The sequence below is a fragment of the Phragmites australis genome, chromosome 4, assembly GCF_958298935.1.
Source record: "Phragmites australis chromosome 4, lpPhrAust1.1, whole genome shotgun sequence".
Classification (NCBI taxonomy): domain Eukaryota; kingdom Viridiplantae; phylum Streptophyta; class Magnoliopsida; order Poales; family Poaceae; genus Phragmites; species Phragmites australis.
In genome coordinates this window covers 36,494,812-36,566,900 of record NC_084924.1, presented here as the reverse complement: position 1 = coordinate 36,566,900, position 72,089 = coordinate 36,494,812, and the positions used below count along the sequence as shown (strand labels likewise).

Sequence of the window (72,089 nt, the reverse complement as noted above, 5' to 3'; positions counted from 1 at the left end):
TTGTCAGCGCTGTGGATGTCAGAACCACCGTCAGATGTCAGATTCCTAGGCACTTGGTGGATTTATATCTTAACTCTATTGGGAAAGGAAAGCAAGTTCGCGGAGACAAATTTGAGGCACACTATAATGAGCAATCCGCTGACAATATGGTCTTGGAATCTTCTCAAAATGTTCCTATGAACAATCAAGATCTGGTTCATCCGAAGAAGGAAGACCAACTCAATGTAGATGATAGGATCGTGAAATTTCATTCCAAGACATATTCGGAGACCTCTCTTAGATCTCTGACTCATCCTAGTTGTCATTAGCCTAATATTGTCCTATTAAGTGTTGTATATTGTATCATTTGTATCGAAACATGTACCAGTAACATGTATTAAATAATATCAGCACTGTATTCTATATATGAGTTAAATTCCTACTAAATTTTATCTTTTTATATATATAGAATCTTTTATGGGACACAACTAGATGGAGGAAGAAGAAATTTGTTTAGTGGATAGTTGTACCACTAATACAATTTTACGGGAACTAAAATATTTCCATACATTACATAAGAAATATGAAAATGTTATGACCATCGCTGATCGCGATGCGTTGATTGTGGGTTCGAGTCGAGCCACAATAAAACTCCGTATGGGTACAAAATTAGTAATCAAGGATGCACTCTTGTATCCTGATTCAATTCGTACTTTACTCAGTTATAAAGACATTCGCCTTAATGGCTTCGATATTGAAACTCAAACTAAGAATGGTGAAGAATTCCTATTTCTCACCAAATCCAACGGATTTAACAAGGAGGTACTCGAGAAATATCCCTGTAACACATGTTGCATTTAAAATAATTTTTCAAACTCTTGATAAGTTCAAGACTTGGCATAATCGCCTTGGCCATCCCGAAATTGAGATGATGAGAAAAATTATTCGTAATTATGTTGGTCGCAACATAAATATTTCAAGATTCCTAGAGTCATCTAATTTTGTGTGCACCACTTGTGCCACATGAAAGTTAATTTTAAGGTCTTCTTACCTTAAAATTAAATATGAATATATTAATTTTCTTGAACGTATTTAAGGAGATATATATGGTCCAATTCAACATTTATATGGACCATTCAGGTACTTCATGATGCTTATTGATGCATCTACTCGCTGGTCCCATGTGTGCCTCTTGTCCACACGCAATTATGCGTTTGCAAAACTAATAGCTTAAATTATCAAATTATGATCTAATTATCCTAGGCAAAGGATAAAGTCCATTAGAATGGACAATGCCACTAATTCTCTTCACGAGCATTTAACGATTATTGCATGTCTCTAGATATCACTCTAGAGCATTCGGTACCATACATTCATACTTAAAATGGTCTTGCTCAGGCTCTTATAAAGAGAATAAAATGGATTGCGCAATCACTTTTATAGAATTGTAAATTGCCTACATCATGTTGGGGTCATACGGTCTTGCACGCTGTAGATTTGATTCAAATCAGACCAATTACAGATTATGCAACCTCCCCATTGCAAATAGTATGTGGAAATCAACCAAGTATTTCTCATCTATGAAATTTCAATGGTGCAGCATACGTATTGATTCCACCACTGCAGTGTACTTCCATGGGCCCCCATAGGAGATTGGGTGTATATGTAAGGTACAATTCTCTGTCAATTATTAAATACCTTGAGCCTCTAACAGGGCATTTGTTCACAGCCTGATACGCTGATTGCATCTTTGATAAAGATAATTTCTCTACATTAGGGGGAGATTTATACCATGATGAATGTCGAGAAATGAATTGGAATGACACTAGCTTTCAATCTCTAGATCCACGTACTTTAGAACCTGAACAAGATGTTCAAAGGATCATAAATTTGCAACATCTTGCAAATAACATGTCAAACGCATTTACTGACCACAAGAGTGTCACAAAGTCCCATATTCCTATAGCAATTGCACCAAAAAGAGTGAAGTTACCTTATAAAACCACTCATCTCCCAAATCCCAGTAAGAGGGGGAGAAATCTGGTTGTAAGTAGTGCTTCTAAAAAGCAACCGCGGAAGCAAAGGAAGATATCTTCTAAGTCAGTAATGAAAATCAACCAATTGTTGATAAATACCGATTGGATGCTCTTCATCTAGAGCGCAACACAATTGTGCGCACTAATCTTGGTGCTGGGACATCGGAACAACCTAACTCTATGGTGATGAAAAATTCTGAGGAGTTAGAGGAAGTACATGAAATTTTCACAAACTATAATTTAGGATAATCTTATAACCGTAAGCCTACAATTGTCGACATCTATTTCTCCTCAAATATTGCCAAAAATCTCGAGGTAGATACATAACCTAAGACCATGGCAGAGTGCCTTAAGCGCTCAGATTGGATCAAATGGAAGGAGGCTATTGAGGCAGAATTGAGCTCGCTTGTAAAAGATGGGTATTTACATCTGTAATACCTACTACTATAAATGTTTTCCCTGTTGGATCGAAATGAGATTTCCTTCGAAAAAGAAATGAAAACAATGAGGTGGTCAGATACAAAGCAAGGCTTATAGCACAAGGATTCACGTAGAGACCTGGCATCGATTATGATGAAACGTATTCTCCTATTATGGGTGGAATAACGTTCCGATATTTAATCTCATTGGTTGTTCAAATGAATTTATCCATGCAATTAATGGATGTGGTGACCATTTATCTATATAGGTCACTTGATTTGGACATATACATGAAAGCTTCTGAAGGACTTAAGATTCTGAATTCAAAGGCAAATCGAAACATGTTTTGTGTAAAGTTGCAAAAGTCACTCCATGGCTTGAAACAGTTAGATAGAATGTGATAAAATCGACTAAGTGAGTTCCTTCTTCAGAAAGGTTAATCTAACAACGATGATTGCCCATGTGTGTTCATCAAGAAATCCCTCACTGGATTTTGCATCATCTCAGTTTATGTTGACGGCATCAACATTATTAGAACCACACAAGATATAAAGGAAGCCTGTAATCATCTAAAGATGGAGTTTGAGATGAAGGATTTGGGCAAGACCAAATTCTACTTAGGTTTACAACTTGTGCATCTCCCATTAGGTATATTAGTTCACCAATCTGCATACATTGGAAAGATATTGCAGAAGTTTAATATGGATAAATCATATCCATCGAAACCCCTTCTGGTCGTTCGATCCCTGGATATGAACAAAGATCCATTCCGACCTAGAGAAGAAGGTGAAGAATAATTGGGACCTGATGTCCCATATCTAAGTATCATAGTTGTACTAATGCACCTTGCAAATTGCACAATGCATGATATTGTATTTGCCGTCAATCTTTTGGCTAGACATAGTGATGCTCCAACTAAGAGGCATTTGGTTTGTGCAAAATCCTCAGGTATCTTAGAGATCTTGGTTTGTTCTATTAGAAAACCAAGATATAACCATGATATGTTATACTGATGCTAGCTATATGCCTGATCCTTATAATACTAGGTCACAAACTAGATTTGTTTTCCTATATGGTGGTATTGCTTTTCCGTGGAAATCATCAAAACAAACTCTTGTTGCTACTTCCAAATAATAGCTCAATATGAAGCCTCTTGTGGATGTGTATGGCCTCACAGAATGGTAAACCATATTCAAGGATCATGTGGGATTAATTTCTCAGAATCTCCCACCATTATCTATGAAGATAATGCTTCTTGTATTACTTAGATACAAACATGATATATAAAGAGTAATATTACAAAACATATTGCTCCTAAGTTATTTTCCCACATGAGCTACAAAAGAGTGGAGAAATAAATATCTTGCAAATGAAGTCATGTAAAAATCTAGCATATTTATTTACTAAGTCATTGCCCACTTAAACATTCCAGAAATGTATTAGTGGAATTAGCATGAGAAGATTTCAAGAATTGCATAATTCAAGGGAGTTAATCCCTAATTTATAACATGTTTATGATCATTAGGTCATACATATTGCATTCGTTTGCCCTTTATGAGTTTTACTCTCTAGTTTTCTCATATAAAGTTTTTAATGAGGCAATATCAATACAAGCATATATGTCATATCATTTTCTTCTAAGTTTTTCCCCACTGAGTTTTCAAGAAGTTTTTCAATGGCATATTACAATCATAACTCTCCTCATATTTTTTTTACAAGGTTTTTGAAGGAGTTATTTATTGATCAATATACAAATGATGAATCGATCAAGGGGGAGTGTTGCGATTGCTCGACTCTTTACAACCATTATAGATGATTGCTGTATACTGACGATTGTTGGGGAGGGATGCCTCCCCAACGGACACTTGTACACCATGTATAAATATACAATGTATCAATGAAATAAATCAATAGAACTCTATTCTATCTACTGTTCATCCGAGTTCTAACCACTAGGTGCATTGCCATACGTCTGCCACAACATTTGTGACTAAAAGTGGGCCAACTAGGGTTGGAAGAGGCAAACTCACTTCAAGGTGACTCGGTGAAGAAAATGTCATCTTAGAAAGGGTACTGTTGGAACTATTTCTAGCTACAGTACCGAAGGGGTTCATTCCAGGCAAACAAAGAGTGGAGGTGGGAGGAATCAGCCCCTACCTTTGACCTCTTGCATCCTTTACATAGGTGAGGGGGAGAGGTAAAACTTTCTCTCTAACCCTTGGTGGGGTAAAAATATTACAAAGAGGCCCTTGGGCCTTTACATGAGCTACTTTTATACGTGGGCTTCTTTGACAGCATGGGCCTTTCCCCTAATAGTAGCCCCTCAGCTGTGAGTTCTGATGAGACAACAGAGCGAACAGCTATAACTAGAAAAGGGCATAGGTTTATTGCAGGCATGTATGCCTCGCTAAAAACTCCATCCCAAAAACCCAGTGGGAAAAAAGGGTATGGATAAAAGAGCGCGTACATGCCGTATGTTCTTTCTTTACATGATTGCTATAGCTAGATACTCTTATAACTACACTTCGCTTTGCTGGGCGAAGGGGTTTTTAGCGAAGGCCAAGTTGAAGGTAAATCTCCATCCTCGATTAAGGAGGTCTTAGCAAAGGCTGCCTATGAGGCTTCGGTAGGTGCAGCTTCAACGTAGCTGATGAAGCGGAGGTCGATGGCTGCTATCGTGGCACGAAAGTCAAAGGCTGCTATCGCGACTCACCAAAGTCGATGATGTTCATGCGACTCTGCTCACGTGCTCCGGCCAAACTCTTGGGACCCAGGACAAGACTATAACCCGAGTACCCCAATAGTCCCTCTTGACCAGTGTTCGTGAGTGGTGAAGGATGCCACATGGTCGACATAGTCAAATTCAGCATATTCGTCGTGACCGAAGCCCCTCTGGTCGACGTAGTTGAAGTCGATGGAGGCATAGTCGTCGTGGTCAAAGCCTCTCTAGTCGATGTAGTCGGAGTCGGTGAAGGCGTAGGCATTGTAGCCAAAGCTCCTCTGGTCGACGTAGTCAAAGTCGATAGAGGCATAGTCGATGCGGCTGAAGCCTCTTTGGTCTACGTAGTCGAAGTTGGCAGATGCGTAGGCGTCGTGGCTGAAGCTCCCCTGGTCGTCGTAGCTGAAGTCGACGGATGCAAAGTTGATGTGGCCGAAGCCCCTCTGGCCGACGTAGTCGAAGTAAACAAAGTTGTAGTCGATGCGGCCGAAGCCTCTCTGGTTGATGTAGTCAAAGTCGGCAGAGGCGTCGTGGCCGAAGCTCCCTTGGTCAACGTAGTCAAAGTCGACGGAGGCGAAGTAGACATGGCCGAAGCTCCCTTGGTCGATGTAATCAGAGTCGACGGAGGCGTAGGCGTCGTAGCTAAAGCTCCTCTTGTCGATGGAGGCAAAGTCGATGAAGACAAAGTCGACGTGACTGAAGCCCCTCTAGGCGACGTAGTCATAGTCAACGGAGGCGTAGGCGTCATGGTCGAAGCTCCCCTGGTCAACATAATCGAAGTCGATAGAGGCAAAGTTGACATGGCCGAAGCCCCTCAGGGCGACGTAGTCATAGTTAGCAGAGGCGTAGGCATTGTGGCCGAAGCTCCTCTGGTCGACGTAGTCGAAGTCGATGGAGGCAAAGTTGATGTGGCTGAAGCCCCTCTAGGCGACGTAGTCATAGTTAGCCAAGGCGTAGGCATCATGGCTGAAGCTCTCCTGGTCAACGTAATCGAAGTCGATGGAGGCGAAGTCGACATGGCCGAAGCCCCTTAGGGTGACGTAGTTGTAGTCAACGGAGGCGTAGGCATTGTGGTCGAAGCTCCTCTGGTCGACATAGTCAAAGTTGATAGAGGCGAAGTCGACATGGCTGAAGTTCCTCTCGGTGATGTAGTCTTAGTCAGCGGAGGCGTAGTCGGCATGGTCGAAGCCTCTCTAGTCGACGTAGTAAAAGTTGGCGGAGGCGTAGGCATCGTAGCCGAAGCTCCTCTGGTCGACGTATTCAAAGTCAACGGAGGCGAAATCGACGTGGCCGAAGCCCCTTTGGTCGATGTCGAAGGTGCCAACATAGCCGAAGGAGTATCCATAGCGCAAAGGGTTGTGTCTTCAAGACTGTCTGAGGTCCAAGTGGAGCGTTGCTTTTACCTGAAGCTGAGTGGCAGCTCGGTCCTCTTTAGCGGGCCTTTGTCCGCCTTTAAGTCGATTGGTGTGCTACCTTTACCTAAGGACCAGCATCACTTTGACTTTCTATCCTACAGGACAATATGTGCTTCTCATCCCTTTCTGGAGACGAAAAACGCATTATAACCGATGTATGTTCGGTATGTGCACATGAAAAATAAATAGTTAAATGCATTAATGCAATCCGAAGACATAATTTGTCTTCGGTGTGGGGGCAGGCACTCTTAGCCCCAGTCTTTTATTTTAAGTCGAGAGGTGCACTGCCTTTGTTTTAAGGTCAAGCAACATTTTGGCTTTTTATTCCCGAAGGTCTCTTTTGCCTTCGGTACGAGGGTAGACACTCTTAGAACCGTATTTTGTTTTAAGTCGAGATGTGCGATGCCTTTGTTTTAAGGTCAAGTAGCACTTCGACTTTTTGTTCCCAAAGGTCTCTTTTGCCTTCGGTGCTAGGGCAGGCACTCTTAGACCCCGTATTTTATGCATGTGTTAAATAGATGCACAAAAAGTACAATCGAAGAGTAAATGCGTCGGCATAATGATAAATGTAGCAACGAAGGATAAAACCTTCGGTATATGAGGGATAAGCCACATCCTGCGAAGATTAAAAATTCATGTATATATGAGCAATAAGAGCTTTCTCATGTGAAGGCTTAAACCTGTGCATGATGAATAAATATTCCCTCGCACGGAGGGTGAGGCACCTGTATACACAACGAAGAGGTGTTTCGATGCATGTAAATAACGCAAGCGCCATAAAGATTAGCACCTTGACAACTATACGAAGGTTAAAACCCGTGTATGGGGAATAAATATTTCCTCGAGCAAAGGGTAAGAATCTGCATATGCGTAAAATAAATGCTTCGATGCATTTATGTAATAAGTATACGTAAGATAATGCTTCGGCATTCATGTGAAGAATATGTACTTCGGCGCAAATGTAACGAGAGCGCGTGAAAAATAAAAGCTTTGCCATACGAGCGAACGGTAAACATCTTGATGCATATGTAATGCCAGCGCATGAAGAACACTTGCTTCGCACGCACGGAGGGTAAGAATATCTGTTTCGATGCACATGAGTAATGCAAGCGTAAAGAAAATGAGTACTTCGGCAAATGTGTGAAGGATAAACACTTCGATGCATACGTTATGCAAGCATTCTAAATAGTAAATATATGTGGAGAATAAATATCCCGATGCACTTTATGCAATGCAAAATGTACGAAGCGTATGCATTCCCGAGTAATGATGCTATGCACACATATGAAAACTATGCGCTTCATCGCAAGTGAGTAATGAAGATATACATGCATGCGAAGCATATATATGCACGAAGTATGCATTTGTGCAAATACACAAAAAATGAACTCATCGGCACGTAAACGCAATGTATGAAGCGTACTTTTCGCCATATGAAAAATAAAACATATATGAAGGATGGATGCTTCGTCACATTGAAGACTGAAAACTCTCAAGCAAAGGGTAAGAACCTTATACGGAGGGATAAAACCTGCAAACGATGAATAAAGTCCCTCGGGCGAAGGGTTAGGACACGTATTCGGAAGAGTAAATGCTTCGGCACTTGTGCAAAATGAGCACATGTGATGTGAGTATGCGAAGAGTAAAATACTTTGGCATGTAAAAATGAGATATGTCATGCGCAAGGGTAAAAACCTGCATTGGATAAAGAAATAGCCCCTCAAGTGGAGCATAAAAACCTGTATATACTTGTGAAGGGTAAGAATAAATACTTCGACTTGTTTATACTATGCAAACGTACAGAAGGTGAATACTTTGGTATTCATGCAAATATTACGTGCTTCGATGCAGATGCAACATGGGAAAAAAATAAACGCTTCGACATACAAGCCACAGGCAGATGTGATGCATGCATGCAGAGATCAATACTTCGGTAAGGAGCTCTCATTCGTTTATTCATTCATGCGAAGGGTATATCCTGCACTTTGCAAAACAAATTTCTTCACACGAAGGATAACGAGCTTCACAATGAAGCCTGTCACGTTGAACGACCAAGTTGAGATATAGTCGATGCCCAGACACACGAAGCTGGACAATGCCCAGCTAAGAAAACCAGAGCTGGTTGTGCTTCACTCATAACGCATTGCCTGCAGGGTTTGCACGGCAATAACAGTGCAAATCACCACATGCAAGCAGTTGATGACGCTCCTTGGCAGAAGGAACGATAGCTCAATAGGGCAACTTGTCAGCACAAGGTGCTTCGCTCGTAACTCAACAGGTTAGCACGTGAAATTAACATTCGAACGCACAACTACTCCCAGCACAAGATACAATAGCACGTTGAGATTCTTTGAAGATAAAGTAAAAAAGATAAATTGCGCCTAACAAGAGGCAAAGGAACTAGTGGTCTATCGGTGAGGATTGCAGCCCGCAACCCGGATATCTGGGTTTGAACCTCGGCTAGCACTTCCTTTTTATGGATTTTGCATAGAAGAGCTAGTGGGATGGCATATGGGCATACCTCGTGGGCCGAAGATGACCCGCGGCCAGGCTTGAAGGCCTTGCGGGCGAAGGTCGAGCTCACGAAGGTCCAGAGGATGAAGGCCCACTGCGCACGTGAAGGCTAAAAGGCTCATGGCCCGAGGGGAAGGCCCGGTCGTGTCCGTGAAGGCCTACTTCGCAACGCGAAAGCGTGGCTGAGAGCGCGAAGATGCGAGACGCGAAGGTGTCCGAAGGCTGGCAGGCACATTCCCTGCATGCGAAGGCTCGACAAAGGCCCATGGAGCGAGGTGAATGCAGGGCCCTGCGCGCGACAGCCCAGTGCGCAACATGACGGCGTGGCCGAGCGTGCGAAGTCTAGACGCGTGAAGCAAAGGCTCAGTGCGCGATGTGCGCGGAGACCCAATGCACGAAGCGTTCATAAACAAAACATAGCATATTAGTATACATCTTTCTTTCTTTTGTGAATTCAAAAAAGGAAAACATGGAAGGTGCCACCTGGAGAGCTTCGGGCCTTGATCCGTGATGACCCACGAAGGTGCGCACTGCGCCTGGGCTGCAACTTGCTTTTGCCTACCTAGCAGAGCAGGGAGAGAAGGCATGCTACTGAAGCCTTGCCTTTGATATGTACATCCCTTCGCATGATGGGGCTGCAATGAAAGTTCGATGACGGCAGCTAGGCGCCCAAATCTCTAAGGTGAAGGTCGGCCCGTATGCAGTTGGGGTTGCCAGGGGCCCGACGCATGAAGAACTGCTGGCCAATTTGACAAGGAAAGGTACGTTGAGTCATCGACGAAGCCGAGACCATCCTCAAACGAGGGTGTCCCACCTTCGTCCTTAGAGGCAAGGGTTGATCATGTGTGCTGAAGCTTGCATCTTCTCGTGCGTGTGAAGGTCCAGATGAGCTAGTCTCGCTCGCATTGTACGAAGGTCCAGGTGGTATGAAGCCTTGCCGAGGCACACCCACGGTAGCAAAGGCCCGGAGAAGGCCCTGCACAGGTTGGCGAAGGCCTATTTCCTTTGGAATCGGATCAACATGGACTCGTGGTGGTGACGGCCTGTTGGTCCGAATGCAGCCTGGCGAAGGCACACGCGCGAAGAGTGGTGGCGAAGGCTCGCGTGCGAAGACGTAGCCCGACGAGTGCCTGCTCAGAGCATGTCGTACAAACAGCACTTCCGTGTGAGTACTTGTGTATGTTAGTACAACACATTCCTATGCATGCAAAACGAAAAAGCTAACAGCGAGTGTGTTCTTTTTTACTTGCGTCCCCATCAACAAAGTAAAAAACAGCAACGTGCGCCACCTTCGGACGATGACTTTTAATCTAGCTAAATATCTTTAGCTGCTTCAGTTGCTATTTTGTAGATATAACTCTCTTCGGCATGGATAAAAATATACTTGGTAGCGAAGACAGTAGCATAAAGTGATAAAGTTTATAAGTGGAGCACGGTGTGATTATTGCCCACGGAGTCCAAGGAAGCTCACATAGCTTCAAACTTTTTGTGTCGCATCCCGTCAGCGGGTGTCTCTTGTACAAAGGGTACCACTTGTACGAAGGGTTCTTTTCACTTTTGTACGAAGGCCTGACGAAGGGTTCCTTTTTCCCAACGAAGGCTTGACAAAGGGTTGTTGTCCAACAAAAACCCGACGAAGGGTTGTTCCCAGATGAAGGCCTGACGAAAGGTTCCTTTTCCCCGACAGGCTTGATGGAGGGTTGTTTTCCGATGAAGGTCTAACGAAGGGTTGTTTTTGATGAAGACCCGACAAAGGGTTCGTCCCCGACGAAGGGTTGCTCGACAACGAAGGCCCAGCTAGTATGACCCTGCCTATACGAAGACCCTATCTATACGAAGGCCCTGTACGTACGAAGGCCATGTATGTACGAAGGGAAGGCCTCCTCTGTACAAAGGCCAGCCTATTTGTATGAAGGCCTCCTTGCGAAACATGTGTGATCCAAAGGCATCCTCATTCCCCACAGACGACGCCAACTGTTGGAACTATTTTCAGCTATAGTATCGAAGGGGTTCATTCCAAACAAAGAGAGAATGAAGGTGGGAGGAATCAACCCCTACCTTTGACCCCTTGGGTCCTTTACATAGGTGAGTAGAAGAGGAGAAACTTCCTCTCCAACTTTTAGTGAGGTGCAAATATTGCAAAGAGGCCCTTGGGTCTTTTTACATGAGCTGTTTTTCTACGTAGGCTTCTTTGTTAGTCCGGGTCTTTCCCCCCAACAGGTACTCATCTTAGAAAGCATTCAAACTTTATAAACTTTGACCATTAAAATACACAAAATATTAAGAGTTGTCGTATAAAATTATATTAGTAAATTTGTCATAGAAAATACTCTTAAATGTTTATATTTTCAATAACTTCTGATAATGAACACTTAAAAAAAGTTGTGATAAAAAACATTCAATAGAGATCGTGTCGATATCTTAAACGATAAGTAAAAAGGAATGAACTAATGAAGGTAGTACATTTTGGATTTTAACTGGCATGTTAACACATGAGAATAGTATTAATAAATTCATCATCAAATGTAATCTTATATCATTATAGTTTTGCTAGTTCCTGCTATTGTATACTTAGAAAAAAGTAATAGTAAGGGTTTGCATAGGAGATCTGTCCGCATCTTAAACGACAAGTAAATCGTACCGGATGTAGTAGGAATTTAGTAAGATAAGAGTGCCTACTCGTCTCATCATTTTGTGCATTTCAATTGGGAATCCGGATCTATAATTAGGTTTTTATCTAGTGACTAATCTGTACATATTCTTCGTACAGGACTACAGATACTCCGAGAAAGAAAGAGATGGCCCCAACTCCCAAATAGTAGAGGAAAGCATGCAGTCATAGCACAAGCTGCTACTGTTACCATATGACCCTTTCAGCTTGTTTCTCACTTTCCTTTTCTAACACACCAACCCAATAGCACAATAGCCAAGGTCCAAGAACCCAAACAATACCTTTGCTTTCCATCTAGCTAGTCACCATCCTAATCCTTTCCTTTCTTCTCGATCAATTTGCTCATGTGGTCCGCGGTTCCAATTCGACAACATATTCCCTCGCCTAAACATTGACTAAAGGGCAACAAACTTTCTGACGTGCGCTCTCGGCGCCGCCCTTATTAACGGATCAACGCTCATCGACCGCCAGTGCCATCCAATTTGGAAAACTCAGCGGTCACCAACTCACACCACTCACCGGATTCCACGCGGGCTAGCCTCACCAACCCCTGCCTTTCGAGCCACCTATTTAAAGCCATCGCAACACAAGCAGCAGCTGCAACTACTTGCATCAACTAAGCAAAGCTAGCACAGGCACCTAGCCTAGTCGATCTATCATTGCAGCAATGGCATTCACCAACAGCTGGACACTCGAGGTCACGTCGCCGGTGGCCGCGCCACGCCTGTTCCGTGCCGCCGTGATAGACTGGCACACCCTGGCCCCCAAGCTCGCCTCCCGCATCGTCGCCAGCGCCAACCCTGTGGAGGGAGAGGGCGGCGTCGGCAGCGTCAGGCTGTTCAACTTCACCTCAGGTACATGCATGTCCGCAAGCAACACACCAAGGCCAACATGTTCTCACCAATCAAGCGGCTCATAACGTGCGACTGCTCTTGCAGCCATGCCGTTCAGCTTCATGAAGGAGAGGCTCGAGTTCCTGGACGCGGACAAGTGCGAGTGCAAATCGACGCTCATCGAGGGCGGTGGGATCGGCGTGGCAATCGAGACGGCGACGTCGCACATCAAGGTGGAGCAGGCGGCCAACGGTGGGAGTGTGGTGAAGGTGGACTCGACGTACAAGCTGCTGCCGGGCGTGGAGGTGAACGATGAGATCACCAAGGCTAAGGAGTCTGTCACCGCCATCTTCAAGGCCGCTGAGGCCTACCTCGTCGCCAACCCGGACGCCTACAACTAAATCAGTCGAGTGGGATCATACATGTGATTGCCACAGATATGATCTTGTGTGTTTTCTATGGCTAAAATAAAGGTGCTTTAATTAGTCATTAGTGTGTGATGCATAGATGAGAGAGCACCGAGCAGAGTACGGACTTAAGATGTAGAATGTGTGTTTTTGCTACTTGCAGTGAAGCGCGGTATGATTTGGCTGGTATTATCAATGTTTCATCACATATATATACTCACTTTTGTACGGTAATAAAAGTTACACCATGTCAAGCGCTCTGTTTTAAAAAGCTCACTCATTTTAAATAGAAACAGGCGTACTATCATTCTCTAAAGTTATTATCTTTACAATTGCGGTTATCTTTTTGCTCAAGGAACAAATAGAACCGCTTGTTGAAGCCCTTCACGATAAGTTTTTCTGGATTTAAGAAGTTTCTCTTTCACGGTATTGAGATTGTTTAATCGATTTACTTGATCGCTGCTTATGACTGTACGCTTAAAGGATACAAACAGATATTAAAAAAAAAGGGAATTTGTAATCACTTTTTCCTATCACGTAGAAAAAGGCATTCACCCAGTAAACATTTGACATGAGTATTATTGAGACACTAAACAGAGAAATGGGGAACATTATATTTGCATGTACCGTCTCCGAATTTTTGCTTTTTGTTTGTTTCACCTTATAGCCGCCGCCGCGTAGCATCATCCTTTCACTTATGTGTTCCACTTACATGCCGCAGGAATTATGCATTCATGCTTGGTTTTGCTCGCGTGAACGGCTTATAACACACCCGCTGACTCACTAAGCTGATATTGTCATCCCCGGCCACACCAGCTGTGACCAAAGTGGGCCCTCTAGGGCCGAAAGGAGCAGTCTCACTTGACGGTGACGAAGAGAATATCATCTTAATTAGAAAGTGTACCTAACACATGGGAATGGTATTAACAAATTCATCATAAAATGTAATTCTATATTGTTATAGTTTTGTTCATTCTTGCTAATATGTACCAAGAAAATAAGTATTGGTAAAGGGTTTGCATAGATACCGTTCGTGTCCTAAACAAGTAAATCATACCGGACGTGTATAGTAACAATGTAGTCGAATACAGGTGTCCCTAATCGTCTCGTAATCCTTTCCTACCATTATCGATCGATTTGCCCACGCGGTCATCTTCAATTTGGCAATTCTTCGCAAAAAAAAAAATCTTCAATTTGCCAATTCGACAGCAAATTCCACGCCTTGAACTAAACATTGACAAAATGGCAACACTTTCTGACGTGTGTTTCAACACGGGCCATATTAAATTCACCCGGCCGACAGCGCCGTCCGTATTAACTTCACGCGACGACTCACCGGACTCCACCCGGCCAAGCCTCACCAACCCCGCCTTTCGAGACAACTATTTAAAGCCCTCACTCGGCTACTCCCTCCAGCAACACAAGCAGCTTTGCATCAGCTAAGCAAGCTAGCAGCTGCTGCAACTACTTGCATCAGCTAAGCAAGCTAGCACAGGCACCGAGTCTAGTCGATCGATCATAGCTCCAATGGCCTCCGCCAACAGCTGGACCCTCGAGATCCCGTCGCCGCGCCGCCGTGATGGACTGGCACACCCTGGTCCCGAAGCTCGCCTCTCACGTCGTCGCCAGCGCCCACCCCGTCGAGGGCGGAACCGGTTCCTCTGATAGTTGTTTTTATGTTAGAGGGACGTCGAAGCTGGGAGGAACGTCCGATGAGGATTTAACGTCTGCGCTCGCTCGGTCGCTGCTCGGGCTCATTCGCGCGTGGTCGGGAGCTGGTTGGGGCTCGTTCGCACAGGTTGGCTCAGCCTGAGCTCATGAGCGCTGCCGTAGCTGCTACAGTAAAAAGCTAGATAAACTAGCTATGTAAGTTAGAACTAGTGCATTCACAATCTTGTAAAAATTATAGAAAAATAATTACAACTCAGAAAAATGTGAAATAAATTTTGTTAGTTTTATATTTATCGGTCCTACATGTTAAAAATATGTGGGCTCATGAAAATGTTAAAAATTATGAAACAGATATTCAAATTTGTATGAATGATATATCTTTTAATTTTTTTATGGATTTTTATATTTCAAAATAAATTACAAGTCTAATCGAATGTTAAACAACTGAGGGTACCCAAAGGCATTTGTGACATTTCTTCACTACGTTATATTGCTCTCAAAATTCCAAACAATATCGAAATAGTCATGAAATTTTTTTGAAAAAAAAGTATGTTTTAGAGTATGCTATAATCTATCTCTCCAAAAAAATTTCAACTCAAACCAATACTTTTACAAAAAAAAAAAAACAAAAAAAATTATTATACACAGTTTGACCATATCGATATTGTTTAGAAATGGGGCATCCAAACAGCATGGCCATCCTTTCCGAACAACATGGCTATACGAAACATTCGGTCACAGCTATCAAATAGCATGGCTATCCATGTCGTCAGACTGTGTACAATAAAATTTATCTTTTTTATTTTTCATTGTAAAAGTATTTGTTTGAGTTGAATTTTTTTAGATAGATAAATTATAGCATCCTCTACAACATACTTTTTTTTCCAAAAAAATTCATGACTATTTCGATATTGTTTAGAATTTTGAGAGCAATATAACACAGTGAAGAAATGTCACAAATGCCTTTGGGTGCCCTAAGTTGTTTAACATTCCATTGGACTTGTAATTCATTTTGAAATATAAAAATCCATAAAGAAAATTTAAAAGATACATCATTTATACATTTGAATATTTGTTTAATAATTTTTAACATTTTCATGAGCCCAAATATTTTTAACATGTAGGACCGATGAATACAAAACTAACAAAATTTATTTCACATTTTTTTGAGTTGTAATTATTTTTCTATAATTTTTACAAGATTGTGAATGCACTAGTTCTCACTTGTATGCCTAGTTTATCTAGCTTTTTACTGTAGCAGCCAGCGGCCGCGCTCATGAGCTCAGGCCGAGCCAACCCGCGTGAACAGCCCCAACCAGCACCAAACCACACGCGAACGAGCCCCGAGCAGCGATCGAGCGAGCGTAGCCGTTGAATCCTTATCGGACGTTCCTCCTGGTTTTAACGTCCCTCTGACGTAAAAACGACTACGTCAGAGGAACCGGTTCCGTCGAGGGCGAATGCGGCGTCGTCAGTAGCGACAGACAGTTCAACTTCACCTCAGGTACGTGCCCGTGTCACACAAAGGCCAGCTTATTCTAACCAATCATGAAGGAGAGAATCGATTTCCTGACTTCCTGGACGCGGACAAGTGCGAGTGAAAGTCGACGCTCATCGAGGGCGGCGGCATCGGCATCGCGATCGAGACGGCAACATCACACATCAAGGTGGAGACCGTGGCCGACGGCGGCGGGAGTGTTGTGAAGCTGGACTCGACCTACAACTACAAGCTGCTGTCGGGCGTGGAGGTCAAGGATGAGATCGCCAAGGCCAAGAAGTCTGTCACCGCCATCTTCAAGCCTTCGAGGCCGGCGAGGCTCACCTCATCGCTATCACACCTGTTTTTTTAAAAACAAGTCATATGTATATCACATATATGTCAAGATTAAATTTGATACTTACGTTGATTTCATAAGTGATAATATAATTGTATCATTACATAACGATAAGATTTATTACAAAAGGACCCGCAGGTTTTAAAGAAAACACTCAGCGGTAACGGGTCTTCCATCCATCCACATACGTTGTTCAGGGGAGCGTCAGCCTAGAACATGATCTTCAGGTCGAAAACCTCCTTCACGTAGGGCTCAGCTCCATCAACCGGGATGTCCTCGAAGTCCTCATCTTCTGAGCAGCATCAAGAGGTTAGGAGAAGGCAAGCGTGAGTATATGTAGTACTCAGCAAGTGTGGAGGAACATGACATGAAGACTTAAGGCAAGAAAGGCTTGACTTAGGTTTACTGTATCTATGTCATCCTAATCTATGACTTAAAAATGACTTAGCAATCCTATTTACTATGTGCGACGACACAAATATTTAAGGAACAGCTCATCGGATTCCATTTAACTACCAGACTCAGCAGATATCCTATATCCGACTACCAACTCATCGGGTACAACTATCCGACTACCCAAAACCATCCATCCAAGATCTTCACTAATCATGAAGAAATCCAAGCTCGCTCTTAACCGTAAGCACGGCTGATCAATCAGTTTTATACTCTGTAGAGTCTGCACACTTTACCCAGGAGTCATGATTTCATCACCCGTATTACCAGGTGACAGTCTCCATATTACCATGCTAGCCAAGCACTTAACATTTCCGAGGTGTGTGCCAGGAGATCACTACAAGACCTTTACAAGGTGCCTCCAAATCTGTAAACACCCAATAAGGTTTCAACGCTAACAGGGATTACATCAACTGCAGAGGCCCCCTCTTGTGCTGTTCAACCGTCCACTAGTGCGCACAGAATAATGATGACATCCAATTAATCGACCAGGTCATACCATATAAGCCTCGTGGTTGCGCTGTTATGCCGGGTTACATGTCCATGAACCGGTCCTTAGAATCTAAAGTAGTTACTTGCACATCACCCCAATGCGCACACAGCAGTCATACCAACCAAACCAACCTGCTTAGATCCCTATGTTCCATGTTGTTACAAAAGATTACCCAAACTGTTTTATGTTGCATAGACCATTAATCAAATTCACATTTATCCCACCTGACTTGACAGTATAACTAAGCATTTCTACCCTTGACACCTAACTACAACACCGTCGATAAGGATAATCATGAAAAGTACTAATAAACCCTAAACATGGGATTCATATTGATAAAAGCATACAATTAGAAAGTAAAAGACACACTTTTCTATAATTGAATCAATGTGATCAAGGACACTTACCTTTAGCAGCGGGTTGCTCAAACTCTTCAAAGATCTGGTCTTGCAAGCTCACGTACTGCTCGTCTCCTATTGCAATCGCGCGCACTGAAAACAAGCAAGCAAAAACATTTAAGAATAGTACACTAAACAGAAGCAAAGCGCTATGAAAAGCCTACTAACGGATAGTACTCGCTGCTACGATCACGACAGCGCAAGAATCGTCTAAAACGGAGTTATAACGGAAAAGTTATAAGGGTTTCAAGCTTTGGGACCTTTCTGAAAAAGAACAAGTGCTAAATTGTAGAAACTGAAAGTTTCAATGACTTATTTGTAAAATTTCAGGAACCTATATGCAATTAAATAAAACTACAGAGGCTAAAAGTAAAATAACAAAGGCTGAAAAGGGTCTTTTTTGAAAATAGAAAAGTTTGGGGGTCTATATATATAATTACCTAATTTTAGAGATTTAAGAATTTATTTTTAAATGAAAACCTAATTATTGCATCATGCTGACGTCACTGACTTACCAGGCGGCTGAATGGGTTTAGATGTGCTGACGCGGCTGGCCACATAAGACATGGCTGCCGATGCGGCTGTAACATGTGGCGCTGATGTGGCAAGGCTCACTGGGATTTGGTTATTTAAATCTAAACGACTGAGATTTAAAACGTGAAAGGGTATCTGGGCTTCTAATCTCGATCGAGCACCTACGATCGGACGACCGAGGGCATTTGGAGAAGGTTTGGCGGCTGGCGGCGACAGAGAGACGGCAGCGCTGCCGTGGGAATGGCCAAAGCATTGCCGACGACGCAAAACCAAGCGCTACTGGCTACCAACCGCGACAAGAAATAGCGCAATCGAAAGAGGAGGTGATGGGGGTCATCACCGAAGGCTTCACGATGGGCGGAGGTGGCTCGGAGGTGGCTGGCGATGGAGAGAAGCGGGCGGTGGGGTCGGAGCTCGATGGGATGACGGTCCTAAAAGCGGAGAAACGAAATTGAAGGTCGGCGAAGCTCCCTCGGGGTCCTGCAATGCCGAAGAGGTGGTCAGCGCGGGCTTCGGGGTGCAACGGAAAGGTCTGGTGATAGGGAGATGCCGACGGTGCTCACCAGAGCTCGGCGGGAAGGGTCATGCGGGGACGAAACGGTGAAATCGGGCGGCATGGGCGTCGGTTGCGCGTGACGTGGGTGAAGCAGAGGGACAAAGATGATAGGTGAGTCTAGATTGTCGACGAGAGAGAGGGAGGAGTGGGTTCGACCGGACTGCGTGAGGTGACGGGCCGGTCGACGAGATTATGGGTGTCACAATCGCCAACACAGACGCCTACAACTAAATCAGTCGATTGGGATCATACATGTTGTGATTACGTATATGATCTCGTGTGTTTTCTACGACTAAAATAAAGTTGCTCTGATTTACATGGGAGAGCATCGAGCCAGGGAAGCCACACCGCCATGTCTACTCGTCGTGATGTTCCTTAAAGGAGTTTCACAGGAGACTTTGGAGGCATTGTGGGCAAAGCAACCTTCAGTATGCCGACCTTTGTGAGGCCGCGTGGCCCTACATGGTGGGCAGTGGGAGATTCCTTCCTTAGGGGCCAACGGTCCTTCTGGCACCTTCAACACTTATCACAGACAGCCTTTCCACCAAGTTAGGTGTGATGTTCCGATCGAAGAAACAACAGAGGAAGGAGGAATAGAGACAAGCAGAGGGAGAATTTGGGGAAGAACGACGAGTCTTGTTTCCCAAGAACAGAAGGTTCAGGTTCCCCTCTGGGGTTTAGGTGTTTACAACGGGCTTGCCTCTTCTCCCATCCCGCTTCTGGTCTTAAACCTCTCCAGCTAAGCTATCAGTTACACATCCCATTCAGCTGGTGGGTACTTGGGATTGGGCTTCCGAGCCCGTGCATTAACTCATTTCATCGTTGGCCCATTCCTCCCTCGCGCGAGAGTCCTAGTCGCACTCCTGACATCTTGCTCATGTTCAGCTTCAGCAGTAGTGTCCATGTCAGGTTCGCTGACATCCCCCCTCCTTGAGACACGACTTGGCCCCAAGCCGGCAACGAAGGGAAGCGATGCTTCGATTTAGCTTCGTCCTCCAGGTAGCCAAGTCTTCAGGCATTCTGGCCCATTGCACCAGCACTTGAGGAGCCGCATTGGAGCACCTACGGTACATACACCGTTGTAGCACCCGGGCTGGCAAATCAGGTTCATCGTGATCCTTATCGCGTAGATCTGACATATTTGCTTGAACAGAAGCCGTCGGTGGGATACCTTTCTTCAACTAGGAGACATGTATAACAGGGTTAATCTTACTCATCTCCGGCAGCTGAAGCTTGTACGCCGCCCACCTTTGAAACGACCTGAAATCGACCACAATAGCGGCATAATGACAACTTATGGTTAGCTCGATTGGAAATCGATGATTGCACATACGGTTGTAACTTGAGGTAGACCCAATCGCCAGCTTCAAAGGAATGTTCTGATCTGTGTTTATTTGACTGGTGCTTCTTCCTTTGTATTGCACGATCCAGATGCATTTTCAGCACCTTGACTTGTAGAGCTCTAGCTACCAGCCACTGTTGTAGGTCTGGCACAGCTCATACATCAGTGTCAGTTAATCCAAAGTGCCTCAGCTGATGTCCATAGAGAGCCTCAAAGGGAGAACAACCCAAGGATGAGTGATGCGTAGTGTTACACCAAAATTCCGCTAATGAAAGCTAGTCGGATCACTTGCGAGGACAAGTATGAACAATACATTGCAAATACGTCTCGAGGCACTGGGTCATGTGTTCTGTTTGACCATCAGTTTGAGGTGATAAGAAGAGCTCATGCAGAGGGTGGTACCTGCCAATTTGAACAGCTCATTCCACAAAGGCTTGTGAAGATCTTATCCCGGTCTGAAATAAGTGACTGAGGCATTCCATGGATCTTGTATACTTGATGCAAATACAGATGTGCTACTTGAATAGCTGTAAAGGGATGAGCTAAAGCTATGAAGTGAGCATACTTTGTGAACTTGTCGACCACCATAAGGATGCAATTGAAACTAGCAGACCGAGGGAGACCTTCAACAAAGTCTAATGATACAAGTTGCCAAACCACTTTAGGCACTAGTAGAGGTTGAAGTAAGCCAGGATAGTGCACCCTTTCTTGCCTTGGCTTGTAAACATACTACACATGTAGCCACAAAGCTCCTTACTGCTTGTTTTAAGTCCAGGCCAAACAAATAGCTTTCTGACATGTGCATATGTTACTTGAAACCCATAATGGTCACCAATTGGACTAGAGTGTAATGCTATCAAGATAGACTGCTAGACTGCAATATTAGCCCCCACCCATACCCGGCCTTTAAACCTGACAATACCATCCTTCAGCTGAAACCCCTTGGCAGAGTACTTCCCAACTGCTAATTGAGCTAACATGTGTTGAGCTTCTAGATCATATTTGTATCCCTTACTGATATCATCTAACCAAGAAGGAACCACAGTGGATAGTGCCACTAGTTCAGAGTTGGCACTGATAGGACACCTAGACAGAGCATTTGCTACTCTATTGTCTACTCCTTTCTTGTACATGAGCTTAAATTACAATCCCAATAGCTTGGTCAGAATCTTCTATTGCCAGAGAGAAGCAATCTTTGATCTTCTAGATGTATCAAACTTCTTTGATCTGTGCATATTATGAATTCTCCACATTTCAGATATTGCCCAATGATCTACTGCCATCAAAATAACTAATCCCTCTTTTTTATATTTAGACAATCCTTGAGTACATGGGCCTAAAGCTTTTCTCAAAAAGACAATAGGGTGTCCTTCCTGCATTAGTATTGCACCTATTCCTTTGTCTGAAGCATCTGTCTCAGTCAAGAATGGTTTAGAGAAGTTAGGTAAAGCAAGCACTGAAGCTGTGATCAAAGCAGATTTCAGTGATTCTAAGGCAAATTCTTGATCAGTAGTCTAAGTAAACACATCATGCTTCTTCAATAGGTCTGTGAAAGGTCTACTAATGACTCCAAATGCCTTCACAAATTTCCTATAATAGCCTGCAAGGCCTAAAAATCCCCTCACTTCCTTGATAGTTTTGGGCACAGGCCAATCCACCACATCTTGAATGTTTTTGCCTAGAGTGATGACCCCTTCAGCACTGATAACATGCCCTAAGTAGGTGATCTTATCTCTAGCAAAGAAGCACTTAGACTATTTTATCTTCAATTGGTGAGTCCTCAATATTTGGAACACTTGGTACAGTAGTGAACAATGCTCTTTAAGTGATTGACTATAAATCAAGATAGCATCTATGAAAACAATCACCCCCTTCTTGAGCAATGGAGCTAGCATTCTATTCATAATACCTTGGAATATGGCTGGGGCACCTGTGAGGCCATATGGCATCACCTTGAACTTATAATGCCCATTGTGGGTTTTGAATGCAGTTTTGGCCTCTTCTCTTGGGTCCATTGTGAATTGGTGGTAGACAGATCTCGTATCTAAACTGGAAAACATGCTTGCTCCAGCCAACTCATCTAATAACTCATCAATGATAGGTAGAGGAAATATATTCTTCACAGGTATGGAGTTCAACCTTCTATAATTGACACGGAAATGCCAACTACCATCCTTTTTCTGCACAAGTAACACTGATGAAGCAAAAGGACTACTGCTCAATTGAATTATACCTTGTTCAAGCATATCAACCACTTGTTTCTCAATCTCATCTTTCTGCATTGGATTATATTTGTAGGGCCGACTGAGCTCCTATTATCAGGGGTATAATATGATCATAGAGTCTCCTTGGGGGTAAGCCTTTGGGTTCATCAAATAATTTAGAGAATTCGCCTGAGCATCCTGACGAAACGGTTGCGCTCAAGTGGGAACGCAAACTGACCAATGCTTTGTCTCTCCTTCGTTGTTGTTCCATATTGCTTGTAATCTCCTATCATTTCGAGCGATTATGGACCTGAGCAAGGTTGTGGTGTAGCAAACGCTTTTTATACCATCTTAATACAATGATACACAACTCTCTTGCGTATTCCAGAAAAAATAGAGAATTCTTGCATAATGGTTACTATTTATGGTGGCACAACTGCTTCTGACACTGTTGAATCAATGCTGCAAAGATGGATCACCTACCAAATAGCTTCTCTGCATGCCAAATTATGCAATTCACTAGCACAAACCATGACACATTCAGATACTCCAGCATGGATGCCCTTCAAGGCCACCAGCTTCCCCTTGTGCTCAAATGTTAATAGCGTATGTCTCCAGTGAACAGTCATAGGATTATGGGTCTCAAGCCAGTCCATACTCGATATCACATCATATGCACTCAATGGTAATACTTTCATATCAATGCAGAAAGAAACCCCTTGTACCCACCACTCACAGTTTTCCATCTCCTGGTCACAAGACAAGGTTCCTTCATCAGCGATCCTCACCGTCAGTGGTCAGTGTGTTCGACAAATCCCTAAGAGATTGCTTGCACAAAGCTTGTTGACAAAGCTATGCGAGCTCCCCGAGTCAATCAACATTGACACTTCCTTCTTATAAATCATTCCTCTCAGCTGACTTGTTCAGGGTCCTTCCACTCCACTGACTACTACTACTGAAATTGATAGCATGTCTGCTTCATGTTCAGTTAACTGTTCATCGTCTGTCACTTGATTCACACTCTCTTGCCCACTGAAGAAATGCAATAGCTCCTCCACAACATGTAGCTAGACTATTGGGGCACATTGGTGGTCGTGTGACCATTTCTCGGCGCACTTCATACACAGGCCTTGCGTCCGGTGGTGAGTTCGCAGTGTCATGAGCTGGTTGTCGGTCAATGTAGCTCGCTCGCTCTCCACCCCCTCTGATCGTCAGGTTGATTGGGCGCCAACGATTTGGTTCCGTTGGGATGTAGCGGAAGTGGTAGAGCTGATCGTGCGCTTGCTCTCATCGCCCGCCGCTCAAACCTCCTTGCATCTCTCAGCCGAGGCGCCTCCAGGATCTCTTGTTGCAGAAAAGTCAATGCGATAGCAGTATCCAGTTTTGTGGGCCGATGCAAAATAATAGGTGCGTGTATCTCCTCCCTCAACGTATCTACAAACCGAGTCACAAAATATTGGGGATCCCAGGATGAATGATAGCTCATGAGGTTATGCATCAGGTTATTGAACCTCTCCACATACTGCGCCACACTACCAGACTGCCTGAAATGCAAAAACTGACGCAACATCCTATGAAATTCCCCCTTGCCAAATTTCTTGCACAACAGATGCACAAATATATCCCAATCCACTTGTTGTGTTATGGAATTAGATTGTAACAACAGTGTGGCATTCCCGACTACATGCATGATGGCGATGCTCACCCATAGTTCCTCCGGTGCACTGAAAACCTGGAAATATGCCTCACATTGCATCTGGCACGCTCTAGGATTGTCTACATCAAATTTGGGGGAATCCATTTGAGGAAGCAGCGATGCATGATGATGATTATGATGCTCCCATGATCTACCCCCAATCTCACTCTTGACTTCCACATAATGGTACAGATGTGAGGAATGATGTGTACCCTTGTCCGAAAGTGGAATTGGGAAAGATTTCTCCCTAATCACCATCCCCCGGTTCCAATCTTCCACGCGATGCGGGCTCGGGTGCTGTGTCGATCCTCAGGGAGAATCGGTCGCACTCCTTTTTCCATCCTTCCAGCGAAGCGATGTGTCTCGCCATCAATGGTGGGACACTCGGCGTTAGTGTGGTGGTGGAAGACTCGCCGGGTTGCCAATGAGGACGTGGTTCTTCACGATCTACTCCACTTGTTGTCGCAGCTCACCCATCTCCTCGTGCACCTCCTCCATGACAAAGCTTGATCTTTGACTTCCAGTTAATGAGATTTGACACCATCTCTAGGATCGCCTTGTTGGATTCTTGCAGCACGACCAACGTCTTCATGATTTTGCCCAATTGCTTGTCCATGTCCATGACCTTGCGTGCTCCTGGGTCTATTACTGAGGCTTCTGGAGGTAGTTTGGTGGATCCAGGATGATGAAGCTCTGATACCAATTGTGATGTTCCGATCAAAGAAACAACAAAGGAAGGAGGAATCAAGAGAAGCAGAGGGAGAACTTGGGGAAGAACGATGAATCTTGCTTCACAAGAACAAAAGGTTCAGGTTCCCCTCAAGGGCTTAGGTGTTTACAACTGGCTTGCCTCACCCCACCAGTCCACAGTGCACCGCTCACTCAAACCTCCCTCCGGTTCACAGCCCGTATACCAAGTTTGTGGAATAGTACCCCTTTTCTTTTTCCTAGAATTATTCCTTCCGACAAATCTTTCGCCGGCCATAACTCCTTCGTTTTAACTCCGATTTCAGTGATTCTTTTGCTGATATCCTTCTAAAATCATAATCTATCTTCATGCCAAGTCTTGTAATTTTTGGAGTTTATTTAATTTATGTGACGACATTTAACTAGAATTAGGTTTCGCCTTTAGTTAAATACAGATGAGTAGTTATTCCATATCCATGTTTTGGTTATAATTGTAGCTTGATCGCTTATATTAATCTAGTTTAAGTATAGGTTTAACCTTTTGTTAATTAGAATAATTTTATAATAAAATATAGGTTTGCTTTTAATTTAATGTTTAGAATAGTTTGTCATTTCATGTTTTAATCCATAAAGTTTAATCTTAAGATTAATCAGTGTAGCTGCTTAGGTAATAAATACATGTCATTAGAATACGATAGAGTAATTTAACGCTGGTAATTAATTAATTAAATATGTTTCTAATAATTAATTAATTAGACATAAAGAATAGTTTAACGTAGTTAATTAATTACATGCATTTTTTTTATGATAGCGATAATATATAACTTAATTAGAGAGGCAATTAAGTAACGCTAAATAATTAAGTTTATTTACTAGATAACTTTAGAATAGTGCTATAGATTAGAATAATTAATCTCGACACTCAAGCCCATATAATCGTCTAGAGTTATACTTACGTATATATGTATACATGCTCACATACATATTGCCGTAAGTATCACATATACGTTTATATCGGTACATATGCACTCACCTACATGTAGAAATCATAACTGGCGCTTTTCGGCAATTAGGCAAATAAATGCTCGACTAGTCATTAGTAACTTGTTTAAGCTTTTTCATATGTTTATAAAACAATTATGCTAACAACTTGATATAGCTTCACTAGATAACCTCGCTAGATTCTAGATATCAGTTCGCTTAGCTAAATGTTGTCGATCGTCTTTCCGCTAGGTTAGTTTCCGTTGTTTTCTTTGTTATTCTTCTTTCACTTTGGTGTTTTCCTTAGTTTTGTATGGTGTTCCATTGTTTAGTCGCTGCATGCTTTTCGTCATTAATATGCGTAGGCTCGAAGTCAAGGATTTAAGCAAGAATGTGAGGAATGAACTAAAGACGAAACTCGATGATGAAGAACCCAGGATGCTCGAACGACAAGACTAATCGTGAATTGATCTTCGTGAAGGCAAATCCTATTTCTTCGATCATATTGAACCCATATTTTCAGATAATCTGCATGATCAACTAAAACTAGACTTATATAGCATATGCTATGTATTGCGCTTTTACAAACTGCTTGTAGTATTTAATCATATTAAACACTTGTCATGCTATAAATGTTATCATCCAAAATACATATCACCTTAGGATTACCTATTATTATCTATATTAATGACAGACGATATCTTGATATCTAGCATGCTTAGGATTGAATACGTCTCTTTAGAGACATCACTTTTAAAACATATCTCATCGAAGATAAGATTTACTGTTATCAATGATAACTCATATACCATGAATCATTGATGATTGTGAATTTTGTGATGGTTGTGAATTTCATGATGCTGTGTGGGATATAGTGGGTGATGTATAAAAATGGGTGAAAACTATTTGGCGGGACAGGTGGAGTAGTACTTTGGATGAAGATGCTCCTAGGAGCTTGAGTCACCTATGTGATGTTCATTGTCAGAAGATACATGCCCCAGCCGCTTAAAGATCGAGTCATTGCGCTGTCATACCTAACCACCCCTGTGCAACCATGCGTCCTGAATGGGCAGGACTTGACTTCTCATTCACCAGACTGAGTTGGGCGTTATACTAGGAGGTTGAAAGTAGTGAATAGTTAAGTGACTATGTGACCTTCTGTTTGAGCGTGCAGAGACTGGCAAATGCTTAAAAAGGGAACTTGACGTTCAATATAAGACATCTAGTACTTGGGGTAATCTCGTAGAAAGGTCCAACAGGAAAGGTGATTGGAGTGTCTCGGATGATTCGCTCCTCCGCTTGCAACGGTTGGAGGTTGAGCATATCACGTTGGTACAATGTACACCATTTACAGAGTGTAAATCTATTCGAATAGCCGTGTTCGTGGTCATAGACATACGAAAGCAGTAACCCTAATGACTAGACTCTAGGTGCATGTGTCTTGATGAGTGAGTACGTGTACTAGATATCTGTATGATGAGATTACTAGCTCAATTTGCTAGGATCAGTGTGATACTAGAGGTACACCAGATGTGATAAAAGGGACTATGGAGTGTGATGTAGCTCCTCTCAGAACTGAAAACCCTCAGTTACAACTTGTTACTGTCTTCTAGATTTAAAACTTTTTAAAAGCTTTGTTACCTTGTTTTAAACTGTTTCAAAACCTTTATTACCAGGTTACCTTGTTTTAAACTGTTTCAAAAGCTTTGCTACCAGGTTTTCTTGTTTTCAACTATTTCAAAAGCTTTGTTACCAGATTATTTTTATTTTAAAAGGTTAATAGTAGAGAATATAACTAGATACCTGTATAGAACCTAGTTTACGCTTAAAACTATACCATAAAGCTTTATCCTTAAAATACCCATTATGCATCTATTAACCTCTTGAATTAGTATATGACTTATTGAGTACCTTACATACTCAGTCTTGTTGCTTTCAGATTGTTGCAATGGATATCAAACTCAACCCAGATGAAATTAAAGAGAAGAAATAAGGTCGCGTTCGCACCCGAGTTGCTTGTGGTATTGGGTTGCATCGTTCGTTTCGCTCCGTTGTGCCGTAGGCTCTTTTGTTTGGCTGGTCTGCTGTAGATACTTATCCACCAAATCATCTTTTGTTCCTTTCAGGTAATTATTTTATTCGAAGTATGTATTTGATATCACTTTATTGAATCCTGTGCGTACCAGCAACTTGATCCAGAGACTAATACATAAGGCATAGGGGAACCTGAGATCGGGATCCTGACAGATGAGGACTAACTTGTCGCCAATCAGGACGCCTACAACTAAGTCACTTAAGTGAGTACTATACATGTGATGTCCCAATACTATATATATATATATAATATATATATATATATATATTATATAATGAAATTCATATTTGTGTTTTCACACTTAAGTGTCCAATGCGGTGATGAGGAAGCACTTGAGAATTTAAGAGTATGTTTCTGCTATTGTCAGAGAATAATTTGGTTTAATGATATTGTCGTTTGATTATATATTGGGTGTGTTTAGTTGCCCGTATGAGTTTTTATAGAGCTGTAATATATATTTTGTATGAGTAGAAGCAGACTGAGTGGATGCAGTAACTTTAAAAATAAGATTGTTTGATTGTTTATATGAGCGGATGCAATGACCATATACCTACAGATACAATAACTATGTGAAGGTGTTTGGTTATCTACATAGACAGATACCGTGATCCTACACCTAAGACTAACGAGTGGACCCGTTGTAGCACTGTAGCAGATACAATATATCCATCGAACCAAGCTCCATATAGAAGCTCCATTCGATTGTATCCATCAGGCTAGATTTTAGTCGTATAATTACATCCGTGAATAAAAAAGAAACAATATATACACGTAACTAAATGACCTTCTCTATGAAAATGTACGCATGGACATCTGCAGGATGCCCTGATGGCAAGTATACTCTCTCTTGGTTTTGCATGGGAATAAAGTTATATACTTCATGATGTACTTTATTTCGGAATCCTTTGCAAGTTTGACTGAACAGAACTTTTCAACTAAAAAGAGAGGTAAGATATCCTTCTCTTCAGTACGCCGTTGAAATTATGCTTGGTGTTACCGTTTTGGGAATTTGCCACTAAATAAATATTTGTGTGTGTGTCTATATATATATATATATTCTACAAGGCTGCTCTTTGGGAAAAACAATATATCCTGTTGTGGAAGTTTGCAAGCTGGATTGAACAGAACGTAAAAGTTTACTCTTTTGAAATACAAACATGTAGAATATAAGTTTCTTCAATATGCCGTTGAAAATACACTTTGGTGTCCCCTACTCTGGATGTTCGACACTGAACAAAAAAATAGTATATGTACATGTATATGTTCTTTAAGACCATAGTGTAAATACAAGTTTTTGACAGGTGTATTATTATACCCATCCGTGGCTTTCAGACATGCATGCCTTCTTAACTGGAGTGCTGTAGTGGCATGCCAACCTTGTATAATTACATTGAACACACATACCATTCAGGAAAAACGTGGGGCCGATGCCTCACCAACCATTACATTGTCAGTTTGCCACCGGCAGAGCCATGAAGAAGCTACCTACTGTCGAGTTCAAGAAAAGAATTATTTTCTGATCAATTCCAATTAGTAGGAATGTAGGATTTGCTGACAGGAGAAAGAAATAATCAAATAAAATGATTAAATGTAAGTCAGTGTAATGGATATGGATTATTTTACATACTTTGAATGGAACAATTTTTTTTTAAGATTCCAGCTCTCAGTTCTTCTGTAATCTATTACATATGAACCAAGATTTGAAACAATTCTAGGATCAAGTTACTGTAGCTTCTGTTCATACGTGTCTCACGTATATGTACGTGCACATATATAGGTATGTATACATATGCATATGTATATATATGCATACATATATATATATATACCTATATACTTATAAGTATATATACATGCGCGTATATGTATGTATACATATTTTTTTAAATTCTAGAAAATAGCAAAAGTAATAATAATTATATTGATAAATCGGTTAGAATAATCTAAAATACATAGAAAAATATCTAAAACTCAAAAAATATGAAACAAATTTAGTTAGGTTCATATTACTATCATCTACATGTTAAAATTATGTGCATACATGAAAGTACCATTGTTTTTAAATGAATGTGTTAAATATTGATAAATTCATAAATAAATATTGAGATGTCCAAAATTAGTGAACACAATTTTTTTAGTCTTTTTTTTAATATCCTGAAAAAAAAAACAAGTGTGGTGTGGACGTGTCAATCCGCCTAATATGAATGACCAATAAAGCCCACGCCAGTGCCGTCACCTCGAGAACTCATTTCATCCCCCTCTCTCCCTTAGACACCTTTAGCTTATGCCACAGAGGAGAGGAGGAGCTTGTGTTGCCACTGCCGCCGGAGAAGGAGCAGTTTACCCTAACCGTAATTCCCAAGCAGCTGATTTTTTCTTGATTCAAGTTGAAAATCTTTAAAACTAAGCAGGAATTTTCCATGATGGAGTTCACATCGATATTTAGTTGATTTTCCCACCAAAACCAACTGAAAACTGTGAGTTTGTTGAAATTTTCTAAAATGATTTTGATTTTTTAATAAACTCAATTTTTTGGGGACAAGAATTCAATTAATAAGTTGTTTTGAAAGGAAAATCGGAGAAACGGAGGAGTGGTTTAAGAAAGGAAGGGGTTCACGATCGCCCGCTGCTTGTGTACCGAGCGGGCGCTCGCGCATTAGCCCCCCTAGCGCTGCGTTGCCCTTCTTTCCTGTCACCCACTGACCACTGTCACTGACTCGCTTCCATTTCTCTCTCGTTCCCTTCCCCTTCTACTGGAAACGAAGGCCAGGCGAGCGAGAGAGACCCCCCCCCCCCCCGGCCTTCGCCGGACCCCCGCCGGACCCTTCGCCGGATATGACCGGACTTCAGGTACGTCCACAGCACTCCTCCTCCCTTCCCTCCATGTTGTGTGACTTCACAAACCCTAAACCCTAGATCTGACCCAGTATTTTGCGGCGGCGGCAGAGGGGTAGGACAGCTGGGGGGAAGGTAGACGTCGGCGGCAGAGGGGTTTTGCGACGCTGAGATACTTCCTTCCTCTTCGTTGTTGGCTTGCTTCTCTCCCGGACCGAAGGTATGGAACCAAAATCCCACTCTTGTAGTCAAATGGTGTGGGTAATGGAGGTGGATTGGTGTTTGTTTTTGGTAGAGCTGGCAGTTGCGCGTGCTGATTTGTTGGAAAATTTGGTGAATCCTATCGCACCCCTAAATTCCCTGTATGGACATGACTTCATGGCCTCATTACCAAACCCCACAAAAAAACAGAATGATAAAAAATATACATACCCAACGAAAAAATAATGTTCATATTCAAGAAAGTATCGCACCTAAATAAGCGCCTGTATGGACCTGTGCCCTGTGGTAAGTCAAATAAGTAGGAATGCTCGCTTTGGGGCCTCCAATCGGGTAAAGACTAAGCCGAAACTAACCAGCAATTCCAAGGCAATAATAGCAGAGTTGGTGCAAGTAACAGCAAATTCAACTAAAGGGGAGCTATTTCGTGACTTCACCCAATCCATCTCGAGTAATTTTTAATTTGTATCAATACCTATTTGGTAGATCCTTTTTCTTGTACCTGGAACCAGCTTTGAACTTCTGCGGACTTCTAAATATGGTACCAAGCAAAAAAAAAAAAAAAAAAACTTGTTAGGAATTTCAGTCCTTGGGTCCACAAACTTACAGATTTATGCTCACTGGAAATGCATAACGTAAACATTTCCAATCCAACCAAACACTCAAGAATTCAGGGGCACAGAGCCAATTTGTTGATAAATAAGCATCAAACATGTAGTGGAGTTGAATCGTTACATTGGACTACTTTAAATGCCCCACCCAACGAAGATCCACCCAACGAAGGTCCCTCATTATCCAACAGTTAATGAAGTGCCTCCAGCTCAGTAATTGTATAGAAACAGTTACATGACTACAGGAAATTTACCAAAATCCAATCTAGCCTAAATCATAACTAACTGCACCACGTTTTTGGCAACCATGGAAGGCAGCACACAAAAATATGAAATAGCTACATCTTGAAGCTTTGAAGATCTAGGAGAGCGCGTCAACATACGAACATTGCAAATACAACCGTTGACCACAAAGCAAAGAACAAAGTCACAGGAAACGGGGTCGACACCGCGTTCCACGACCCTGGAACGCCGTCCCGATTCGCGGGTTGAAATCTCAGGGTCCACGTCCCGATTCGGGTTGGGTCACCGCCCCATTACCGTTGGGTCATGAGCTCAGGATCGAGGTTCTCCGGTGATGGGAGGAGAAGGGGGCAAGTGGAGGCGGGAGGGGGCGCTGCAACGGACGTCGAACGGGGAGTGCGTGACAGAAGCTTCTGAGGCGACTAGAGGTGACACGACATCAAAGGATTGAAAGGGGAGTGTGTGGCGGCGACTTCCGAGGCGATGAAAGGTGGCGCTGCTTTGCAGAAGGAGAGAGAACAGCAAGGGGGGAAGAAACGGCCGCTGCGCTGCGTGTGTTCAGACTCACCACTAATGTAGGGTTGGATGGGGAGAAAAAGATAAGGTTGGATGGGCCAGCAAATGACAACCCAATTAATCCTTCATTCCCTTTTCTTTTCTTTTTCTCCTTTTAAACATATGATGCATTTACGTGTGGATCTGGTCACATGTGGATCTTGTGCTTTGAACGCACGCTTCATCTTTGGGGTCACGTACCGCGTCGTGAATTGTTGTCCCGAAGAAGTATACCCCCTTCGTACCACACTTTTGACAGGTGTCGACCCGCATCCCACGATCCTGTTTCTCGACTCGGTTGACCCAGATTTCTGGAGACTATGGCAAAGAAGCTTAAATAAATAGACCGTTCTATCCACATGCATCCCAAACAACAGATTTTGTAGCTAGAGAGATCAAACAGTCCACAATGATTACTCAGGAGTCAGGAAACAGCCAATCCCTTGCCAATGACCATACCATATTGATACTTTGGGGGTGCGATGGACCGAGTGCGTGTGGTACATGTATAACAACCAATGCTCTGTATATGGTAACTGGGTTAATGTATGCTACGATGGTTAGCCAAAAGTATTACCATACAGCTTGGGCTCCTTTCAGTGGTTAGTTAACACCGAGCTGTGTGGTTGAGTGGCATTTAGTGATTTTTGGTCATGTAGTTATTGGAATCCTTACGCTATACCTTTTCTGGCAGGTTTTTTTGGAGCCCATATCCATGATTTCAGCTTACAAAAGGTGATCACAGCAGGTGAGGATGGAAGAGGAGGGACACCACGGGGTTGTATTGGTATGCAGCATCTGCGGGTTCCTTTTCGCTGTCCTTGGCCTTCTTAGCTTCTGGGTCCTATGGGCTGTGAATTGGAGGCCATGGAGGTTATATAGGTATGCTGGAGAGTATTTTTATTGGCATCTAGCATTTATATGTTTCTCAATTGGGCTTAACCAATATCTTGCTATGTTTATTGCTTGTTACATTGTTGTGGAATTTATCGTTTCCTAATTCCTAGTAAGATTATACATGTCTCCTCTTTTTACAATTGATTATCATATTTCTAGCCTCATCAAATTATCATAGGTAAAGCAGGAAACCTTCTTCTGCGTTGTTTGTGTCGTGGATGTAACTTTTTTACTTCCTATATTATCTGTCCATGTTTTTTGAGGTCCATCTTTGTAGTGCTATACTGGTATGCTTGTAGTGAACTGGCTGTTGCATTGTCAGACAACCAATAAAGTGTATTTTTGGCCTTTTGCTTATACAGTTATGCAGATAGGATAGTACCCGTTTCGCAATATCAGTTAATTTTCTTGGGATGTGTTTTGTTCCACAATGCAAGTCAATTGGGGAAATCAAGAGTGCAGTTATTGCGATATTTTCATTCTCTACCCCTTCTCTAATGCTGTCACAGAGGTTGAGTAGTTGTAGTATGCCATCCTATAGGGGCATGGTTGGTTGGATGGTCCAATGTCATCAGCCATTACATTGATTTGGTGCCTGCTTTGTTTACATGCATTATGGGTTTGGACTTATATTGTAAAACAAAGGGAGTAGTAGGTTTGGTACGAGTAACGCTGTAAGACATCATACTTTCTGGTTATCCTAAAAATGCTGTTTCATGTATGGAATATGTTTTTCAAATTGTGCCAGGTTATGTGTTTATCAGAAGGTATCTGCTAAATGCTGTTGTTTATGTTTGTTCTTGTTTTTGCGCATTTCCTTTTTATTTATTGTGCTCACAATGCTTTGACTACTGTGTTCTCTCATTTTCATTTGCCTCATTTACATGTTAACCTTTTTCCTTTTATTTTTGTTATTCAGTTGGATATATGCAAGGAAATGGCCAGCATATGTGCAAGGACCTCAACTAAGCACACTGTGCAGCTTTTTGACCCTTTTTGCATGGCTTGTGGTCATTTCCCCTATAGCAGTTCTGCTCGTGTGGGGAAGCATCCTTATTGCTCTTCTGGAAAGGAACATAATTGGTTTAGCTATTATAATGGCGGGCGTTGCTTTGCTTCTGTCATTCTACTCTATTATGCTCTGGTGGAGAACACAATGGCAAAGCTCAAGTATGTTATCTGTTCTTTGTCTTGATTTATAACTTAGCATTTATTTCTCTAGAATCCATGTAATGGTGTTTTATATGTCTGCACTTACTTTCATTAACTTGATATTTTGATGAGTGGTGTTTGTCTACGGTTTTGTTATTTAGAGATGTCGGGTTGAGAATGCATGCAGTCGCACTTCAAAAACTTTGACCACTAATATCAACAAAGTACTAATGCAAATGTCTGTCACATATAAATGATTTTAGTAGATTTGTCATGAAAAATACTTTTTAATTATACTTTCGATAACTTTTACTATCAAATGTTTAGGAAAGTAATGGTCAAAGGCGTGTATCAGAGACCCAGTCGATGTCCAAAACAACAAGTAAAAAAGAATGGTAGTACTTCAGAAATTTGAATTACCACAAAAACTATTGCAAAACATGTTAAAGTGACATTAAAGATTGTCTTGTAAGATTTTTGTGACCAAAGTTATGAATGACACACTGAGGCATACATAATGGGAACATTTATCGGCACTTTATTTAAGCTTTTCTAAAATACAGTATTACAGTTTTGTTTGGTTTTCATTAGTTGTTCCAGTTGTTTCTTCACATTGTGTTTTTGGCCACAGTATTATCTCCTTTTTCGTTATTGATCTTTTGGTGCTATTAACTAATGAACTGTTTGGTGGTTTGGTGCAGAGGCTGTTGCTTATCTTCTCCTCCTGGCAGTAGGCCTACTTTGTGCCTACGAATTTTGTGCTGTTTATGTTACAGCTGGTGCTAGTGCTTCTGAGCTGAATTCCCCATCCGGGTTCTTCTTTGGGGTGTCTGCAATATCATTGGCCATCAATATGCTCTTTATATGTAAAATACTGTTTAATGGTAAAGCTTCTATTATTCACTTCTTGTTGTGAATATCTTGTCACTAATCAATGTGAAAATGTGGTTAACTTCACTTTGTCGTATACTTATGCACAGTAAGTGGATTTGATGTTGATGAATATGTGCGGCGGTCATACAAGTTTGCATATTCTGACTGTGTGGAAGTGGCCCCTGTTTCGTGCTCACCTGATCCACCAGATCCTAGTGAGTTATACATGACAAAATCCAGCAGGTATAGTCCACTTTGTTTTTTTCCTTTCTTAAATATATAATATTACATATTTTCTATATCTACCACTCCTCTGCTTTACTAATAAGTTCATTTTCTTGAGATCAGTTGTTTTCACTATTTATGTCCAGTGATGGAATCAAGAGTGTAGCTTTTACAAATTTACCACCTCACTTTAGTAATGTAAACATTCACCATTTAAGAAGAGTAGAGAAGGTCCAATACTTTTTAATGTCTCAATTTTGTTTTTCTTTGGTCTTTGTGCATGATGGGCTTGGGCTTATATGGTTATATTGTGAAATGGAGGGAGTGCTAAATGCTAACTGGACTGTGCTTCCAACTCAACTAAGTTATATGTTGTTTCTTTGTATTATCTATCTCTTTGTGCCATTTTGATATGATGTTCATGTATTGGAATTTGGAAATGTAGGGTCTTGCGTCTAGGGCTTCTCTACATTTGCTCATTGCTTGTGCTTGTTGTCTATTCCATCTTGTATGGTCTTACCTCAAAAGAAGCACGTTGGCTGGGTGCTTTGACTTCAGCTGCAGTGGTGATTCTTGGTAATGTTTTTTTTCTTGTAATATTGATTGTGTACTCTGTATCTGTTTCTTTGACTTCTTATTTTCTTTTCTACAGACTGGAATCTGGGACTGTGTTCATTTAGGTTTGAGCTTCTTAAAAGTCGGATGATCGTGTTATTTGTGGCTGGAACATCAAGGGCTTTTCTTATATCCTTTGGGGTGCATTACTGGTTTGTATTCATCCTGGCACTTTTGTACTGGAATACATATGAGACCTATTATTCTTCTACCTGTTTGCTAACTAAAGGTATCGCATTAGGTACCTTGGCCATTGCATTAGTTATGCTTTCGTAGCATCTGTGCTTTTATCTGCTGCTGTCTCTTGCTGGATTTCTATTTCAAACCCCTCAGTTGCAAGGATTGACGCGCTAAGAAGTACAGTGATAAAGCTGCGAGAAGGATTTCGAAGAAAGGGACAAAATAGTTCTTCAAATTCGTCAGAAGGTTGTGGATCTAGTGTGAAGCGTAGTAGTGGCAGTGTTGAAACAGGTCAACACGGTAATGCTACTGATTCTATGTACAGAAGCAATTCACAAAGCGATGGTGTCATTTGGAACAATATTCCTTTTGATCGATCCAATAGTTGTCAAGAAGGTCGGAGCTCTGACAAGAACATAGATAGTGGACGTGCAAGTTTAGCTCATCGGAGTAATTCATGCCTTTCTGCTGTCCAAGACTCTGAAACTGCCATAGTTTCAGCAGATAGGCATGGGGATCCCGCTGCTTCGCTTGTTGTTTGTTCTAGCAGTGGTTTGGAAAGTCATGGCTGCCAGTCTAGTGAATCAGCCACTGCCTCGGGTAATCAACAACTATTTGATTTGAACCTGGCTGCAATTTTTCAGGACAGACTGAATGACCCAACGATTTCATCTATGCTAAAAAAGAATGGTGGACTTGGAGATGTAGAACTGGCTAATCTTCTTCAGGATAAAGGTCTGGATCCAAATTTTTCCTACATGTTGAAAGATAAAGTTATGGATCCACGGATTTTAGCTTTGCTACAGAGAGGCAGCTTAGATGCAGACAGAGAGCATCAAGATGATGTGGATGTCACTGCTACGGATTCAGACAGATTGGATACAACTATTATGAACCAGATCTCTCTGTCAGAAGAACTTAGGAGGAGTGGGCTAGAAAATTGGCTGAACCTTTCAAGGCTGATATTCCATCAATTAGCTGGTTCTCCATTACGTGCTTTTATTGTTTTTACCCTAATGTTCATCATAGAGACAGTGGCTGTGGCTGTCCATCAACCAGATCCCATCAAGGTGATAAACGCAACACATGATCAGGTAATTTTTGTTGCAGCGAACTGTAATTGCTTTGAAAGATCGACTATTATTTTGACCAATAGAGATATTATCTTAATTTGGCAGTTTAAGTTTGGTTTCTCGATACTGCTTCTATCACCAGTTGTCTGCTCCATCATGGCATTCATTTGGTCTCTGCATGCTGAAGAAACAATGATGACATCCAAACCCCGGAAGGTGATTTACACTAAAATAAAAAGTTTCACTGTTCTCCAGTGGCTGTTGCATGCCAGGATATGATTCTTATTAATAGAATTGTCAATTACTTACCATATCAGAACAAGTGTGTCATATAGTTTCTTTTCAAACATTTACTGTTTTCCAGTGGCTGTTGCATGCCAAGAGTAACTGCTATGTAATGGAACATAATTATTTGCTAGTGAGATATAGAAATTTCTTGTTTGGTATTTAGCAATACCTTTACCTGTGTGGGCATATAATTGCTATGTAGCGGAAACTGAATACCTTGACCTGGGAGTTATATGTGCTGAAATATCTAACTCCTACCTGTTAAAAATTTCTCAGCTGCAAATTCTGTTTATGATTTGTGCTTTATCTTCCTATAAATACATTGCTGTATTTGTTGCTTTTACCTCAAATATTAATGGTATCAACTATGACAACTCAACTTTTCTTTTTCCCATGTTCAGTATGGTTTCATTGCGTGGCTGCTGAGTACATGTGTTGGTTTGTTTGTCTCTTTCTTAAGGTACACATACTTATTCATACCTGAAACATCTGTTACTATTATTTTAATTATATGTGAATACGACTAATTAGCTTTTTGTGTCTTGCTTAGTTGATTAAAGATTTGCACAAAGAAATAAAGTGATATAAGCATAGCACTATATCATTCTAGTTTGATTTTTTATGTTATAATATATCGCTGCATTTTAGTATTGCATTGTCTAGTTTTTTTCATGCAATGCTGTGCCCCAACTTGGCTTCTGCACTGCAGAATCATATGAGACTTATTATGTCTGTAGAATGGATTGGTGTGGTTATTAGTGAAAACGATAAGATGTGTCTATTTTTTGGGAGCATAAAGTAAATTATACTGAAAACACAACATCAGGACTACAACAAGGCAAGCAAACAGAAAATATGAATATCTGTCATTCTTTGATTGGCAGCAGGAGGGACTTATCTGTTTAGATTCTTCAAATTTATCTCCAGCACTGGTCATCAGATCATAGTAAAGCTCCTTAGCTTTAAAATGCTAAACTCAATTTAGGTGGCACAAGGCTTGTCCAAAACTGGCTCTCCCCTTTTCTGTTTTTCTGGAGAGCAATCTCTATATATACTAATGGGGGGTTCCTTCAGGATTCCCAGGTCTAATAAAATCTAGAAATTCCCACATTAACCTGAGAAAAAAAAAACGAATTCAGAATTCCTGCGAATCCATCTATACGCGTCATTGTCTTGCCATTAATTTTTCATATTCGAGTATTAGACTCAGACCATATATGCTTACAAAATTTTCCCTGTAATTATCACTGCTTGCATGGGATTCTATCTATCTATAACTACGATGATTGTCTGAGGAGAAAAGATATAAGGACATTAAGGCCCCTTTTGAAATGCAGAATTTCTCCTATAATGCAGTAACTGAATTGCCTCCTATGAAATTCCCTCCTTTCTAATTGGGCATAAACATTACTGCACTAATTAACTGTTGAAATTCTCGTTCAGAAGCCTTACAATAAATTTAGGAGAATAAATTACACATTATCACATTTATAGGACAAGAGAAAGAAAGGAATTTGTCATGTTTAGTAAAATAAGAAAATAACTAGACAAAGATAGCTTGAAATTTCTGTATGGATTGATCATCATCATCTAAGTTTTAAGAATGTTGCATGTATCTTAGATTATTTTGATGCATATCATCAATGATATAATTTTAAAGCCTGTGCATAACATAAAGCTTTAGGGATTGCTCTTTCCTTGTTGGATAATGGATGCTGGCTACTACATATACCTACTGAAAAGTTGAATATTTCCTGCTCTGAAATATGCAAATAATCTTCTGTATATATCTGACTTACATATTTATGATGCTTTTAGCAACTTGATGTCTGCTATCAATTAATGCATTTTATTGGTGAAGATATCATGGCTTTAGTCTGAAAGTCACCTCTTTGACTCTGCAGCAAGTCATCAGTTATATTGGGCTTGTCTCTCATGGTCCCACTTATGGTGGCTTGTCTCTCATTTGCTATTCCTATATGGATGCATAACGGCTACCGTCTCTGGATTCCGGGAAGGGAATTTGATAGTCGTGAAAATATTAGTCAAACTCCAGGAAAGAAAGAGGTTTGTTGTTCAGTTCGTCATGAATTTTGCAATGGGCATTTTCTTTTCATTTAGATAAGCAAGCACAACATTCATCTATATAAGTTCTTTTTGCATTATAACATAAGCTGACTTGTGACACAGTCTTGTATTGCTAACTGGACTGATATCTGAAATATGTTTATTTTATCCATCTGTATAAGTTCTTTTTGCATTATAACGTAAGCTGTTTTTTGCATTATAACGTAAGCTGGCTTGCGACCCAGTCTCGTATTGCTAGCTGGCCTGATATCTGAATATGTTTATTTTAAACCAATATTATCCATATTGTGCTTGTCATATCAGCACGATCGCACCATGTTTTTATCACATCAAATATAAATTTACCTGGCCTAATTTATAGCACAAGTTTACTAAGATTATAGATAATCTGGAATGCATTGCAACCATCCAATAATGGTAATTTATGAAAATATGTTCTTGTTGCTTATCATTTTCCTTTTTTGGTTTCAGCGGTCTCTCTTTGCAATCAGCATAGCCATTTTCACTGCATCAGTTATTGGCCTTGGTGCAATAGTATCAGCGAAGCCTTTAGATGCTTTAGGCTACAAGGGGTGGGATACTGATAAGAAGAGCTTATATTCTCCCTATGCAACATCAATGTATCTTGGATGGGCATTGTCTTCAACAATTGCTGTGCTTGCCACTGGGACGATACCTATTGTTGCTTGGTTTGCCACATACCGGTTTTCACCTTCATCGGCTATATGTGTTGGCCTCTCTACAAGTATGTCCTATTTGATCTTTTTCAAAGTTTACATTGAATATTGAATGGAATATTTCGTGGACTACAATTTCAGATTACTAATTCTAGAGTCGTGATTTTCTGCAGCTGTTCTTGTATCCTTTTGCGGTGCATCCTATTGGGGAGTGGTAAGTTCACGAGAGGATGGTGTTCCTCTGAAGGCTGATTTCCTGGCAGCATTACTTCCCTTGCTTTGCATTCCTGCAGTGTTCTCGCTGTTCACTGGGCTGTACAAATGGTATAAAGCATCATCTTTAACATTTGCTGCCCCCACCCCCTGTATTTCTGATCCACTAAGCGGAAATTGCAAATAATTTCAGGAAGGATGATGACTGGAAGATTTCTCGTGGAGTTTATCTTTTCGTCGGCATGGGAATGTTGCTGTTGCTTGGTGCGGTTGCAGCTGTTATTGTCATAATTAGGCCCTGGACTGTAAGTGAAGTTTGTGACCTGGGTCTTATTGCTTCATGTTCATATTCAGTTACAATAGATTATAATTGGCCTGTCATCTTTATACAGGTTGGAGTTGCTTGCCTCCTAGTCATCCTGTTCCTTGTATTTGTTATTGGGGTCATCCACTACTGGACATCTAACAACTTCTATTTAACAAGGACACAGATGCTACTTGTTTGTTCCATTGCTTTTCTCCTCGCCTTAGCTGCCTTCCTGATGGGTTTATTTCATGGTGACTGAACGCTGTCCCTTAGATATCTTTCAACCTTTCTTCCACTGTTTTCATGTAGTCCTATATTTACTTAGTATATGATCTTTGCAGGAAAGCCTTTTGTTGGAGCATCTATAGGTTATTTCTCATTTATCTTTCTTCTCACAGGCAGGGCTTTGACTGTAAGTTTTGACATATGTTAAGATAACTGTTTGCAATCACTTGCTAGTTCTGATATTCGCTGCTTATATTGTAACATCTTTCTTGTAATGTTGAATGGATGTACCCCAGGTCCTTCTGTCACCACCAATAGTTGTGTATTCGCCAAGGGTATTACCTGTATATGTTTATGATGCTCATGCAGACTCTGCTAAAAATGTTAGGTACGGGTATGCCTTTCTTGAGTTCAGGATTGGTCGCAATGCCTTCCTTTCTGTTCTATCCCATCCTAAGTTTTATTGTCTGTTGAGAACATGCTAACATTAGGCTCTTTACAGTTATGCCTTCCTTATTTTGTACGGGATTGCATTGGCAACTGAAGTTTGGGGTGTTATTGCTAGTCTAATTATGAATCCGCCGTTTGTTGGGGCTGGTGTTTCTGCTACTACTCTTGTAATTGCCTTCAGTTTTGCTGTTTCTCGACCATGCCTGACTCTTAAGGTTTGTACCTTTGTGCAGCTAAAACTAGCGTATTTTATTCAACTGAACAATCTTTTTTCTTGCTCCCTTTTTGAAATATTGATTTCAAGTAATAATTTTTTAAAAAATCAATCAGATGATGGAGGATGCTGTTCATTTTCTCAGCAAGGATACAGTTGTGCAAGCAATGTCGCGGTCTGCTAATAAAGTAAGTCTTTGTATATTTGTACTATAAAGATACCAAACTATTCCCTGCTTCTAAAAATTGGTCAATGTAGTTATTTGTGTGCATGCTTTTATACCTTTTCCATTTTATGTTACAAACAGTTTCAACCAGTCTCTACTTTGCTTGCTTATTAGCATCTCATGCCGAGATTATCAGCGTTGTTCATGCTTAATTTAGTGCATCTAAGTTATGTGGTAGTTCTATCATTGTGTCTTGGGAGATACATATATTTTTTCCAATTCTATGTCAGAAGCTCTTCATTTGCAGGCAGGATCATCTGATCAGAATCTTTTTAAAGAATTCACCATGTCCAGGATCTGTACATAATGAAATTACTGTAACAGTATGGTATTTTGTTGTTTTCTATATTGTTAATATTTTTTTTTTCAGACTAGAAATGCTATATCTGGGACTTACTCAGCGCCTCAGCGGTCTGCAAGCTCTGCTGCTCTTTTGGTTGGAGATCCTGCTCTTTCATTGGATAGGGCTGGGAACTTTGTGCTTCCTAGGGCTGATGTTATGAAGCTGAGAGATCGTTTGAGAAATGAAGAAATTACTGCAGGATCTTTCTTTTGTGGAGTAAAAGATTGTTTAATGATTTGCCCTCAGTCCCTGGCAAATGTAGATTTTCGGAGGAATATGTGCGCCCATGCACGTATTTTGGCTTTAGAAGAGGCAATTGATACTGAATGGGTGTATATGTGGGACAAATTTGGCGGTTATTTGCTTCTTTTGCTTGGCTTGACTGCCAAAGCTGAACAGATACAGGTATAAATTTGGTATCTTCTATCATTCTTGCCCCCCCCCCCCCCCACATTTGTTGATTTGTTAGCATTGATAATGGTGTGAGGCATTTCTGTTTTGTTTCAGGATGAAGTTCGTCTCAGACTTTTTCTGGATAGCATAGGTCTTTCTGACTTAAGTGCCAAAGAAATCAAGAAATGGATGCCTGAAGACCGGAGGCAATTCGAACTCATTCAAGAAAGGTAATTTTCCAGTTATTTTTTAATTATATCATGGTTATATGTAGGGCACATATCACAAAAAATCATCATGGGCTCATTGTCATAATTTGCTCTTATTTGTGTCTACAGCTACATAAGGGAAAAAGAAATGGAAGAGGAGGCCTTGATGCAAAGGCGAGAGGAAGAAGGGAAGGGAAGAGAAAGGAGGAGGGCATTGCTGGAGAGAGAGGAACGGAAATGGAAGGAGCTTGAAATATCATTGTTGTCTTCTATTCCTAATGCTGGAAGCAGGGATGCTGCAGCCATGGCAGCAGCTGTCAGAGCTGTTGGAGGTGATTCTGCTCTGGAGGACTCTTTTGCCAGGGATAGGGTCTCCTCAATAGCTAATCACATACGAAAGGCACAACTGGCTCGGCGAGCAGAACAGGTTATGTCCTGCAGACACCCAATTTTTTTCAACTTATAAAACACAGCTTTCATCATTATGGAGCTTTAAAAGTGTACTTTTCTCTGAGTGCATGAGTTGGGGCATAGTCATAGGTTATTTGTGGCACACCTTGGAGCTGGTTATCTAACAACAAATCAGTATCATGAAAAAAATAGAGATGTTACATAATCAAAGGCTGGAATCCTTTTTTTTTTTTTTTTTTTTTGCTAACGTTAGTAATGCATGTTATATGTACATTTCATATAGTGGTTGTTGTTGGCTAATACTCTTTGTACCTCTTAACTTGTTATGAACTGTCAAACAGACTGGCATTCCAGGCGCTGTATGCGTACTTGATGATGAACCAAGGAGTGCTGGCCGTCATTGTGGAGAACTTGACTCTTCTCTTTGTCAAAGTCAAAAAGTTACCTTGTCCATTGCAGTAATGGTTCAACCGGTATCTGGTCCAGTGTGTCTTTTTGGAAGTGAATTTCAAAAGAAGGTTTGCTGGGAAATCTTGGTGGCAGGATCAGAACAGGGAATGGAAGCTGGACAAGTTGGTCTTCGATTGGTGACTAAGGGTGAAAGGATGACAACTGTTGCTAGAGAGTGGAATATCGGTGCATCGAGCATTGCAGATGGCAGGTACCACCTATTCTCAACTGTTGTATTTTGTTTAGAAATTAAGAAATCAAAAGCAGCACCTACCTGTTTGTCTTTTACTTGCCATGCCTGTGCTGATGAGCATTTGGTTTCTCTTACCTGTTGCTTATTTCTGTGGGTTTACTTGTAGCTTGTACGGGAAAATTGTTCTTCATGGACATTTATTAGATACATATGTTTTTGAAGTACTTGTTGGGTTCAGACCTGTTCACTTCTACTGCATCATGCACTATGACATTACTTTAGTTAAACTAACGCAAACCATATTTGGAAGCAACTGAATGGTGTATGCTCATTTACTAGTAAGATCTTATAGCTGCTAATGTGGATCTGCAGGTGGCACCTTGTCACTGTAACTATAGATGCCGACCTTGGTGAAGCAACTTCTTTCATAGATGGAGTTTACGATGGATATCAGAATGGGTTGCCGTTGCCAACAAATAATGGTATTTGGGAACCTGGGACTGATATATGGGTTGGTGCTAGGCCACCCATAGACTTAGATGCTTTTGGTAGGTCAGATAGCGAAGGTTCAGACTCAAAGATGCAGATAATGGATGCTTTTGTATGGGGAAAATGTCTGAGTGAAGACGAGGTTGCTGTGTTACATACAGCCATGTGTCCTGCTGAGTATGGCTTATTTGATTTCGCAGCTGGTGATGCTTGGCATGGAAGTTATTCTGCAAGGGTAACTCTTGCTTGTACCTAGCAATTCTGCATTTTCCCTTTTTGTGATGTCATGAATTAGGAAGGAAAATGAAACTATGAATGTGATTTTCTTAATTTACTGTTTCATTCAGGTGGATGACTGGGAAAGTGAAGAAGCTTTTGAGCTATATGATCAAGAGGATGTTGAATGGGATGGACAGTACTCAAGTGGTAGGAAACATCCGGTGCATGATGTTGTAGCTATTGACATTGACTCCTTTGCTAGGAGACCAAGGAAACCAAGGTTTGAGACACGAGAGGATGTCAACCAGCGTATGCTGTCTGTTGAAAGGGCTGTCAGGGATGCTCTTATTGCAAAAGGGGAGAGAAATTTTACTGATCAAGAGTTTCCTCCAGATGATCGATCTTTATTTGTAGATCCAATGAGTCCACCTCTAAAACTGCAGGTACTCCACATGCACATCTCTAGCATTTGTGCGAAATATATTGGTTTAAGTCTCTTGACATATCTCTATTTATGTGTTTAGGTTGTTTCTGAGTGGATGAGGCCTTCTGACATAGCAAAGGAGATATCTATCAGTTCCCAGCCTTGCTTGTTTTCTGGTTCTGTAAATTCCTCGGATGTGTGTCAGGTATAAACCTTTTGCTTTGAGGTGCTGTGTAGTTGGAATTTTTGTCAAGGAATTTAAGGCATGATCACATATCAGCTGAATTGATATCCATTTTGCCCAATTGTTCTTTCTAGGGTCGGTTGGGAGACTGTTGGTTCCTGAGTGCAGTCGCAGTTTTAACTGAGATGTCCCGAATATCTGAAGTTATAATAACTCCTGAGTACAACGAAGAAGGGATTTACACTGTCAGATTCTGCATCCAGGTATTCAATGATCTGAACCATCTGCTGGGTCATGTCGGATGTGTACTGCTTTATGGAGATATACACGTATATACTACTTAAAATAGTAGCTAAGTTATATGACATCTCTAGCTACCCAATAGTGCCGTCAGGCCCAGCACAACATAGACTTCTAAACTAGAGTTGATAACACTAAATTTGAGGTGGTTGCTAAGAAGAGTTTAAACACTTAATATACCTTATAACATTGGTCCCACGCAGTTTCCATATATCTTTGACATGTATATATATATCGATTGGCCTTCCACTAAATGAAACATATATATATCGATTGGCCTTCCACTAAATGAAACAATATTCACAAAAATCACATATGTTCCTTAGTGATTCGGTGATTCCTTATTATGATATATCATAAATACCACGCTTCCCATATGGGTAGCTAATCCCACTTACATATAGTGCATGTACTCTATCCAAAAGATGTGGAAAAAAATTGTTAGTGGATTACTAATATGTAACAGATGAAGAGTTCACTCACTTATGCATTATTTTGCCCTGTGACTGAAAATTTATCTTTACATTGTGGACAGAATTTATGCATCATCTTTCACCAATTTGACTTTTTCTGAGTTTATATGTTGTATATTTTCTCTAGGGTGAGTGGGTAGCCGTGGTTGTTGATGATTGGATCCCCTGCGAGTCTCTGGGGAAACCAGCATTTGCTACTAGTAAAAAACAAAACGAGCTATGGGTATCCATTCTTGAGAAAGCTTATGCAAAACTTCATGGCTCTTATGAGGCGTTGGAAGGTGGGCTTGTGCAAGATGCTCTAGTGGATCTCACAGGAGGGGCTGGTGAAGAAATTGATATGCGGAGTCCCCAAGCGCAGATTGATCTTGCCAGTGGAAGATTGTGGTCTCAGTTGCTGCATTTTAAACAAGAAGGCTTTCTTCTTGGTGCTGGAAGTCCTTCTGGATCTGATGCTCATATCTCATCAAGTGGCATTGTTCAGGGACATGCATACTCAATTTTGCAGGTTTGCTCTCATTTGTGTGTGAGCTTCTGGCAAATTGTAAGCTCTCCATTCCTTTTTATCCACTATACATTTATGCAATTATACTGTATTTTCAGGTAAGAGAAGTTGATGGCCACAAACTCATCCAAATTAGAAATCCATGGGCAAATGAAGTTGAATGGAATGGACCGTGGTCAGACTCGTCGCCAGAGTGGACTGAACGAATGAAGCATAAGCTCATGCATGTTCCACAGGTACTTGTCTCTTGATATCAAATTACTTGCTTAGATCATATCGCACTGGCTATGGTTAGAAAGAAACATATTTCAATTGAACTAACAGCTCAGAGCCCACCACACAAACTAACACATTGCACCAGTAGGAAATGAAATACAGGTCCAAGTTTGATTACATTTACAGATCTGACCCACCCCCCTTATCTCTCTCATCCTTGTTGCAGTCGAAGAATGGGGTATTCTGGATGTCTTGGCAAGATTTTCAGATCCACTTTCGATCCATATATATTTGTCGTGTATATCCACCTGAGATGCGTTACTCTGTCCATGGGCAATGGCGTGGCTATAGCGCAGGTGGTTGCCAAGATTATGACTCATGGCATCAAAATCCTCAGTATCGACTTAGAGTAACAGGACGTGATGCACTATACCCTGTTCATGTGTTTATTACCCTCACACAGGTATGTCCCAACCTGCATATGAAAGACTAGGAAATGCACACTGATGTTTATCTGCATAAATTTCATGCTTTTCAGGGTGTTGGTTTCTCTAGAAAGACAAACGGTTTCCGGAACTACCAATCTAGTCATGATTCTTCCATGTTTTACATTGGAATGAGGATACTCAAGACACAGGGCTGTCGTGCTGCTTACAATATCTACATGCATGAATCAGTGGGTGGAACAGATTACGTCAATTCAAGAGAGATATCATGTGAATTGGTCTTGGAGCCGTATCCTAAAGGATACACAATTGTACCAACTACCATCCATCCTGGGGAGGAAGCACCTTTTGTTTTATCAGTTTTTTCAAAGGCACCAATCAAGCTAGAAGCTGTTTAAATTCAAGATAGGGTCTGTGTTCGGTGCTGGTCGCTGTGCCTTGCATCTTCTGGGCAGGGATTCTTGGTGTCCATGTAACAGAGTCCAGTTGTGGGTTCTAGAGGACCGGAAAATGGTAAGTATTTGATTCGTGTCCGCTGTGTAGGAGTTCTCTGTTTCCTTTTTTTCTTGGTCGGATAGGATGAAGTGATAGTTAACCTGATATAGTAGGGTCTAATGCTAGTGTGTTCCAAACTGCAAACAGCCTATGTCATATACTCATGTATTCATTGAGATGCAAAATGAAGGAATTGATCTAACTGGCCTTATAACCATTTCAGGGTATAGCGGTTGCCTGTTGCTGGGAGTAATGATTCAGCAGCTCTGCTCTTCGACCTGAACTGCACTTCATCAGACCTTGCTACATGCAAGTGCATAAGCTTGATTGCTTATCGCAGAGCTGATAGAAAAGGCAAATGCTTCTTCTGCTAAAGGAAAGAGAGAAGGCAATATTTCCTGTTACATTGTTGCATGGTGTCGATGTGTCAGATTCATGATTCTTTGATCACTGCGCAAGTGCAGGGTGTGAATATTGCCGGCTGTGTCCTATGCTTGTAGATAGTGGTGGCAACTAACATTCAGACCTGGTAGCCCCTTTCTGTGTATAGGTATCCCGTTTACCCTGTAAATTCTATAGAGTTAAACTAGTTAAACCTTGTGCCTTTCATTCCTGTTAGTGCATAGGGGTGCAGCTGGGAAATATCTTGTTAGCAAGCTGCAGTTTTGCTGATCCGAAGGTGAAGTAGTTGGCCATAGTTGTTTTCATTGATTGCCCTGTATTTAATCGAAATCTGATCTATTCAATGAAGCTTTTTTTGTTATCCTACGGAGCTGACTTTGAGTTTACATTGTGCTGCTGCAAAACGCTATGGAAGACTAAGGGCACGCTTTGATTCCTGAACAAATTTGCCACAGCTTAGTCAAGATGTAATGAAACCATGGAGGGAAGTTTTATAATAAAAAAATTGTAACTAATCGTGTGCTTACAGCATGCCAAATTTATATCGGAACTGTTTTTTTTTTCTTGTAGATTTCTTTGAAACTGCGCTGCGGCCCTCTTAGCTTGGTACTGGCCTCTATATTTTGGTGGTGCAGTATTGTCTGGCTGCTGCACAGTGTTTCTTGGATTTGGACCGTCCTTTTGGTAGTGCAGTATTGTCGGCGGAGAGTATTGATAAAATAGATAACATACCAAATTTATATTGTAAAAATAGATAATATGTTATAATATTTGCAAATATAGTATGTGTATATGACACCGAAAACAGGTTTTTGGTATACCGTGCACCGAAAAAGAGGAGGTCGGGTGTTTTTAGCACCACGCTGTCACGTGCTGTGGCTTTCGGTGCCATCTCTTGTCGTATGCTGCTGCTTTCTGTGATGTCACTTGTCGTATGCTACTGCTTTCGATGCTTCCTTTGCCGCGTGCTGTTACTTTCCTCATACCTTTGTAGCTAGTGCTATATAAAATGAGAGCTAGCTTCAATTGAAGAGCAGCAGGAGAGGAGCAACTCGAGGAGCAGCAGCGCAAGTTGAACACTTCGAGAGCGCTCCTTTCAGTTATAGTAAGTATTTAGATTATATATTTAATTAATACTTATATTAGTAATAGTAATTAGAGTAAGTATATTGTTTAATCCATTCAATTCTATTTATTTAATTATATTAAGTTAATAAATTAGAGTACTTCAATTATTTGGTTAGTTTGATTTTTGAATAGTCAGTGTAATTAGATTATTTACTTAGTTTAATAATATGAATTTTATTAATCATGGTAATTAGATTATTTTCTTAATATAATTGTATGAATATCATTAACTAGTATAATTAGAGTATTTACGTAATTTAATCAGAGTTATTAGAGTTATATAATTAATTAGATTAATTAGTTTAATTCAACTAATTTCATTAATTAGCTTAATCACTTAGGTTAAGTAGAGTAATATGATTAATCTAATTATTTAAATAGGGTACTGTGAATTTATTTAATGGTTGTCAAATAATTATGACACGTAACTTTAAATATTAATCATGATTTTTAATAGTTGTTTATTATTTATTAATTATTTCGAGATTCCTGCTGTTTAATTTTTATGTAATAGTTATTTAGTAAATATTTATTATTACTTTTAATGTTTATTAAATATTTAATCACAATAGTTGTATATTAATACTTAGTTATTGTTTATTAAATATTTTAATTCAATCTTAAATATTAATCATTTCATTTGAATTCAATATTGATTGTTTAATTAGCATTGTTAATTGCTTAAATATTTAGCATTGTTAAGTACTAAACTATTTAATTTGCATTGTTAATTGACTTATTATTTATCTAGAGGCGTAATTAGTTGTGTGTCATATATACATCCAAGTAGTTATTTTATTATATATATGTTTGTTTAGCAGATATGGTATGACTATCTATATTTGTTATGGAGAATATCCCGTAGTTTTACACGGGAGACTTGTAACAATTCAGAACTACCGACACCATAGAGAGTCCAGTTTAGCTACCTATTGACCTTGATAGCCTGAAATCATATGTTATAAGTCTTTTACGTGTGAACCAGTAGTCTCATACTGTTGTCCTAGAGGATGTGCGGCTACGATTTGTTCCAAACAACTCAATCGTTGTCTATATGTTGTTCAAGATGAGAAAGAACAACGCATGTGCTTTATAATCATGCAAGGCATTGTAGGAGAACTTTGAAATAAGGGTGTACGTAAACATAGTGTTACAACTGGTGCAAGGTAATGCAGTAACTAGCGTGGAATGATTAGACCAGCAGGTGATGCATGAAAAGGAGGGAGGGCATGTCGGGGAAGGCAGTTTTGGTATAGAGGGAGTTAGAGTGGATCCTTCTAAGGTAGATGCAGGATGTATAGATGATGAAGCCGGAGATAGTTTGGATGAAGAAGCTGCTGACAACGATGACCCAGTACCAGTGATCCAGTACTTTTGTGGTGCTGGGCTACTGGATTATATCGTCGTTGAGCATAACACCTTATCTAACTGGGGATACCAGAATAATGACATCCAGGTCGGACAAAGGTTTCGTAACAGGGAGGAGGTCGTCCACTTTATTAGCAACTATGCTGTCATCACAAGAAGAGACCACAAATGCGTCCGGTCTAACCCTACGAATATGAGATCAGGTGTATCAAGCACCTGAATTGTCCCTACTTTGCATGAACACATAAGACAAAATATGAGAACTATTTTGTGATCAATAGACACAACCCACACACATGCAGCGAAGAGGTTTTAGAAATGTGATCCACACCGTTGATGTGGGGTTTATAGCCTAACTCTTCGTCACCCTTGTTGGCATGGACATATGTTTATCGCCAAAATCGATTATTGAGGAGGTGTAGACTGAGACGATTATACTGATCAATTACCACACCGCATGACGAGCGAAGTAGAAAGTGTTGAATATGCTATTTGAAAACTTCGAAGAGTCTTACAACTATGCTCCGAGGCTACTGCAAAAGATTGCCATGATGAATCCAGGGACTCAGTGGACTATAGTAGATGAGCCAATCAAGCTAGAGGAAGTGTCAGGGACTTAGTGGACTATAGCAGATGAGCCAATCAAGCTAGAGGAAGTGTCATATAGCACCACTGACTGATACCTCATTAGGTTATTCTGGTCCTTTGGACATCGAAGCTTTCAAACATTGCAGACCGGTTGTATGTGTGGATGCCACATTTCTGAGCGGTAAGTATCATGTTACCCTAATGACAGCGATGGTGGCGGATGCAAATAATAAGATCACTCCTCTCACATTTGCAATGGTTGAGAGTGAGAACAATGTTAGCTGGCTAGGTTCCTCACCTTGGTGAGGACACGTGTCGTGGGCAATAGGGAACAAGTTTGCATCATCTTAGATCGCAACAAGGGCCTTCTGCATGCGTTGAACGTGCTGCATGATAACACAAACTACTCCATTGCATGACCTGATGTGGAGAGAAGGTGGTGGATACGACACTTGGACACGAACCTGTATACAAGGTACTGCAACAAGTCTCTTGTAAAGATATTCAAAGGGTTGTGTCTTTAGAACCATCATGTGAAGTTCAACGAGATATCGAGAGAGTTAAATGAGACAACTTGTAAGATAATGGCAGAGCAACAAGCACAAGAGGATTATCTGCAGACGCAACTGGTGGGGGCCAAACTATCGTTAACCGTTCACATGCTACGTTTAGCCAGTGGATAGCGGGAAAGCCGGCAGAGCATTGGACCCTAATCTATGACAATGACGGTGCCAGGTTAGCACATAGCATTTTAATGATCGTATTTTACCCTTTTTATGCAAATAACCCTTCTAAAATTATTTTATCCCATGTTAGGATGACAACGAATATAGCGGAGGCGTTCAACAATGTCCTAAAGGGTGTACGGAGCCTCCCGTTGTGTGCCTTCATTGAGCTCATATTCTATAGAACGGACAACTACTTTTGAGACTGTGGTAATACTGCTATGGAGTGTAACATGTGGTTCACACATAAGGTGGATGAAATCATATCCAGAAGAAAGAACAATGCACACTTTTATCAGACTAGGATCTACGACCTAGCCAACAATGAATTCGAGGTCATGTGCCACTGCAGGTATGCTTCAGGGTATATGAAAGTACATCTAGGCCCCTATGTGGGTTTTGGATAATTGATGATAAGCGATTAAGGGACTAATGCTGTTTAATGAGTTTATGAACATGTATTAGTCTCATGAAGTGTTAAATGATGCTAGAGTCCCTCAAAAATGAAAAGAGAAATGACTTATGGATACTCAATAGATTTAAAATTATCTTTTATTTTTGAATTTGAGTATAGGTATGTCGTACTATCAAGAGGGCTGCGTTTAGATAGACTTGAATATGTCTTAGTGCTCAAAGTATCTTTTAGTCTATTTGTAAGAGATACAAAACACCTCACGAACACTGGAAAACTCTAGTGTAATGTTTGAACCTAGAAGTTCCGGATAGCCGAAACCTCCTACTCTCTCCGGATAGGGGTCTCGGGTTGTATTTATTTATTAAACTCGGAAGTTTCGGATATTTTCAGAACCTCCATATTATGTAGCTCCGGAAGCTCCGAATTATCTCTAGTTGGGGCTCTCGGGTTGTATTAGTTTCTTGAACTCGAAAGTTATGGATATTTTTGGAACTGCCAGATTCTGTTACCTTAGCAGGGTTTCGAGGGTAGCTATCTCAGGGCAAACCGGAAGTTCTGGATTGAGCCAGAGAGCAATGTAATGACTAGTTTCTGGGGGTTAGGTATAAATACCCCTCACCCCTTCACCTAGGGGGTGTTGACCTACCTTGAGCCAAAAGCCTCTAAATCACATTTTAGAGCTCTCCTACTCTCTTTGCTTCAAATTCTTGATATATTTTGAGAGTTTGGTGAGGGATTTGAGATTGAGTACTAGTGAACAACATTCCCATCTTTGAGCACTTGAAGACATCGTCAAGCCACATCGACATCGCGTTTATTACTCTTGGAGGTTCATACTCCTAGATGGCTACGCGTTACTCGGTGAGCACCCAAGCTTGTGGAGTGCTACGAGAAGTTTGTGAAGGTATCTCCTCACCTTCACAAGGAAATAGGATACTTGAGTAAGCCCAAGCTCAATCTTCATGGTCGCTCGATGAGGAAAAGGATTGAAAGAGACCTGACTCTTGTGAACTCCTCAATGGAGGCGTAGGATCCTTGGATCCGAACTTCAGGAAACAAATCACTTGTCTCCTTGCTCACTTTCTTGTGTTCCTGTGTTCATTCGCGTTCTAGTTGACTTTTGGGCTTTTTGCCTCGATTTACGCCGTTGTGTGTTTGTTTCTACAAGTGTCTTATGGAAATAACTCACTACATCTTTTATAACATGTGATAACATCTAGAATCAACTAGAAATCCCTAGGGGTTGTTCATTTTCGAATTTACTCACTGTGACCGGATTATCCGGGTTGAGCCCGGAACTTCCGAATAAGATCGGAAGTTCCTGATTCTGTTAATCCGCTGCAAAGTTTTTAATTTTTGAGGAACGCTTATTCACCCCCCCCCTCTAGGCGACATCTTGATCTTTCAATTGGTATCAGAGTCTAATCTCCAGCAAGGCTTCTCTGCTTGGAGAATTTGAAGATGTCGACATCCAGGGAGAAGAGTCTGAAAAGTCCAAAGGATGATATATCGGGTGATGACAAGAAAAAGGGAGTTGAAATCGGTTTCAATTATGATAAATTGAATGCATCTCACTCTTATATATCCGTGCCATCCGGGTGTGCACCGTATTTTGATGGTACACATTATGCCGCTTGGAGGCAAAAGATGAATTGCATTTAATCTCTCTTGATCCAAGTAATTGGAAGATTATTTGCACAAGTTTTGTGTTGTCGGATGAAGACATAGAACTTACTCCTAAACAAGAGCAAAATATTCACCGTAATGCACAAGTCGCAAGTGTGTTACTTGATGCTTTGAGCCCCGAGGAATCCAATAAGGTGGATGGGCTTGAAGAGGACAAGGACATATGGGACACACTCTAAGTGGCACATGAAGGCACTACAAGTGCAAGAGTATCATAGATTGAACTCTTGGAGGGAAAGTTGGGAAGATTTGTGATGAAAGACGATGAAAGCCCCCAAGAGATGTATGATCGTATAATGGTGCTCGTCAACAAGATCCAAGGGCTTGGAAGTGATGAGCTAGATGGCCACAAGGTTGTGAGAAGATTGTTGATAGCCTTCGCACCAAGGAATCCCACCTTGGTTACACTCATCCATGAGAGAAATGACACGAAACTCACACCGAGTGATGTGCTAGGGAGGATCCTAGCTCATGGAGGAAGAAGCCATGGAGGTAAAGAAACTAGTCAAGCAAAGCTCAAGCTCCAAGACCAAATAAGTAGCATTCAAGGCAAGTAAGAGCAAGAAAGTTGAAGAATCAAGCTCAAGTGATGAAGAGAGCTCCGATGATGAAGAAATTACTTTCTTTGTGAAGAAGTTCAAGAAATTCTGGAACAAGGGCATATATAGCAAGTACAAGAAAAATAAATCTAAGAGAAGATAATCCAAGAGAGCTTGGTATAAGTTGGGGAGGTTGGCCACTTCATAGCCGAATGTCCTAACAAGAAGAAGAATAAGGATAAGGAAGAGAAGAAGAGCAACCCTTATAAGAAGGATAAACTCAAGACCACAAGAAGATCTATTTGGGTCAAGCTCACATCGGTTAGGAGGGGGACTCCAACAACTTCGGCTCCGACTCCGATGATGAAGGGGTCATCACCATCGCCATACACTCCTCTCCTCCAACAAAGTCACTTTTCAGGGACATGAGCGACGACGATGACAACATACCCACTTGCCTTATGGTAAAAGGGCGTAAGGTACAATCACAACCCAAGCTCCTAGACAGTGATAGTGATTGTGATTGTGAAAGCTTTCTTAAAGATCTAAATAAAAATATCATAACTAAAATTAAAGAACTAATAGAAACAATAGAAATTCAAGAGTAGAGTCTCGAGAAGCAAGATGACTTGCTTATCTTTGAAAAAGAAAGAGACCTGAAACTTGAGAAACTCCTTGCTAAAGAGAAGGAGAAGGTTGAGGATTTAACCAAGCAATTAAGCTTGGCCAATGAGTCTAGTGCTAATCTAAAGGGTGCCAATGACACACTTCAAGAGAATTTTAAATGTTAGTATGAAACTCATAAAGCTCTTGAAGTGCAATTTGATGTCGTAAGGAGTAGCACCTCCTCCTCTAATGATGCAACTTTGCTTTCTAATACTTCTACTAGTCAAGTTTGCTCTCGTTACTATAGTGTTGATATAAATGCTTGTGCTACTAATGCTCAATCCTTGTAAGCATTACAAAAGAAAAATGAGAGGTTAAATACTTTGATCAATTATGGGTGCTTGAAGACATACAAATCCTAGGATGCCCTATACAAGACCATTGAGGCCAAAAATAACAAGCAAAAGAGGGGCCTTGGTTTTGATATGCTTAAGAGCAAGCCAAGTGATCATGTTATGATTAATAGCAAGGAGTGCCTCAAATTCATCAAGGGAAGAAAGCAAGTTTACCACACCTCACAAGCCAAGCACCCTCAAGGCCATGCATCCCAATCCACATTTTATGTGTCTTATGTTAAAGAGAAACCACCTTGATAAAATGGTTGATCTATATGTTGGTACCTACACAAAGCATCATGTTGTAAAAAGGAACGTGTTTGTTTTGTAGGCATACTTCTTTGGAGGAACAAGTTGGGTGTTTGATAGTGGATGCACTAATCATATGACTAAAGAGAAAAGCATGTTCTCATCATTTGAAGAAAGTGGAGGATCACATGGAAATATTATGTTTGGTACTGATGGAAAAGGAGATGTAATGGGTCTAGGTAAAATTGCTATCTCAAATGATCATTCAATCTCCAATATACTTCTTGTTAAGTCTTTGAGCTATAATTTGTTGTCATATTGCAACTTTATGAAATAGCCTACAATTATCTTTTCACTAATGAGGGTGTGACTGTCTCTAGAACGGAGACTCATCAATAGCTTTCACAGGTCATTTGAATGGCAAGCTTTATCTTGTTGATTTTACAACAGATAAAGTGAAGCTTGAGACGTGTTTGATTGCTAAGTCTAGCATGGGTTTGTTATGGCATCGCCAACTAGCCCATATTGGAATAAGAAATTTGTCTAAACTTCTAAAGGGGAGCACATCTTAGCACTAACGAATGTTTCTTTTGAGAAAGATAGGATTTGTAGTGCATGTCAAGTAGGAAAGCAAGTTGGAGCTCCACACCCTGCTAAGAACGTGATGACAACTACAAGTGGAGCTTCTACACATGGATCTATTTGGATCAATTGCCTATATAAGCATCGACGGTAACAAATATGGTTTAGTTATTATTGATGATTATTCTCATTTCACTTGAATATTCTTTTTACATGATTAAAGTGAAGTTCAAGCTACAATCAAGAAATTTGCAAGAAGTGTCTAAAATGAGTTTGATGTGAAGATCAAGATAGTGAGAATTGACAACGAAACTGAATTCAAGAACACTCAAGTCAAAGACTTTCTTGATGAAAAAGGGATCAAGTATGAATTCTTGGCACCTTACTCCCCTGGGGTTGTCGAGAGGAAGAATATGACTCTAATTGAGTCGGCAAGGATCATGCTTGATGAGTACAAGATATCGGATCAATTTTAGGTGGAGACCATCAACACCGCATGTCATGCCATCAACCGGTTGTATCTCCATAAGATTTTGAGGAAGACCGCTTACGAGTTTCTAACCGATAACAAACTAAATGTGTCATACTTTAGAGTTTTTGGTAGTAAGTGCTTCAGTCTTAATAAGAAGACCAGAAGTTCTAAATTTGCACCTAAGGTTGATGAAGGACTTTTGCTTGGATATGGATCAAATGCCTATGCATACCGCGTTCTCAACAAAATCACCGGTTGTGAGAAATTACGTGTGATGTGACTTTTGATGAATCTAACGACTTCCAAGTGGAGCAAATTGACCCAAATGTGTTAGGTAATGAAGAAATTCCAAGTGAAACAATCAAGAAGATGGCAATTGATGAGATAAAGCCTCAAGAACCACAAGATAACTAGAGCCCAATATTGGTCAAGATCAACCTAGTTCCTCAACTCAAGTGGAGCTACCTACATGAACTCAAGATCAAGACCAAGGTCAATATCAAGCTCATGGTGACTTTAACAATCTTCTTAATAATGATGAAGTTGAAGATGTCCAAACCCAATCCTAAGTACCACACCCAAGAGTACATCAAAGTATCTAAAAAGATCACCTAGTTGACAACATACTTGATGATATACGAAAAGGGGTAACCACTCAATCAAGAGTTGCAAATTTTTGTGAATACTACTCTTTTGTTTCCTCTTTGGAGCATTTGAAGGTAGACAACGCACTTAGAGATCCAGATTGGGTGATGTCTATATAAGAAGAGCTCAATAACTTCACCAGGAATGAAGTCTAGTTCTTAGTGGAAAGGCCCATTTAAAATGTGATTGACACCAAATAGGTCTTTCACAACAAGCAAGATGAGAATGAGATTGTGACAAGAAACAAAGCACGATTAGTTGCTCAAGGGTTCACTCAAATAAAATGTTTGGATTTCGGTGAAACTTATCTTCCTATAGCTAGACTTGAGTCAATTCGTATATTACTTACCTATGCTACTCACTATGATTTCAAACTATATCAAATGAACGTGGAGAGTGTATTTCTAAATGGCCCAATCTCCAAATTAGTGCATCTGGAGCAACCACCCAGATTTGAAGATCCTAAGTCCCCTAACCACGTCTGCAAACTCCATAACATGCTCTACGAGCTCAAGCAAACACCTAGAGAATGGTATGAATGTCTAAGGGACTTTCTCATCGAAAAGGACTTTGAAATATGCAAAGCCGACACTACTCTCTTCACTAAAAGAGTTGATAATGATTTATTTATTTGCCAAATATATGTCGATGACATTATATTTGGTTCTACTAATCAATCCTTTTGTGAAGAATTTAGTAGGATCATGACAAAAAGATTTGAGATATCAATGATGTGGGAGTTGAAGTTATTCCTAAGATTTCAAATCAAACAACTCAAGGAAGGGACATTTATATATCAAACCAGATATGTCAATAGTATGTTCAAGAAGTTTGACATGGAGAATGCCAAACCTATCAAGACTATGGAGGCCGAGTATGTTACAGCATGTTCATGTCGTGCTCAACTACTTTAGATGAGGCAAACCTTAAGAGGCTATGGATATAACATAACCAAAGTCCCACTTTCGTGCGACAATGAGAGTGCCACGAAAATAGCAAATAATCCCGTGCAACACTCAAGAACCAAACACATTAATATCTGACATCATTTCTTGAGAGACCACTCAACAAAGGGGATACGATATTCGCCATGTGAGAACCGAAAAACAACTAGCCGATATCCTCACCAAACCATTAGACGAGCAAAGGTTTAGCGAGTTGAGAAGTGAACTAAGTATCCTAAATTCTCGCAACGTGGCTTGATATGTTGCATAAACTTGGTTGCTTTGTTCTAGTAGCTTTGGTAGATAGGAGTTTGAGAAAATCTTTTTTTATGAGTGTTTTTCAAAAGATTTGATTATTTGATCTTATGATTATGCTTTGCTACTTGTGATCATTGTTATGTGTTGTTGTTTGTTGGATGATCACAAGTGGTAAAACCTCTTATATGTCCAACCTTTCAATCTCTCCAAGATCCTTTTTAAATCTCAGCTCAAATCTCTTTCAAATCATTTCTGTCGTCCTCCAGAAACCGGAAGTTCTGGTCTCAACCTGGAAGTTCCGGATTCTGTCAATCCATCCGGAAGTTCTGAGTTCTTTCCAGATGACCCCTTTTGAATTCCCATCTCGAGCCAACCCGGAAGTTTCGAGTACACCGGAAGTTTTGGTTTCCAAAGTTTTTAACTCCACCTGAGAGAAATACCCTTCCATTCTATCTCTTTCATCCTCTCTCACACAACCTCTAACGCCATTGGACCCCTCTCCAGTGATCTCAAGGTTTCTCTATCGAAATCTTGAAGTTCTCCACCAAGATCAAGCTTCCAGGGGTTGGAATCTCTGACCCTCTCTCTGAATCATCTCTAGGATCTTTGTTTGGATCCTAAGGTACATTTCAAAACCATCGATCATTATCTCTCAATGCCGATCATTAGAGTAAATTTCCCTTGGTAGACTAGTTTCTTATCTATCATAAAATCATGTGTGATAAGGGTTTGAAGTTTCATTGGATAGATCCTTCGATTTCCAAATCTTTGCCCTAGTTTGGGCAATCCGGAAGTTCCAGATTGTCCAGGATCTTGGTTTCAGCCTTTGGCTCCATTCCTTGTTTGATCGATTCCATATCTCAATCATAAGGGCTGTTTGAGATGGCTAGAAGAGACAAGGATTTGCAAACTTTTCAAAGGAGGGTAATCCAAGCATGGTCCCAAAAATCAAGGGGATGATGGTGGTAATTATCATAGTAAAAGCAGTGGTGATCTAAGGCTTGTGTCTCCGGCTAGTCGTATAAAGCAAGGAGTCCGCAAGGATGTCCAAAAATGACCAGAGTCACGCATGGGTGGTATTCATATTAATGAGCCCACTCAAACCGCCAATGTGCCTTGTGGCGGTGCTGTACCACCACGGAGAGGGAAGAAAGTAGCTGGCAGAGGTAGTAGGATGGAAAAGAAGATAACAAATGACTCTAATGATGAAGATGAAGGGATGGAAGAGGCTGAAGAGCAGCAAGAAGAGAGGACTGTGTTGCCACCCTTGAAGCTTTGCAAGCTGTTCAATGCAACTTCAAGTTCAAGTGGATTGGGCAGGAAAGTGACAAACTACTCAAACAAGTCAGGAAAATGCAAGAAGGAAAGATATGTAGATCCTTTTGAGTATGAGAAGAATGTTTTGGATTCACATTTTTGGAATGGGTTCCAATCTGATTTCTATGAAACCATGATCCTTCCAAAGAAGAAGCCCGTCACTCCCATGTATATGGCCAAAAAGAATGACCCAATCTTCAATGAGGTCATAGTTGCTTGTGAGCACAAAAATGTCAAGAAGATCATGGCTATAAAGTATGATTGGAGTGTTGAAGTGATTGCTCAATTCTATGCTACACTTCACTATGACCATAAAGCCGACCAAACCATGCATTGGATGAATGAAGTTGAGAGGTATAAGATCAAATATAGTGCTTTTGGTCACTTATTTAGGTTTGATGTTCGTGACACTAGCAAGTCAAAGATTCATAATGAGGAGCAGCTTTCCACTAATGAAGTTGATTTCATGTATGATAATCATCTTGGTGAAGTGGTGTATGGAACAACCAAGGGCATGAGGCCATTTTACAAGTATCTTAATCTTTTGTTCCGTGCCACTCTAGCTCCCAAAAAGTGGTGATGCCACAAGTGTTCAATCGATTACAAGGAATTTGCTTGCTAGGATGGCTAATGAGGGTGAATCTTTTAGTGTGGTTTATTTCACTTGGGAAGATATTCATACCACCTCCCACACCCCAATAAAGAGTTCTGCTTATGCTCCCTATATCATGTTCATGGTTGAAAAAGTGACAAAGAAATACTTTTTCAAGGAAGTCAAGCATGAGCCATTAAGGATCATATTGGTGAGCACCAAATCCTCCTCCCAATCAACATCTATGCCTTCCTCTCGAGCAGCACCTAGGAGGGATTCTTCTCCTCCTTCTCGTCGGTCCTCATCTGCTTCATCGTCGATTTGTGATATGCTCAAGGCCATCTTTGGTGTGTGCAAGAGTAATGCCATGAAGATTCGAGAATACAAAGCAAGCACCAGTGCTAAGTTGAAGAAGATTGAGATGAGGCAAAAGGATATTCATCCCCACTTGGGCATTGAGCCTCCATGTTCTTCAATTGTATCTAAGGAGGAGCAAGCCCAAGGTGTCTGAGGACCCATAAGCTTGGTATGATGCTGTCCAAACTACTGCAGAAGGTGCTGGAACATCACATGAGGCTGCCCAATCTTCTGAAGAAGAGGAAGAAGGAAGCAACAGAGATGAGGACTATGAGGAGGACAACGATTGATCTTCCTAGTCATATGTTTCTCTTTCTTTTTGGTGACTTGATGCCAAAGGGGGAGAGAATGCTATATTTATCTTATTCAATTACTATCCTTTTCTTTGTGAGGTTGGACACGTATGACTTTCTTTTAATGTGTGATAAACTATGTGGTGTGCTTCTTAGTAGTTGAACTTTACATTTGTAAGTCTTAATTATGTTAGTGTGAGATCTTTATGTTTATCTATGGTGTAATGTTGGCTTTATCTTTCATTGCGTGATGTATCTTGTCATATGCATCACGATTATATTTGGTTACTCGTACTTGTTGCACCCCATGGATGCTAAGGTATAGGAGAGCTCTCTCAAAAATCTTTTAAATATGAACATTTGATGCTAAATTCATATTTTAATCAATGCACACAGTTAAGGGGGGCTCACCGTATATCAGAGGATTCAAAATATTTAATTCAATTATCATTTGTAAGCTTTAATCGTGTTGTCATCAATCACCAAAAAGAAGGAGATTGAAAGTGAATCTAGATCATCTTTGTGGGTTTTGGATAATTAATGATAAGCAATTAAGGGACTAATAATTTTTAATGAGTTTATAAACATGTATTAGTCTCATGAAGTATTAAATGATGCTAGAGTCCCTTAAAAAGGAAAAGAGAAGCGGCTTGAGTGAATACTCAATATGTTTAAAGTTATCTTTTATTTTGGAATTTGAGTATAGGCATGTCATACTATCAAGAGAGATGTGTTTAGATAGACTTGAAGATGTCTCAGTACTCAAAGTACATTTTGGCCTATTTGTGAGAGACACAAAACACCCTACAAACACCAAGAAACTCTAGTGTAATGTCTGAACCCAAAAGTTCTGGGCTATTTTGGAAGTTTCAGATAGCTGAAACATCTGTACTCTCTCCAGATAGGAGTCTCGGGTTATATTTATTTCTGGAACCCGAAAGTTCCTGATATTTCTAGAACCTCCAGATTCTGGAGCTATGGAAGCTTCGAATTATCTCCGGTTGGGACTCTCGGGTTGTATTAGTTTCACGAACCCGAAAGTTTCGGATATTTTTGGAACCACCAGATTTTGTTACCTTAGTAGGGTTTCGAGGGTAACTATCTTAGTGCAATCCGGAAGTTCTAGATTAATCCGCATATTCTGGATTGAGCTAGAGAGTATTGTAACGGCTAGTTTTTGGGGTTTGGGTATAAATACCCCCTCACCCATTCACCCAAGGGGTGCTGGCCTACCTTGAGCAAAAGCCTCTAAAGTGCATTTTAGAGCTCTCCCAGCCTATTTGCTTTAAATTCTTGATAGATTTTGAGAGTTTGGTGAGTGATTTGAGATTGAGTGCTAGTGAACAACATTCCCATCTTTCAGCACTTGAAGATATCATCAAGCCGCATCAATATCGCGTTTGTTACTCTTAGAGGTTCATCCTCCTAGACGGCTAGGCATCACCCACTGAGTACCCAACCTTGTGGAGTGCTACAGAAAGTTTGTGAAGGTATCTCATCACCTCCGCAAGGAAAGAGGACACTAAGTAAGTCTGAGCTCGATCTTCATGGTCACTCGGTGAGAAAAAAAAGGGTTGAAAGGGACACGAATCTTTATGAGCACCTCAACGGAGACATAGGATCCTTGGATCCAAACTTCGGGAAACAAATCAATTGTCTTCTTGCTCACTTGTGTTCTTGTGTTCGTTTGTGTTCTAGTTGACTTTTGGGCGTTTTGCCTCGATCTACATGGTTGTGTATTTGTTGTTGCAGGTGTCTTGTGGAAAGGAATCACTACATCTTTTATAACATGTGCTAACATCTAGAATTAACTAGAAGTCCCTAGGCGTCGTTCATTTTTGAATTTACTCACTATGACCAAATTATCCGAGTTGAGCCCGGAACTTCCGGATAAGACGGGAAGTTCCGGATTGAATCGGGAGGTTTTGGATTTTGTTAATCTTTTGTAAAGTTTTTAATTTTTCAGGAACACCTATTCACCCCCCCTCCTCTAGGTGACATCTCGATCTTTCAGTATAGCACAGGGACACCGTACAGTAATGTCAACTTGGGCCTCAAAAGGTGAAGTGCACATGCAATAAGCCAAAACTGCATCATATCCCGTGCTCTCATGTCTTCGCCGCTTGTAGGGACATGGGTGACAACGATGGATCAGACACGATCGATGCATTGAGGAGAACATAGCTTCCAAAGATGCATTCTTTCAACATCGCAAGCAGCTATAAAGCGATTAAGGGGCCTAAATGGGTACCTTATCCCTGAGCACGACGTACAGATCCTATAAGGCTTAGAGCCACGAGGCTGCAAGGTGACATGGATGCAGCAGATATTGTTGATGAACTACACAAGTATAAAATTTGCAAACAACCTGGATATGACAAGAGGACTTGCTTGACCCGACAATAAACTATTAGGCCACTATCGAGCTGTATTGTATTAGAGTTATTGCAATTTAGTTTGTTTTATGAAGTTATTCATAGACATGGGTTTGTATTTGTATGACTATTAGTTGTACTACCTATTTTGTAATATATCGTATGATACTGGTATTACAGATAATGTTTTTTTATTGAACCATGAAGCTTGAAATCATTGTCATGGATCATGGTAGTCTTCCCGAGCTTCTTCAGCAGCAGTACGATGAGAACTATGGGGAAGTTTGATTTTCGTAAGGCATCATGTACCACGATTATATGTGCTTTTTAATTGGCACGATAATTTTTTACTTACTCAGTACATGTATTAGATACCTTTGAAGTTGCTTCTCTTGCGTGCCCGGAGTGTCCACGCGATTAAGGAGTTAGACCCTCAATTCCATGAGCCACTCACACGGGCAGGACTACTACCTTTTGCTCTTATGATGGCTGGAGCTCCCATGGCGGGCAGTGGCAGAACACCTCTCCCACTGATTGAGGCGGGACTGCTCACATGTCTCGTTGACTGGCGGCGTCTTGAGACACACACATTCCACTTTCCTTTTGACGAGATGGCCGTAACATTAGGGGACATGGCCATGTTGATCGGGCTGCCTATCAGGGGCGCCCAATTAGTAGTTTCGTGACCATCAAAGGAGCAATGAAAGGGTTATGTTGAGGGCAAGTAATTATTTGTTATATAACATACTTCAAATGTTCTAGTTCTATTCAAGCATGATTAACTCTCAGCATCTTGTAAGTTTGGTGTGCAATATGTCATGAATGATGTTGGCCTCTCTATGTCCTGAATTCATAGGCTGCCACAGTTCAGTCACTATCCACTGGATGTGGACGAGGCTACAGTTATGCAACACTATGAGGTGTACATGTACATCGTGCTGGGAGTCATCATATTCTGCAACACGACAGACGATTATGCCCTCCCCCATATTGTATGGTTAGCGGGTCAGCTCGCATCACATCCTTATGAGCTGACATCTTACAATTAGGGATTTGTTGTGCTAGCTGCAACCTACATAGGATTGTGTGTTGTAACCCAGTGGTCAAAGAAGAAGGGATCTATTACAGGCGGTCTACACCTCTTAGAGATATGGAGCCGGGAGTACCTCCTGGTTTGTCGGCCTTGGGTGAGCCAGAGCTGCTATCCAGTCCCCATCTCCGATGGCGTTGCAGGTGACATGAGGCTTATGATGGGGTATCAGTGGATTCATGTCAGACTGAGATGGAGTCAGTAGCAAGACCATAGTAGATACTCCCAGGTGATCAATGATCTAGAAGTCCTCAGCGCCGATCTTGTGGAATGGGATCCATGGCGTATGGCACAAATTGCCAAAATTGCGACTGTAGGGTTCATCGCATCCTCTTATTTGTATATATCACGTACATGAGGAGCGCACAGGGGAGCAAAAGCATGCAGGATTGGGCATCCATGAATGTCGAGCACATATAGAGGTGGACGGAGTCAACCGCGGTGAATGTCGTCGTTCTTGCTGGACAATACGATGACGCCACGTATTGGGAGTACCTTTCATGGTACCGTTCGCGTACGCGTACCACCTTACTAAGTGGACTTGTATAACTAGCCCCCAGACCCTTCCTCGAGGATCGTGCCTACATTTTTAATGTTGTGGTAAGTGATGCGGTACTTCTAACGATTTTTATTGATTAAACCTCCATATGACTAACATGCCCTCATCTTATACAAACTGAAGAGGCATACAAGATGCATACACAGATAGAGCAAGCTCATGAAGAAGAAACCGGTTCATTAACGCGGAGGGATCGAAACCCTCTCCAGGACTATATGAGGAAGAGAGGGTCCCACTTGCTATCTGCTATGCATGGTATAGGTGGTTATACCCTGGGTTGGAGGGGGTATGACCTACCAGCTATGGACTCGTCTCGTGCCTCCCACAACAGGCGCTTGTCCAGTGCCCTTGAGGAACCTATTCGAGCACAGTCACGAGAGGCACCTTCGGCTGTGGAGCATCATGTGTCACATTCTCGTGCTGAGGCCAAGGAGTGCACGCAGGCTTTTGAGCCCAAGCAGTGTACACTGGGTTCATAGCCCTGTAGTAGACACAACCTCCTCAGACTACAATGACACCTCTGCCTGCAGCATCAACTCATCATAAGAATGTCATTGACTACATGCAGTAGACACCTGACTGGAGCGACACGCATGATTTTGACTGGACTACTGTAATGCAGACCACCAGCTTCATTGAGCTCCTCAGCAGATAGTACCCTAATATCCTGATACACCTGGGGGTTCACAGTGGTACCAGCAGGGTGAGCCTTCGGCATACCAGACTTCATTGGAGTATGTACTAGAGGTGTCCACACTTTCACATGAGGATCCTTCATAATTGTACTTGTAGGGATGAGTTAGCGGGTCTGGATACACGTTCGGTTAGGGTCCCACAGGGCAGGATGACGATGATGACGAGCAAGGGCACTCACCCGCCAAATGCTTACACTCTTGGGGATTGCGTGCGGCATTGTCGTCGTTGAGTGGCCAATGCAGTTGTTCGGTGCACTTGTGCTTGTTCATGACACATGTATTATTCACTTTATTTTCGTAGTCATCTTTACTATATCTTATTCACTATATTGTTAATGTAATTACTTTTAATTTATTCAATGTTTGTCAAATAATTATGTACATGACTTCATTTACTAGTTATTTATAAACATTGTTACATATTAATTATGATATTTAATACTTGTTTAATGTTTCTTAAATAATTAGGGATTCGTGCTTTGGTGCAAAGCAGAACGTTGCAGTTAAGGATCAATAAATCTATGGCGGGATCTTCTAGTACATACTAATAAATCTATGGCGGGATCTTCTAGTACATACTTTCTATGGACACCTATAACGATTGATATAGCACTTAATGTCTCCTTGTAGATTATGCGTGGAGGGAAGGATGATTCCTTCAAGGAGAATAACCTAATCCAAGCCGTGTCCAAATTGCATGCAAGATCCTTCTGTTCTGGGTTAACCATTTCGCTCCAACATATAACCATCGACGACCTTAAGACCCTCTTGCACGAGCAGCGTCAAAGATATCTCAGGATATGCGAACTAGCTGACCATTCTTCTGTGCTAGGTTTCTCTATGAGGCAAAGAATGATAGTGATGTTATTCGACTAGTATGCATCCTACATTTAGGTTCGTTATTTTCTATTTGGTCACCCTACTTATCTTTTTTTCATTAATTCAAATGCTCCTCTTTTGCGTTAGGCGTTCCCAGAAAACGCAAAGATGATCAACAAAGATATCCCAAACTTCTTGGTGATGTATATGCTATTCGATGAGGGTGTGATGCCTGGTTCGCGTAGAAGACGACAAAGATCAGCGAACCTAAGGGGTACATGGGTGTCCTCTACTATTCAACTAGAAAATGATGATGACGATGAGGATGATGATTTAATGCCACTAATACCTCGATGTTCTAGCAGCAATACATGAGAAGGTTCGAGAAACACTATAAGAGGACGTTCACACACCACATCGAAATGACGTACAACCAACAAGTAAATAGGACGTGCTCCTACCGTGATAGCTCAAGATGAGGATGACAACGAAGATTTCATGCCACAACGACCACTCCCTCCGAGGCCTCCATCTCCGGAGGACACTGATAACCTTGAAGATGATGGTAGATTTGCTTGTACCTATCCTTACAACTTCCTATCACCACCTCAGAGACGACAACCATCTTACCCTGATAGTATTGACTGGCACAACTCGTATTCTTTCGCTAATTTGTGTCGTCACTTTCCACCACTATCTTAAGATGATCATACACTATGCATATGATGGTATTGTTTGTGGCTTAAGCAATCTCTTGCCAATTTCTCCTTTGACATCAACTTTGGGCAAAGGCATGATCACAACACGATGTAATTAGATCATGAGACGGAGAAGGTGTCGACCACTTGAAATTTAAACCCAAAAAGATAGAGTTTCCCTCGTATATCACACAGAATGAGAGTGACCCTAAACCAATATATTCATTCCTCTTTGATTTGGGGCCCTTATTCCAATAGACTTCGTCGAAGTTTCATCAGTTGATCAAGATGGAAACTAACATTTAGTCAACTTTGTTTATTCATGTCAAAGATAAATAAATTCTCCACAAAGTAAACTGTTGTGATGGAATATTCATGTTTGTTTTAGAAGAATAAACACTAATAAATGTAAATTTGACAAATTTGGCTACATCCATCCATTGTGACCACACATGAAAAAAAATATGTTCCTTTGTGCAAAAGAAACACCAATTTGACAATGTGTGGGGTAGAATTACCCAATTAATCAAGCAAAATGCAAAAGGCTACCTTTTCCTAAATGTATTTTGAAAATGAGAGCTTGCATGATCAAGCAAACCTGCAATCAATAATGCATCTGCAATCCTGCATGCATGCATCTCCATTATTGCAGGCTGGTGGATCGATATGATCGAGTTATGCTTTTACCGAATTATAGCAATCCTACTTGCATGCATCTTTATTATTGCAGGCCGGTGGATTGATATGATCGAGCTGTGCTTTCACCGAATTATGGCAGAGGGAGCCAACCGACAGTAGCACGCCGCACTCAACACGGGAGGGAGCAGGCCGTTTTTGGCATATGATGTACCGAATACGGCATTATTGCCCGTATTCGACGTGCCACGTGCCGAATACTAGGCATCTAGGCGTATTCGGCACATTGCGTGCCAAATACGTTTGAGGTTCCACATATTCGGCATACCATGTGCCAAATACTACTTATCCTATATATTTTCGGCATACCGTATGCCAAAAACTTGATTTTAGCACACCACATGCCGAATACACTTGCTATATTTGTAAATACGATTCATTGTCTATTTTTTATTTTTCTGCAGTATTGTCTGGCTTCTGTACGGTGTCCCTCGTGAAGTGATTTCCGGCAAAGCATGCACCAGTTGGAACGGTAAGTGGTCCTCCCTATTGGAATCCCTTAGGTTGAGATGGTCCTGATATGTGGGCGATTTATATTTGGTCCCGTAGTCACTACCCTCCGAACCATCATAGAGGGTCTAGAAGAGTCGTATATCCTGGATTCAACCCCAGGTTTCTTTCGGCTCTCTTCCTGCTTAACTTGTAGTCTTGTTCAACAGTAGAAGCGTCGTCCAGCATTTCTTGGAAGGTTTGGGCCCTATATGATCCCACTTTCATCTTTACCACTGGGGTAAGACCTTCCCTGAATCTCACCGTCATTTTTTTGTCGGTGTCCACATCCTCAGGCTCGTAGCATGAGAGATGGATGGATTTATGCAGGTACGTGGAGACAGAGTCGTCCCCCTGTAGTAGTGCACGGAGTCCCTTCTTCTGGTTATGACACTCCCGGGCACATGGCGTTCACGAAATCGTTCTTTTAAGTTTTTTTTGCCGGAACGCAGTAGCTTTGCCGGAATCAGGAACATAGAGTATTTACATGAGTTTCAAACACGACCAAATCGTTCTTTAAACTCTTCCCAAGTGATGGGTTGATTAACTGGTCGAGTCCACTCCAACTCTCCCACCAACCAGCGGCTGGACCTAACAACTGATGAGTTGTGTACCGAACCTTCTCTTCATCCTTGCAACCCACAGTGTTAAGCTTTCTTTCCGAGTCGTCAAAGCAATCCTCAGTTACCATTGGATCAGTTGTGGAGGAAAAGGTGTCTGGTTTAGTCTGCTGGAATTCTCCTAAGCCAACTCCTCTGGCTGTTAGTTGACGAACTGGTGCTCTACGCACTTGACCAAAGAGTTCTCTTATGAATTATCGGTCCTCTGTGGCTGCATGACCCGCTGCTGCCTTGGACGTTCTTTCGACATCCAACTCGCGGGCCTGCTTTCTTCTTCCGCCTTCTTTCTATGCTCTTCGCTACTGTTCTTGGCAATCTCGGCAAGAGTTTCCTCATCCAGATTTGCCATTCAGACTGCACATTTGAGAAACTCGATGATATTATGTCGAGACCAGACTAAGAAAAATTCTGATCTCTTATCGTATATTGAGCCAGTAATCAATCTTAATATACAGAGGCTTTATTGATAACAACAAAACAATATTATCAATATTAATGTAAATTCGTTATTATAAAAGGGTACCTTCGAGTGTCAAAATGCAAATAAAACTGCAGCTAGCATAGTCTTCATTTATTTCGGGTGACTCCATAGGCGATCGACAGAGAGCACTAACTAGAATGCATCATCTTCTGGAAATTTCTCAAACTCTTCTTCGACTGAGCAACATAGGTTTTAAGCAAGTATAAGTACATATCATACTCCAAAAATTGTGGTAGAAAATATAAATGGGGCTCGAAAACAAGAATAAGGTCAAGTACTCAATAACTCTTGGAATATTGATCCACTCCGTACGTTATATGTGTAAGTTTGGTCAGTTTGTAAGGCTGGTCAATTTCATTTTATAATTTTTTTTTGATAATTTAGTTGATATGGTTGTCTAAAATCTTTGCCTCATTGAACTTTTTTTTTTCTAATAATCGTCCTACGAAACTCAAAGTCGAGATAATTTTCAACTCAATAGATCTTCACTAAGTCAAGGTAAAATATCGAGTATATACTACTCGATGTTCTTTAATATTAGTATGAGTGAACACGAGCACGAGTCAGGTAAAGTTGTTCTTTAAGTAATGATCGTGAGTAAGATAATCATATCTGATTTCTTGAACTTTTAGTTTAAATAAGAAAGAAAAATATGTTTGATTACCCATACAAGGGATTAAACACTTCCTGAACTTTGATTGCCCGCTCGGAAGTCTGTATTCCCAATTAAATAGTTGCAGGCTAGGGCAGGAAGGACATTCTCGAATAATATTTATAACACTTTGATCTTCTTGTTTATAGTTGTGTTTGGTTTGTCAGAGAGATAGAGAGATATTTGGCAAGAAGTTTGTAAGCACTTGACGACATGCTAGGTTCCAATATACCCGAGTACACAGGGACCAATGTGTCTGTAACACTTGGAGAAAAGGAAATTAATCTAAATCCGAGTATTCACAGATAAATTGTCCAGATTTTCCTTCTCTAATTGCGCAAATACTTTTCTTTGCGAGAACCTAATCGTGTCGGTAAGTACTATTCAGTGTATGTTCTCTGGTTAGATGAGTTGAGAATTTTCTTTCTCTAGGTAGTAACTCGGGGGCTAGCAGTCAAGTATGTCATCTTTTGACTCTAACTTTACCATTTCAACTTAAGGATTTTTTAGGAAGGAGTCTAATCAAGAAAGGAATTGAGAGGATTCAACTCAGAATAATAAGGAATAAGAAAGGACAATAAGATGACATACCAAAGATCAGTGTACCCAATTGTCACCAGTTATATCATCATACACAACATTATCTACAATAAGTTGGCTATCAGATTATATTCATTGATAGATGTTACACCTCTGAATTGCCATAATTGAAGCTCTTATCAAACACCGACAAGTTCATATTGGATAGTGGCTCTTAAGGCAACCCAATAAGCTAGAGGCGCACTCAAAAGCCGACTCCTTCATCTGCTTGATGCTCTGTTGGCGAATGGTGAGGGTGACTTTTCAGAACTTTTTGGCTAGCTACGTAATGTGATGGGCGTACCCTTCCGAGGTCCACTCAAGGGAAGGATCAACTCCCAACTTTAACTTATCCATCGAGATGTTAAATGATTGGAAAATAGTCACCAACTTCGGCCGGAGGGACTTGACCATAGCCTGGTCAGCAGCAGCCTCAACTAACAGTGTCACTGGCATTTGAAATTTTGAAGTTACCTTTATAGACGATATAATTGCTTCAACTCTCTTCAGAAGTCATACGCATTTAATACGATATACTCTAAGGACACATAAAAGGAGAAGGTAATATTTGAGCTTTTGCGGTTAGAGATAATTTTCGACTTGGAAGGTCTCTACGAGTAGAACTCTATTCAATTAGAGGAAGTTTTCAACCAGAAAAAGTTTCATTCAGTCGTAGATGATTCCCGAGCAAGGAAGAACATTTTGTTTTGCCAAAGACTATTCCCAATTAGGATTATTCTAGTAAGATCAGATTCTAGACTATGTGTAATACAGTCGCCCTATTCTGAGCAGAGTTGAGAGGCTAGCTTATGAGGATTTAATAATTAATCATCAAAGATTTACTAGAAATATGATATATTATGAAGATAGATCATAATCATACACGTGTCCTTCATCCCATACGGTAAATTTCATAACCG

The 72,089-nt window shown here is 41.0% G+C and overlaps 3 protein-coding genes across 5 annotated transcripts; all 3 read left to right on the top strand.

Annotated features, from left to right (window-relative positions):
• The first annotated feature begins 12,345 nt into the window (after positions 1-12,345).
• On the top strand, positions 12,346-13,197 carry LOC133914362 (pathogenesis-related protein 1-like). The gene is made up of 2 exons (XM_062357479.1): positions 12,346-12,608; positions 12,693-13,197. Exons 1-2 carry the CDS (start codon positions 12,422-12,424, stop codon positions 12,986-12,988), a joined length of 483 nt encoding a protein of 160 aa, XP_062213463.1. The 5' UTR covers positions 12,346-12,421; the 3' UTR covers positions 12,989-13,197.
• A 1,376-nt stretch (positions 13,198-14,573) lies between these two features.
• On the top strand, positions 14,574-16,515 carry LOC133914762 (pathogenesis-related protein 1-like). The gene is made up of 2 exons (XM_062357786.1): positions 14,574-14,792; positions 16,270-16,515. Exons 1-2 carry the CDS (start codon positions 14,574-14,576, stop codon positions 16,513-16,515), a joined length of 465 nt encoding a protein of 154 aa, XP_062213770.1.
• A 14,118-nt stretch (positions 16,516-30,633) lies between these two features.
• On the top strand, positions 30,634-48,623 carry LOC133916281 (calpain-type cysteine protease DEK1-like). 3 transcript variants are annotated; one of them, XM_062359893.1, is made up of 33 exons: positions 30,634-30,789; positions 30,867-30,994; positions 33,097-33,284; positions 34,219-34,469; positions 35,153-35,335; positions 35,432-35,567; positions 35,995-36,125; positions 36,202-36,316; positions 36,406-37,438; positions 37,523-37,633; positions 38,107-38,165; positions 39,610-39,772; positions 40,265-40,538; positions 40,644-40,794; positions 40,877-40,988; positions 41,076-41,241; positions 41,332-41,402; positions 41,512-41,603; positions 41,718-41,880; positions 41,996-42,067; positions 42,476-42,853; positions 42,956-43,071; positions 43,180-43,477; positions 43,803-44,122; positions 44,477-44,828; positions 44,941-45,255; positions 45,337-45,441; positions 45,555-45,683; positions 46,321-46,701; positions 46,797-46,934; positions 47,141-47,377; positions 47,453-47,873; positions 48,079-48,623. In XM_062359893.1, the coding sequence occupies exons 3-32, from the start codon at positions 33,157-33,159 to the stop codon at positions 47,756-47,758; spliced, it is 6,486 nt and encodes a 2,161-aa protein (XP_062215877.1). In that variant the 5' UTR covers positions 30,634-30,789; positions 30,867-30,994; positions 33,097-33,156; the 3' UTR covers positions 47,759-47,873; positions 48,079-48,623. The 3 variants fall into 3 exon arrangements, with proteins under 3 accessions (XP_062215877.1, XP_062215876.1, XP_062215878.1); XM_062359892.1 differs by having other exon boundaries at positions 30,638-30,789; positions 30,886-30,994; XM_062359894.1 differs by lacking the exons at positions 30,634-30,789; positions 30,867-30,994; positions 33,097-33,284; positions 34,219-34,469; positions 35,153-35,335 and having other exon boundaries at positions 35,431-35,567; positions 36,081-36,125.
• The last annotated feature ends 23,466 nt before the right edge of the window (positions 48,624-72,089 follow it).

Bases quoted from the DNA above. Each gene is read 5' to 3' on its own strand.
- LOC133914762 (XM_062357786.1), top strand. From the start codon at position 14,574: ATGGACTGGCACACCCTGGTCCCGAAGCTCGCCTCTCACGTCGTCGCC. The intron at 14,793-16,269 runs GTTGGCTCAGCC...TGCGAGTGAAAG, and splicing joins GTTGGGGCTCGTTCGCACAG to TCGACGCTCATCGAGGGCGG.
- LOC133916281 (XM_062359893.1), top strand. From the start codon at position 33,157: ATGGAAGAGGAGGGACACCACGGGGTTGTATTGGTATGCAGCATCTGC. The intron at 34,470-35,152 runs GTATGTTATCTG...GGTTTGGTGCAG, and splicing joins AACACAATGGCAAAGCTCAA to AGGCTGTTGCTTATCTTCTC. The intron at 42,854-42,955 runs GTATAAATTTGG...GTTTTGTTTCAG, and splicing joins CCAAAGCTGAACAGATACAG to GATGAAGTTCGTCTCAGACT.
- LOC133914362 (XM_062357479.1), top strand. From the start codon at position 12,422: ATGGCATTCACCAACAGCTGGACACTCGAGGTCACGTCGCCGGTGGCC. The intron at 12,609-12,692 runs GTACATGCATGT...CTGCTCTTGCAG, and splicing joins GCTGTTCAACTTCACCTCAG to CCATGCCGTTCAGCTTCATG.